This window comes from Oncorhynchus mykiss, chromosome 8 (genome assembly GCF_057628025.1).
Source record: "Oncorhynchus mykiss isolate SJ-2025 chromosome 8, ASM5762802v1, whole genome shotgun sequence".
Classification (NCBI taxonomy): Eukaryota; Metazoa; Chordata; class Actinopteri; order Salmoniformes; family Salmonidae; genus Oncorhynchus; species Oncorhynchus mykiss.
This window is the reverse complement of record NC_143029.1, coordinates 69,929,108-69,994,554: the sequence shown is the minus strand read 5'-3', so window position 1 is coordinate 69,994,554 and position 65,447 is coordinate 69,929,108. Positions and strand designations below refer to the sequence as shown.

The 65,447-nt window shown below is 41.9% G+C and overlaps 2 protein-coding genes across 13 annotated transcripts; one reads left to right on the top strand and one right to left on the bottom strand.

Moving 5' to 3' along the window:
* Positions 1-27,664: 27,664 nt before the first annotated feature.
* On the bottom strand, positions 27,665-40,730 carry LOC110530418 (proteasome subunit alpha type-7). 4 transcript variants are annotated; one of them, XM_021613468.3, is made up of 7 exons: positions 40,592-40,730; positions 30,502-30,628; positions 30,298-30,422; positions 28,920-29,042; positions 28,540-28,659; positions 28,183-28,245; positions 27,665-28,092 (listed from the first exon to the last, which is right to left on the bottom strand). In XM_021613468.3, the coding sequence occupies exons 1-7, from the start codon at positions 40,592-40,594 to the stop codon at positions 27,997-27,999; spliced, it is 657 nt and encodes a 218-aa protein (XP_021469143.1). In that variant the 5' UTR covers positions 40,595-40,730; the 3' UTR covers positions 27,665-27,996. The 4 variants fall into 4 exon arrangements, with proteins under 4 accessions (XP_021469143.1, XP_021469141.1, XP_021469142.1 ...); XM_021613466.3 differs by having other exon boundaries at positions 40,341-40,711; XM_021613467.3 differs by lacking the exon at positions 40,592-40,730 and adding an exon at positions 40,327-40,536.
* Positions 40,731-46,556: 5,826 nt separating this feature from the next.
* Positions 46,557-63,265, top strand: LOC110530416 (protein SSXT). 9 transcript variants are annotated; one of them, XM_090182426.1, is made up of 12 exons: positions 46,583-46,778; positions 47,668-47,744; positions 47,895-47,979; positions 49,822-49,981; positions 51,996-52,226; positions 52,390-52,551; positions 52,931-53,008; positions 54,669-54,716; positions 55,200-55,322; positions 58,156-58,292; positions 58,693-58,755; positions 59,526-63,265. In XM_090182426.1, exons 1-11 carry the CDS (start codon positions 46,710-46,712, stop codon positions 58,708-58,710), a joined length of 1,188 nt encoding a protein of 395 aa, XP_090038552.1. In that variant the 5' UTR covers positions 46,583-46,709; the 3' UTR covers positions 58,711-58,755; positions 59,526-63,265. The 9 variants fall into 9 exon arrangements, with proteins under 9 accessions (XP_021469139.1, XP_090038556.1, XP_090038552.1 ...); XM_090182432.1 differs by lacking the exons at positions 54,669-54,716; positions 58,693-58,755 and adding exons at positions 54,055-54,120; positions 54,877-54,924 and having other exon boundaries at positions 59,526-63,261; XM_090182429.1 differs by lacking the exon at positions 52,931-53,008.
* Positions 63,266-65,447: the final 2,182 nt, after the last annotated feature.

Here is a 65,447-nt window from a genome sequence, read left to right as displayed (position 1 = left end):
TTGTCCCGACACTTCCAGACGAAGTATGCAGAGAAATATAGGAATATGTCTTCTGAGCAGAGGGCAAGTGCATCAAAAGAGTTGCTTTCTCATTCGCAAAAGCACCAAGGACTTTTCACAAAACTGCATTCAGCAAACGATGGAATTGCAAGAGCTAGCTATGTACTGTCCCAAAAAACTTCTAAACATAGCAAGCCATTCGCTGTGGGCGAATTCATTAAATAATGTTTAATTGACTCTGCAGCAATACTTTGCCCCGACAAGAAGAGCTGTTTAAAAATGTTTCCCTTTCAAGACGAACAGTGACACGGCGTGTTGAGGACATCGCAGAGAATACGGTACAACAGTTGAAAGACAAGGTAAAGAATTTCACCTATTTCTCCTTGGCCCTGGATGAGAGCAGTGATGCACGTGACACGGCGCAGTTGTTGATATTCTTATGAGGCATAACCCCAGACTTTGAAATTACAGAGGAGCTTGCTTCAGTGCATTCAATGAAGAGCACAACCACAGGGAAATATTTATTGGAGGAGGTTAATAAGTGTGTGGCAAAGCTGGGACTGAGTTTTGAAAAGTTATCCAGTGTGACCACTGATGTGTGCCCAAACTTGCCTGGAAAAGACGTTGGCCTTTTGAAAAGGATATAAGATCAAGTAGCTGAGCTGAACCCAGATCAGAAAATTATTTTCCTGCATTGTATTATTCATCAGGAGGTGTTTTGAAAATGATCCATGTAGTGGGTACAGTCAGTAAAGTGGTAAACTTCATAAGAGCTTTAAACCACTGAGTTTGGGAAATGTTCTTAAAAGGGTGTGGGACCTGAAGTCGGGGATTGCTGAGTTTGTGCAAATGAAAGGAAAATATGTGGATTTCCCTCAACTGCAAGATAAAGGATGGTTGGCTGATCTTGCCTTCACCGTGGACATCATGGCCCCCATGAATGAACTGAATTCCAAACTACAAGGGAAGGGCCTTTTTGCTCATCAGATGTACAGTCTTGTCAAAGCCTTCAAGTGAAAATTACTCATCCTGACCCGCCAAGTAGAAGCCAACAATCTCACCCACCTTCCGACACTACTAGTCTGTTCCCTATCAGATGACCAGCGGGAGAAGTATACATCACTGCTGCGTGCTTTGAACGGTGAGTTTTCTCGTCATTTTGAGGATTTCAAAGTGTTGGAAAATGACATGCTGTTGGTTTCCTCTCCTTTAACCTTCAATGTGAATAACGCTCCCACTGACCTGCAACTTGAGCTTATTGATCTTCAGTCTGATGCAATGATTGGAGAACTATTCAAAACAATGTCACTGACAAGGTTCTACGCATCTCTCGATGAACACAATTTTCCAAAGATTAGGAGTCAGAAGATGCTTGTACTGTTTGGGTCAACCTATGTATGTGAACAGACATTTTTAGTGATGAAATATAACAAGTCAAGGTACAGATCATCTCTTACAGACTCTCACCTCTCAGCAATCCTGCGCATAGCGACGTCAGAAACTATACCTGGCTTCACTGCTCTAGTCAATGCCCATCAGAGACTTCACTCCTCATACTGATTGAGTAGTTTAAATGTAATGTTGAGCTCTCTCTTTCTTGTGTTTTTGTGCATACCCGTTAACAAGAGTTCTGTCCGTGGTGCTGAATGCACAGTGTACTTTTCCCTCCGTGTCGTTCATTACATGTTCAATAATGAAAATACCTACCAAAAGGAGAACATGGATGTGGTTTATGTCTGTGCATGTTAAAAAAGTAAAATGAGTAGCATATCTGGAGGTGATTTACAGTAGATATCTATCAACACAGTCGTACACATGATGTGTAATCCTGTAATACGATTCTGGCCCGTGATGGCAAAAATATATTCTAATGTGGCCCTCCATGGAAAATAATTGCCCAGGCCTGGTGTAATGTTTACTGTAAAAAAACATATTGTTTATTTAACTTTTGTTTATTATCTATTTCACTTGCTTTGGCAATGTAAACATGTGTTTCCCATGCCAATAAGCCCCTTGAATTTAATTGACAGAGAGAGAGGCGGTGGAGGGAGGCTGTAAACCGGGCCCAGGGGTGAAAAGGAGGTCAGTGCCACAGGAAGCGGTGGAACAGAGAACTCCACAGGAAGCAGTAGGACAGACAAGTGCCCAGGGCAGTGTCCTTAATGAGACCAGATCCCCTGAGGCTGTCCCCTCCCTGCAGCCCAACATCCATGTAGGGCACGCTAACTCTTCACTGTCCATAGAGGGTAGAAACTGCTGGAAGAGATTGGAGCGGCCATTTTCACATGTGGCCCATTCCCAAGCCTAGCCCTGATACCATGCATACACTATATATACAAAAGTATGTGGACACCCCTTCAAATTAGTGTATTCAGCTATTTCATTCACACCCATTGCTGACAGGTGTATAAAATGGAGCACACAACCATGCAATCACAGACAACATTGGCAATGGAATGTCCTTACTGAAGAGCTCAGTAACTTTCAACGTAGCACCGTCATTGGATGCCACCTTTCCAACAAGTCAGTTTCTCAAATTTCTTCCCTGCTAGACCTGCCCCGCTCAACTATAAGTGCTGTTATTGTGAAGTGGAAATGTCTAGGAGCAGCAACGGCTCAGCAGCGAAGTGGTAGGCCACACAAGCTCACAGAATGGGACCGTCGAGTGTTGAAGCGCGAAGAACATAACACTCGTCTGCCCTCGGTTGTAATACTCACTACCGAGTTCCAAACTGCCTCTGGAAGCAACGTCATCACAGTAACTGTTTGTTGGGAGCTTCATGACATGGGTTTCCATGGCTGAACAGCCACACAAGCCTAAGATTACAATGCGCAATTCCAAGCACTGGCTGGAGTGGTGTAAAGCTTGCCACCATTGGACTCTGGAGCAGTGGAAACACGTTCTCTGGAGTGATGAATCACACTTCACCATCTGGCACTCTGACCTGCCCCAATGCGTAGTGCCTACTGTAAAGTTTGGTGGAGGAGGAATAATGGTCTTGGGCTGTTTTATGGTTCAGGCTAGGCCTCATATTTCAAGTGAAGGGAAATCTTAACGCTACTGCATACAATTACATTCTAGACGATTCTCTGCTCCCAACTTTGTGGCAACAGATTGGGGAAGGCCCTTTCCTGTTTCAGCATGACAATGCCCCTGTGCACAAAGCGAGATCCATACAGAAATTGGTTGTCGAGATCGGTGTGGAAGAACTTGATTGGCCTGCACAGAGCACTGACCTCAAACCCATCGAATACCTTTTGGATGAATTGGAACGCCTAATCGCCCAACATCAGTGTCCGACCACAGTAATGCTCTTGAGGCTGAATGGAAGCAAGTCCCCGCAGCAATGTTCCAACATCTAGTGGAAAGCCTTTCCAGAAGAGTGGAGGCTGTTATAGAAGCAAAGGGGGGACCACCTCCGTGTTAATGCCCATGATTTTGGAATGAGATGTTCGACTAGCAGTTGTACACATACTTTTGGTCATGTAGTGTACCTTTCAAAATAGGTTATATTTCAAAAATACAAATTCAATAGCTTTTACGGAATCCTATCTCAAAAAGACAGACTGCACACACTGGGCATTATTAAAAAACAATATTGAATTCTATAATTTATTGTCTCCATTTTTCAGATGAATTAGTGAGTGGATCTTGATGCACAAGTCTAAAAACCTCAAACATGTAACCGACTAATGCATCCTCAATCTGTTTATTAATAAAGTTCGTAAGCAGTTGAAAAATAGAATCTAATCCATTTGGAAAAAAACAGGTGCGAGGCGAGTGCGAGAAACACGTTTGAAAATAAACTTTGAGTAACTCATTAGATTAAGAAAATGATAAGAATAATAACCCGGAGCGCTGCCCGGGGAGAGAAATCTCATTAACAGCTTTTTCGATTCCTCTCTTTCAATACATTTGTTAGAAGTGCCAGAGAGCGTTCAATTATCACCCACCCTCTCACCTCCGAGACATGGGGGTGAAGAGAGGCCCCAGAGGACCCCGGCTGCAGGTTGCAACCAGGCAGGCCCCACTCACAGCTCACAGGGCAGCTCCAGACTGCAGTGGGGGACACACTGGCTGTTCACTCCCCTCTGAGGTATGGACATACTGACCATGTGTCTAATACTGTCAACACTCTAAAGAGCTAGAGCTGCAGGTACTGCTCAGTCAATAACATTAGCATACTCACATCAACATACCGGTATACATACAGGATGCTATTTGGGTATGTAAGTCACGGTTTGGATAAATTTATCCAATCAAATATATAAATTAAATCAACTCAACATCATTATCTGAGTTGTATAAGAGAAACCAAGTGCACATTTTCTTCTCTTTCACTCTGTCTTTTTTCCTTTTCCTTCTGTCTTTCATGTGTTTCCAATCCTCCAAACGGGCTTGGGCCTTCGAGCTACATCCTTAGGGCTGGAGCTTTGGAAGGCTGTGTTTGTTCTGGATCCGTCCTCCATTCTCCGATTGAATTACATGACAGAACGCCTCTGTGGGGGGCCTGGGGGGGGGGGGGGGGGGGGGGGGGAATAGTGGGGGCCCACCTGGAGTGTCTCGTCTTCATCCAGACCCCATCCCCCCTGGTGGCCGCCCGCGACACTGCACAGCAATGGGCTGGGCCCTGCAGGGCTGCCGCCAAGACAACTCCTTGGAAAGGCACCACCTAACAACAATCTGGAGGCTCTGTCTTACTGATCCCAGCTCCTCTCACCACTCCTCTAATGTAGATTGAACTACAGAGCTGAGAGGTGGAACTGGAACTGATCAGGCCCCATTGTGATGTAGAATGACCACCACAAAGATGGAGGACGACAACAAAGATGGAGGACGACCACAAAGATGGCGGACGACCACAAAGATGGAGGACGACCACAAAGATGGAGGACGACCACAAAGATGGAGGACGACCACAATGATGGGAAAGGTGGGAAACCTAGTCAGCTGTCCAACTGCAGTGGGTTAATTGCCTTACTCAGGGGTACAAAGATACATTTTTACCCTGTCAGCTCAGGGATTCGATCCCCTTCTGGTTACTGTCCCAATGCTCTAACCACTAGGCTACCGATGAAGATAGACAACAATGGTTGTGGTGTCATCAATCACCAAGTGAGGATGCTCAAGCAGCTCTAAATATGCTAGGCCATATGTGAACATTTTCCCCCTCTTTGGTAGGCCTATACAATGTGGCCAAAATACCTGATTTCCCCCCTTTATCACCCTGACTTCAAAAAGATGTCCGTATGGAGGCCTGTCAGGGCATAGAGTGTTGTGCCCAGAAGATCGTTAGTTCAACAACAGAAAGAATACTGCCATCCATCATGTCCTTGGGAAAGACCCCAATCCAAAAACATGGCTACACATGGAATAATCACCAGAGATCAGAGTGGAATAAGAAATAAATGAACAAACAGGTAGAAAAGGGATAAAATAAAGTAACACGGTTGGTCACTGATGTGTGGCCATTGAGTGTATTTAAGCATGCAGCAAAACACATCTTAATTTCTGACCTGAAAGAGACAATTCCTTTTTAAAATAGGTAATGACAGATAAACACAGCCTTGTTTACCAGATCGTAGCTGGAGGAGTAGTCATTTCTTCTCCGGGCCCTCCAGCACAATGAAAGCAGCGCTCCATTTCCATCTCTCTGTTGCATCCATGGCTGTCCAAACTGCAGCATCTGCTCTTTTTGTTTCATTTTATATCCATCGGGTTGGCCTTTTGTGTGTGAGAGGGGAAAAGGAGTGAAAATAGTTTTTTTAATAGAAAGGGCATGTATTTTATGAAAAGTTACGAGAGGACGATGTAGATGTTGGATTATGTAGACGTGTAACTCTGAAGATAACTTTTTTGGTTGTTGCTGTCATTCTTCTGAAATGAATGTGTTCAAACCAGTTGAATAGGATTCAAGCCCAGACACTCTCTATTTAAAACATGGATTAGAGACTGCGACAATAAGGTCACAAGCCATGAGTAAACAGTAGTGTTTCTTTGAGATGTTTTGTTACAGTAGGAAGAATGCACACACAGACACAGGCACACACACACACACACACACACAAACTACACAAAGTCAAAGTTTTAGTGCTTAGTTTTGATTGTCTCTCTCTTCATTAGCCGTGGGGCCCAGCTCCGGTTAGCTCCAGTATTAGGCTCAATTAGGACACGATCCAATTAGAGGTCTCCGCTCCCCTTGGGCAAGGAGAGGCAGGAAGAGGGAGACTGGGAGAAATGTATAAGTCGACAACATGCGGACACAGCCAATGTAAACAAACGTACTTTGTTGATCTCTGCTGTTGCTATGCAGTGGTTCCTCTGGGAGTCGAAGCCCTGTTAGTCTAAGCTATGAGATGAAAAAAATAAAGCCCCGCGGCCAAATATGAACTCTGTGAACACAAGGGCTCCGACACCATGAAGGGAACGTCTGGGCCCAGAAAATGAAAAGCCCACAGGCCTTTTCCATTTACAGCTAAAAATCCAGCACTAGCTCCTAGCCAGGGTTAGTATTAGACTCACAAAATGAACACTTACACTACAGGGAACAAATGAGAAGCTCCTTTATTGTAACGTGTCTGTTAATAGAAATATACCCTACTAGTGACAGGAAATCACTGCTGGAAATATATAATCTGATGGAGGAATGAAGAGAAAGAAAATAGAACTATAGATACTCCTAGCTGTTCACCTCTCTCTCATCGGCATTACCATCCTGTAAGTATGGTTGGAGGTGGTTGATGGCGGCCATGTTGTGTGAACTGTTTGGGCTTGCCCTTGCCTCAAGCCTTCAGTGTTCCTCCCTCAGGCAGTGCATGGGGAAAATGGTGTGCGATGGTAGGGTAAACCTTGACCTGCCTGCCAGGAGGCTGCTACATACAGAATGAAATGAGCCCAAACAAAGCAGGAGGGGAGGGAGGGAGAGAGAGAGGGGGAGGCAGAGAGAAAGAGAGAGAGGGGAGGGGCAGAGAGAAAGCGAGAGAGAGAGAGAGAGAGAGGGTAGGGGCGGAGAGAGAGAGAGAGGCAAGGGGCAGAGAGACAGAGAGAGAGGGAGAGAGAGAGAGTGACCGATAGAGAGAGAGACAGATAGAGGGGGGGGGGGGGGGGCTGGTTGGTTTCACCTGTATTACCTCTCTAGCTCTTTAGTTTTAGACTATATCCTACCCTATATCCTTCCTCTCTGTGCTACAGGTTACATATCTTCTGGGATCATTCAGGTGGTCGTACCTATGGGTGACAGTTTGACACACGCTCTTTTGAAGATGGAATGTTGTAGCCATTTCCCTTATATTCTGCCAAGCCCTATTTGTAATAAATATGGAAATCCCATTATGTTACAGGTTACAATTGGTTGTCTTACACTGGCCCAGGGCCTGTATTCATACATTACTAAAAGTAACTGCCAAAATAAAGGAAATACCAACATAATGTGTTTTAATAGGGCGTTGGGTCGCCACGAGCCACAAGAATAGCTTCAATGGGCCTTCGTATAGCTTCTACAAGTGTCTGGAACTCTATTGGAGAGATGCAACACCATTCTTCCATGAGAAATGTAATCTTTTGGTATTTTGTTGATGGTGGTGGAAAACGCTGTCTCAGGTGCCACTCAAGAATCTCCCATAAGTGTTCAATTGGGTTGAGATCTGGTGACTGAGAGGGCCATGGCATAGGGTTTAAATCATTTGCATGCTCATCAAACCATTCAGTGACCACTCGTGCCTAGTGGATGGCAGCATTGTCATCCTGGAAGAGACCACTCCCATCAGGATAAGAATGATTCACCATAGGTTGAAGGTGATCACTCAGAATGGCTGTGTATTTATTGGCGTTTACCTTGCCCTCTAAACCTTCCCCTCTAAACCTTGCCAGGAAAAGGCACCCCGCCATAATACAGCTGGCAGAACCCTAATTTACTCCGTGTTTAATTTATTTTGGCAGTTACCTGTATATGCTCTACTCAAACTTAGCATAGGATTTTGAACCTTAATGAGCATAAAAGTGGTTTGATCCTAAGTGTTTATAAGAAATATTTGCAAGACCATCAGTGAGTTGTTTTGCATCATTCACTAACACAAACCTCATACTGCGATTCTAGTTTCTGCATAAACCTAGAACGGATGGAGTCGAGGCTAATACAAAACTAATTATGCAAAGATAAACTCACTAAAAACATGCTCCCATATTCAAACATTGAAAAATGGTTTGTTTTGAGCTCATTTTATGCCTCATTAAATAAAGGTTACATTTTCTAATAATGTATTGCTTGTTTATTGGAACCGGAACAGCAAACAGATGGATCAAAAACAAGAATTCATTAAGGCTTTTTGATTAGTGATAAAGTGGTCAGTTAGTACTTCCTGTTCCCTCAACACGATGTGAATGGAACTTAATTGGATGGAGCAAGACCCCATCTCCATCTCCTTATGTGAAGCTACATTCTAGGATTTGAAAGCTGAGACTAGGGAAATGTAACCCGACCCCGAGGATGTGCCGCAACTATTTCAACGTAATTTCCTGTCCTAAAGGGGAAATGCATATTTAGGTTCCGAAACCCACGAAGAACGGCAAAGATTAATAATACATATTTACAAATTAGTTGTGGGAATTTCCACATTGAGTTGATAAACATCAACAAATAGGAATACTGAAAGCATGCTAACCTTATCTATCTAGCTAGCTAGCTAGTTAATGTTGTCTGTTGTTGCAGTTTTTTTTAAATGACACAATATTCAAAAGATTAGCCAGTTGGCTCTATAGCTGATTCTGGAGCTGAAATTGTCATAAGCATTGATTTAACCACAGGCCAATTTACTTTACCATCTACTGTTATCTCCAAAGTTCTGGCATCTTCCATAACTTGTGGCCGCGAATCCGCCATGGAAATAGTTAGAAAGAATTAATTGAAGCTCCGGTAATATGGATAACTATTGAAAGATAGCTAATATGCATGTTTATATATTGCAATGGACAGAGTGCAACCCTTGGTCGGTAGGCTGCTGGCAGGCTTCAAGTAAAATTTGTTTGGATGAACACAGAGAGGGCGCCCCAGCATTGACCCGCCACACAAACGCCTCACCAAAACTCTCCCTCAGCGTGCCCCAGCATCCTCACATACAGCAACTCATTTGCATAGAGACTTTTGAATGTGTAAAACATGACATTAACCTCTGAACACACCCTGTGTTTAATAACCTGGATAAACACACACAAAATAACATCTGAGAAGTGTACAGTAAGCAAACATATTCAGAATGCATTGACTGTATTCAACACAAAGCCCTCTTGCCAAACAGGTAACCTAATAGTTATTTGTGGTCTATCCCCCTGACCCATGTGATCTTCTGCTGCTATTGACTCAGCCGCTTGACTCGTCTCAAAGGAGACACTTTCTCTTGCAGGTGCACAGGGCAACTCAGTGTTCACAACAGTTTGCGTGGTACGAATCTCTGTGTCTTCGACTGAGCTTTCAGTCCTGTTAATGTCCAGTTCCCGTTCCGGCTGACACATTAACATCTCCTGGAGCCCACAGTCTCCCAATGTCCCCCACCCTTCTACTGAAGGGTAACCTAGGCAACATTGTTTGCTTTATCCTTGGAGAACCCTGTTCCCTTGAGGGGTAGTGTGTCAGTCTAGGCACAAATTAGTCATTGCTCAACTCAGTCTTTTGTCTCGTGCCAGTGACCTCATGCTCTGAAACAACCCCAAAGTAAGATTTGAGGCTGTTGTAGTGTACCTGGCATGATAAGGTCCACTACTTCATACAGCACTTCTGACAGTTTCTTTGCAATTTTGAAAGGACCCTTGAATTTCTTTCTCAGTTTCAGTGACAACCCCTTTTTGCTCTGGTAGTCTCTAAGCCACACGTTAATTTTCCTCATACCTCTGGGGTGTCACCTTTTAGATAAAATTATTGCTTTTGTTTACCTGTGGATTTTAGGTGATTTCTCTTTACAGCTCCCCTTACAGTGCTTAAATACCCTTGCACATTTTGCACATACTGAGAAACAAACTGTTTCCCTTCATTTTGTTGTGTTCCCATAACCACATCAACCTGTAATTTCAGTACCGAACAACACCCTGTATGGTGTGAACCCTGTGGAACCATGTATGACATCATCACATAAGGGAGTATCTCATCCAAATTTAATTGACTGTCATCAACAAAAAGTGACAGCATATTTATTGATTAGACTTCTGTTCATTCTTTCCACTAAACCATCTGATTGTGTGTTGTACGGAGTGGCCCTTGTTTTGTTCGTTTGTAAAAGATTGCACATCTCTATAAAAAGAGTGGATAAAATGTTTTGCCCCTGGTTGCTATGGATATAGCTAGGAAAACCTAGCTTTAACACATGGCATATGCCTCTGCAAAGCCACTTTCACGCTGTTGTAATCGTTCTTGGTATCCTGAGGTAAAGTACAACAAAATCTCTGCGCATTTCCCCTCAGCAACAGCATGAGAAAGTTCAAACAATCTGCCGCGCGCCATCCATTCACTTGCACTGCTAAATCAAATTGTTCAATCCAAACAGTCCATTCGCCTTCTTTTCCCTTGAAAGATTATGGCATGAACACCTGTCGGTCAACCCGCCTGCCCATGGCACCCGACTGATCCACCACCGGCTGTTGGTCGATAGGTGGCTGTTGATTGCAGTTCCCGGGTTGTTCAACTTTTCCCTCCATTTTCCCATGCAGCTAACCAGCTAAAGTTAGTCAAGCTTGCGAGTTGCTGTTAGCTAGTTGACACGCTGATCCCACCACTGTCACCAATTTGTAACGAGACTGTAAGGCCAATGAAACTCGCACGTAGTTTGTTGACAAGCATAAACAGTCTGGAAAACTGATTTCCCCCAAAATAATCAAGTTGTCATTTATTTGGATGAACACAGACAGTGCCCCAGCACTGACCCGCCGCACAAACGCCTCACCAAAACTCTCCATCAGCATGCCCCAGCATCCTCACATACAGCAACTCATTTGCATAACAGTGTGTGATAGGCTGAGAGACTTTCAAATGTATAAAACATTACAATATTTTAAATACAGACTAACAAATAAATAAGTAAAAATTGATAAATTATCCAATGGATTATGATCATTTTCAGGTAAAAAAGTGGAAAAACGCACGTTTGCATCCCCTATTTTAATTTGCTCCATGGCTCAGGCGGCCAAGTGGACACAAGGCTGCTCATCTCAGTCACAAAGAGGTATAACTTTGCAGTTGTTTCTGATTAACAAACAAGCCCATGCTGGTGGGTTGTAACATTCAAATAAAACCTAGTCCTGAAATAAAACGTAGGCTGAAAATAATTTGTCAATTTTATTATAGCGAAAGACACCGCATTCACACGCATTTGCACAGAGTGGGCAGTTAGGATGTCACTTCAAGCCCAACTTTGACTAAAACGATGACTTGTTGACTCAAATCGTTTCGCAACATAATGAGTAAGTTCTTGCCATCGTCTTTCAGCTCGAAATAGTGGAATTCTACTGGTGTGGACATTTAAAAGCAGATTCCTATTGGTCAGTCAGTGTTAGGGCCCAGGCAGACAGATAATCTCCCAAAGAGATGACTCTCTCTATGCACTCCCACACCACCTGTGAAATGCCCAGTGAAATCCATTACACACTTTAGAGACGACTCATAAATGGAATAATTAGCACAGCGTGTTCTCTGCTCGGTTGGAAGTCAGTCCAGATAATGAACAAAGGGAAGGAAATTAGCTTTTGTCTCATAAAGTCACAACTTCAAAGATCCCCGGCATTGCATTAATACAGCCATAGCCCCCAGCAGCACGAGAGAGAAAAAAGTAAGTACTCTACTCTCGCTGAGACCTCATTCCACACAAGGTCTTTCTCAGGACAAATACTAGTGCTGAAATTACACATACTACCAGAAACACACGCCTGATAGGTGGGTGAGTAAAAACAATCTGCAGAAAGCACAGGTAGCAGTAATAAATACACACGTCAATCCAACAATAAATTACTATGTTATGTGGCCTGGCCTGCCATATTTCTGTCCGTAAATGTTTTCCCCCACCCTGTCTGAAAGACACTCTGGGATTAGCAGAGCCCCTCTCCAGGTATAACAATTCCATACATTATCCATGCAGCTGGATGTGTAGTTAATCAAGTCAGGTCGACAGACTGGCCTAGATCTTGGGTCGCTGGGGTTCCCCAGCTGTGGCCTACCCTACCCTGGCCTGGTTGACCCACCAGGGCTGAAGGTGGTCCATCTCTCCCCTAACCGCTGTTCCACTCCGCTGCCCTCAGGAGCTTGGAGCAGACCTGGCTGGGTGGCTCAGCCTAGCATTCCTCTTCACTTATACATAACAACACATACGGTACAAACCTAAACAAACTGAAATATAACACAAGTTTGTGGTCCATTTGATTTGATTGCTGGAAAACTAGACATGAACTCAGAAAAAAAAGAAACGTCCTTTCACTGTCAACTGCGTTTATTTCCACCAAACGTAACATGTGTAAATATTTGTATGAACAAAACAAGATTCAACAACTGAGACATAAACTGAACAAGTTCCACAGACATGTGACAAACAGAAATTGAATAATGTGTCACTGAACAAAGGGGTTGTCAAAATCAAAAGTAACAGTCAGTATCTGGTGTGGCCACCAGCTGCATTAAGTACCGCAGTGCATCTCCTCTTCATGGAGAGCACCAGACTTGCCAATTCTTGCTGTGAGATGTTACCCCACTCTTCCACCAAGGCACTTTTCTGGTGGGAATGGCCCTAGCCCTCACCCTCCGATCCAACAGGTCCCAGACGTGCTCAATGGGATTGAGATCAGGGCTCTTCGCTGGCCATGGCAGAACACTGACATTCCTGTCTTGCAGGAAATCACTCACAGAATGAGCAGTATGGCTGGTGGCATTGTCATGCTGGAGGGTCATGTCAGGATGAGCATGCAGGAAGGGTTCCACATGAGGGAGGAGGATGTCTTCCCTGTAACGCACAGCGTTGAGATTGCCTGCAATGACAACAAGCTTAGTCCGATGATGCTGTGACTCACCACCCCAGACCATGACGGACCCTCCACCTCCAAATCGATCCTGCTCCAGAGTACAAGCCTCTGTGTAACGCTCATTCCTTCGACGATAAACGCGAATCCGACCATCACACCTGGTGAGACAAAACCACGACTCGTCAGTAAAGAGCACTTTTTGCCAGTCCTGTCTGGTCCAACGATGGTGGGTCTGTGCCCATAAGCGACATTGTTGCCAGTGATGTCTGGTGAAGACCTGCCTTACAACAGGCCTACAAGCCCTCAGTCCAGCCTCTCTCAGCCTACAGTCTGAGCCCTGATGGAGGGATTGTGCGTTCCTGGTGTAACTCGGGCGGTAGTTGTTGCCATCCTGTACTTGTCCCGCAGGTGTGATGTTCGGATGTACAGATCCTATGCAGGTTTTGTTACACATGGTCTTCCACTGCGAGGACGATCAGCTGTCCGTCCCGTCTCCCTGTAGCTCTGTCTTAGGCGTCTCACAGTATGGACATTGCAATGTATTGCCCTGGCCACATCTGCAGTCCTCATGCCTCCTTGCAGCATGCATAAGGCACGTTCATGCAGATGAGCTGGGACCCAGGGCATCTTTCTTTTGGTGTTTCTCAGAGTCAGTAGAAAGGCCTCTTTAATGTCCTAAGTTTTCATAACTGTGACCTTCATTGCCTACCGTCTGTAAGCTGTAAGTGTCTTAACGACTGTTCCACAGGTGCATGTTCATTAATTGTTTATGGTTCATTGAACAAGCATGGGAAAGAGTGTTTAAACCCTCTACAATAAAAATCTGTGAAGTTATTTGGATTTTTAAGAATTATCTTTGACATACAGGGTTCTGAAAAAGGGACGTTTCTTTTTTTGCTGAGTTTATATATTGTACACACTATAGAGATATAGGGCTCTTTGGCTGTGGACACAATTCAGGTTGGCAGAATAGGGAGATTTGTGATGACCTATTCTGAATGTGTTAGATTAAGATAGTTCAGAGCATACAGTACATTTGGAAAGTACTCAGACTCATTCATTTTTTTGTTACATTACAGCCTTATTCTAATAATTAACTAAAAATATGTTCCTCATCAAATCTACATGCAATACACCATAATGGCAAAGCGAAAACAGGTTTGTAGAAATTTTTGCAAATGTCTTACAAAACCAAGCCATGAGGTTTTGTAAGAGACAGAATTGTGTCGAGACACAGATAAGGGGAAGGGTACCAAAAAAGTCACTCTGACAGAGCTCCAGAGTTCCAGAAGTACAAGCATCTCTGCAGCACTCCACCAATCAGGCCTTCATGGTAGAGTAGCCAGACAGAAGCTACTCCTCAGTTAAATGCACATGACAGTCCACTTGGTGTTTGCCAAAAGGCACTCAAAGGACTCTCAGACCATGAGAAACAAGATTATCTAGTCTTATGAAACTAAGAATGAACTCTTTGGCCTGAATGCTAAGCATCACGTTTGGAGGAAACATGGCACCATCCCTACTGTGAAGCATGGTGGTGTCAGCATCATGCTGTGGGGATGTTTTTCAGTGGCAGGGACTGGGAGACTAGTCAGGATCAAGGCAAAGATGAACAGAGCAAAGTACAGAGAGATCCTTGATGAAAACCTGCTCCAGAGCACTCAGACTGGGGCGAATGTTCACCTTCCAACAGGACAACGTCCCTAAGCACACAGCTAAGACAACGCAGGAGTGGTTTTGGGACAAGTCTCTGAATGTCCTTGAGTGGTCCAGCCAGAGCCCAGACTTGAACCCGATCGAACATCTCTGGAGCGACCTGAAAATAGCTGTGCAGCGATGCTCCCCATCCAACCTGACAGAGCATGAGAGGAACTGCAGAGAAGAATGGGATAAACTCCCCAAATACAGGTGTGCCAAGCTTGTAGAGTCATACCCAAGAAGACTCAAGGCTGTAATCGCTGCCTATGGTTCTTCAACAAAGTTCTGAGTAAAGGGTCTGAATACTTATGTAAGTGTGATATTAAAGGTTTTTATTTTTAATAAATTAGCAAACATTTCTGAAAACCTGTTTTTTCTTTGTCATTATGGGGTATTGTGTGTAGATTGACGAGGGGGAAAAAAACAATTTAATCTATTTTGGATCAAGACTAACGTAACAAAATGACGAAATATTCGAGGGGTTTGAAAACTTTCCGAACGCACTGTATTTCAAAGAGAAAGTTGCAATTCCTCCTCCTCCTTATATGTGTATAATTGACCATTATCATTACTAGTATCAGTATTAATATTACCAGTAGCAGTGTCTGTTGTAGCACCATTAAGTCATGTAAGACACACAGGGCAGCAGAGGTAGCCTATTAACTGAGTTATCGTTTCCTTCCCTTTCCTCTCCTCTTATCTCCTTCTTTATCTGCCAGGATCAGTTCTTATCCCTGCCAGTTTCTCCTCCTGCCTGCCTGTCTCTCCTTGGCTGCCTGTGTCCTCTGGAGAGAGGTGGCTCTCAGCTGGGGAGAGGCGCCAGGGGCTAAGCACTCTCTTCCATTGTGTGGAGAGACACATGGAAGACATGAGAGACTAGATCTTTGCAGGTGCAGAGAGAAAGAGAGAGAGAGAGAGAGAGAGAGAGAGGGCTAAGAGCCATTCTTTCTCTCAAAAGTCAAGCTTGTTTTTTGAGGGGGCTTTTTTGTCGGTCGGACATTTGCTTCACATGATTACAGATCTGATGTCATTTGATAGGTGAAAGCATTATAGTGAAAATCTTATTTGAACCCTATCCATATCTGTCAGATCACTAAAATCAAGTGGACATACAGTGCATTTGGAAAGTATTCAGACCCCTTGACTTTTTCCACATTTTGTTACGTTACAGCCTTATTCTAAAATTGATTACATGTTTTAATTTTTTTCATCAATCTACACGCAATACCCCATATTGACAAAGTGAAAACATGTTGGAGGCCACTGTCTTCTTGGGGGACCTTCAATGCTGCAGACATTTTTCCCCAGTTTCCCCAGATCCGTGCCTTGACACAATTCTGTTTCGGAGCTCTATGGACAATTCCTTCAACCTCATGGCTTCGTTTTTGCTCTGACATGCACTGTCAAATAAGGGACCTTATATAGACAGATGTGTGCCTTTCCAAATAATGTCCAATCAATTGAATTGACCACAGGTGGACTCCAATCAAGTTGTAGAAACATCAAGGATAATCAATGGAAACAGGATGTACCTGAGCTCAATTTCGACTCTCATAACAAAGGGTCTGAATACTTTTTCCTTTTTTTTTAGAAACCTGTTTTTGCTTTGTCATAATGGGGTATTGTGTTTTTTATTTATTTTTATTTATTAATGCTGTAACGTAGCAAAATGTGGAAAAGTGAAGGGGTTTGAATACTTTCGAAAGGCAAGTATGTGAGTGGACATAAATAAGCCCGGCTTTTGGGGGCCTAAAGCGAGATTTGTTCAGGGGTCCCACCCACCTTGCGGGAAAAACATTTTACAGTTTACTTTTGTATACAAACTTTAGTATATACTGTCATGAGTTGTCCTGTGAGTATCGAATGGGTCAGATCGGCTATGCAATGGATAACTTCAACCAGACCCTCTCTCACCTGCAGAGAGTGGGAGAAGGGAACTGGTGGGGGTTGACAGCTCACATCCTTTTGTAAAGCAAGGACAAGCACATTCAGCTATCTCCCTCTCCAAATTCAGGAATGTACCTTTGTTTCAACAGACATTTTCCCACCGAAACTCTAACTCGTTCTTTTTTATTTCACCTTCATTTAACCAGGTAGGCTAGTTGAGAACAAGTTCTCATTTACAACTGCGACCTGGCCAAGATAAAGCAAAGCAGTGCGTCACAAACAACTTTGGGGGTGACTAGTGAAATATACCCGTTGGAGCGCGCGCTACAGGTGGGTGCTGCTATGGTGACCAGTGAGCTGAGATAAGGCGGTGCTTTACCTAGCAAAGACTTATAGACGATCTGGAGCCAGTGGGTTTGGCGACGAATTTGAAGCGAGAGCTAGCCAACGAGAGCATACAGGTCGCAGTGGTGGGTAGTATATGGGTCTTTGGTGACAAAACGGATGGCATTGTGATAGACTGCATCCAATTTGCTGAGTAGAGTGTTGGAGGCTATTTTCTAAATGACATCGCCGAAGTCAAGGATCGGTCGGATGGTCAGTTTTACGAGGGTATGTTTGGCAGCATGAGTGAAGGATGCTTTGTTTGCGAAATAGGAAGCTGATTGTAGATTTTACTTTGGATTGGAGATGCTTAATGTGAGTCTGGAAGGAGAGTTTACAGTCTAACCAGTATCCTAGGTATTTGTAATTGTCCACATATTCTAAGTCAGAACCGTCCAGAGTAGTGATGCTGGACCGGCGGGCAGGTGTGGGCAGCGATCAGTTGAATAGCATGCATTTAGTTTTACTTGCATCTAAGAGCAGTTGGAGGCCACGGAAGAAGAGTTGTATGGTATTGAAGCTCGTCTGGAGGTGAGTTAACACAGTGTCCAAGGAAGGGCCAAAAGTGTACAGAATGGTGTCGTCTACGTAGAGGTGGATCAGAGAATCACCAGCAGCAAGAACGACATCATTGATGTATACAGAGAAGAGTGTCGGCCGGAGAATTGAACCCTGTGGCACCCCCACAGAGACTGCCAGAGGTCTACTGTAGTGTATTTGCGGACATTACTGTAGTATTTACTGTAGTGTTTGTGTCTGTAGTATACTGTAGTATTTACTATAGTATTCTACAACATTTTATAGTAAGTACTACACATGATCGAGGGATACTACAGTGTGTACAGTACAGTATTCTACAGTATATGACAGAATTCTATAGTAAGTACTGTAGTATTCTATAGTAAACTGTAGTGTTTTTTTAATGTGGATGGCTAGACTACATTACATAGTAATCAAAAATTGTTTTGCTGACATGGGCTAATTGAGTGACTGCCAATGACTGACATAACAAGTGGAAAACTGCTGATGCACTACCAAATTATGAAATTGCACCTTGTGAAAGCTACCTTTCCAACACTCAACAGTAAGTTGAGACCCCAACTGAGTTCCTAACCCTACACACAGCACATAGTCTGTGAATAGGCAGAGGCCTAAGTAAGTAGACATTGTAAATAAGTAGACAGTGTAGTTCAAAAGGTCTTATGGACTCTGAATGAACACGATCATTCAATCAGCTATTTTTGTTGGTGATAATTACTGCTAATGAAAGGCACTCTCACTAGACTCCTGCGATAACATTGCTGAGGACAAGAGTGAGATGTGCTCATTCTGCTTGTGAGGTAACATTTGCACCATACGGCTTCAGTGGTAGAATACATCTTCCCACATAGACAGGTATGAGTGGAGGGGTAGTGACTGAGAGGCTGGCTAATGATCTCACCACAGACTAACAGGCCTCTCCTGTGAAAGTGATCCTTTCAGTGACTGTTTGTTTAAAAGCTGACAGGCTACAAGAGTCTCAGTGACAGCGCCTATTCATCTCACTGAGTGTCAGAGAGAAAAAGAGAAAGAGAGAGAGGTAGGAAGGGAGGAATGAGTATGGAGTTAGCAAGCAATTGCATAAAAAAAGGCACCATAGGTTAGATTGTTCATCGAAATGCATTCCAGCGGTACTGCCACAATCTATTCAATAGTTCAAAGTTTATACCTTTGGCTTTGAAACGTCTATATATGGTTTATATATGGTTCTAGTTGTAATTGGAGAATTCACCCAATCAGACAGTGAATGAATGAATGCTGATGTTTTCATCACATCCCAGCCATACAACCCTGATATTAATTATACATCTCATTTCCCTCTATTCTGATAATTTAGATAGGGTAAAGCCTGGAAGGATCTCAATCTTTAATTTACCTCCCTCCTTCCATCTCCTCTCTGCCTCCCATCAGCCCGCTCTCTTTGTGAGAAAAAATAACAGGAAAAAAAACTACATGTCTGTGACTTTCTTGCCCTCCAGCACATGAAGCCCTCTTTTATTTTGATCATCGCAGCACAATGGATTCATGCCATTCTGGCAACTTTTTTCAGTATCAGACCAAATTTACATACTGCTTAACAAGTTAGTGCGCGACTGTTGATGCCTCTGATCAAAGTGCTTTTGGAAATCTTTCTCTCGTCACATGTTTTTTTATTCTTGCAATCTTTTATTTTTTGCGATAGCATGCTGAAGACAGGCATCTTTAACTTCGGGGCAAATAAAGGTAACCTCAGTGCTGGACAAGCCCAAATGTCATCCAGACTGGACAAGCCCAAATGTCATCCAGACTGGACAAGCCCAAATGTCATCCAGACTGGACAAGCCCAAATGTCATCCAGACTGGACAAGCCCAAATGTCATCCAGCAAAGAGAGTCCATGTCCAGAGGACAAAGATAATGTAACCTAAGCAGTATACAGCGTGTGTGTGTGTGTGTGTGTGTGTGTGTGTGTGTGTGTGTGTGTGTGTGTGTGTGTGTGTGTGTGTGTGTGTGTGTGTGTGTGTGTGTCTGCCTCAGTGTTTGTTTGAGGCTTTCTGTAGGTTGTAGTAGGGCCGGGGGCAGGGAGGAGATGACAAAAGTCAAAGCAGTCATGTGTCATTTTTGGTGCTGAAGGGCTGAGACCTGCCTTCAGGCCTGTCCTCCCTGTCAGAGGCACTCAGATATCTGCACGTACACACACACACACACACACGTACACACACACACGTACACACACACACGCACACACACACACATACACACACTGACCAACATAATATTAAGCATTTTCATATGGTACCTTAATGACAGAGCTCCAAAAACAATGTGACAGTCAAAACGACAGAATGAAGCTACGTATTTCAACTGTCCTAAACCATTTATTAATTAAGTATGACAAACCCTCATGACTGGGAAGGAAAGAATACCTCCCACAAGTAATAGAAGGACACAGAATCTGTGGTGGTGATAATATGAGAGTGAGACAAAGGGAGAGCATTCAGAGAAGGCAGCAAGTCCTGAATCAAGCCATCTAACAGTCAGGTCAGAGGACCCTTTAAACCAATAGCCATGAACATTTCCATTTCCAAAAAATACTACAGTTTACTATAGAATACTACAGGACCTACTATAGAATTCTGTAGTATACTGTAGAATACTGTACAACACACTGTAGTATCCCTTGATCATGTGTAGTACTTAGTATAGAATTTTGTTGTATACTGTGGAATACTATAGTAAATACTACAGTATTAAGAAAAGAACAATAGTAAATACTACAGAAATGTCTGCAAAAACACTAGTTTGCAAAAAAATGTACTATAGTAAATACTACAGCATTTAATTTGCATATCCATGCCCATTTCCTTCCACCATATCCCAATTTGTGCCACCCGTAAATGAGAAACCTACATGCCAAGTATAGACCAAATACTGTGTTCCCTATGTGTATAGAAAAGAGCAGAAGCTCTGAGCTCTCCGGTCAGAACCTAGTCCTACCTACCTACAGGTTATAGAACATTTGTTCTTTTATGTAATGTCCCCAAAAACCCTACAGTAAATAGTACAGTATATTACAGTCCACAAAAACACAACAATAATTACTATAGTATATACTATTATATTTTTACTGCAGTATTTAAACTATAGTAAACTGTCAATACTACAGTAAAGTCTGCAAAAACACTACAGTGAATACTATAGTATTCCTACCATAGTATACACTATAGTATTTTTTCATGTGGGTTAGGACAGGTGGTAGAGGATACTACATTCATTCGTCATTGAAATACACTAACCATTTACCATGTTACAATCATGAGTATGCTTGGCTACTAGAGTGCATAGTACAATTGAAACATTAAATAATGAAAAAGAGAGAAAAAATTTTATTCAAAAATACAATAAAAAAGGGGGTGGGTGGAAAGAGCGGAACTGTGGGAATGCGAGATTGCACCCCCCTTAAGGCCATCAAATTATCATATGGGCCGTTGGTTCCTTCTTATGCGTCGGCTGACATTTTGCTGTAACCCCATCCAGTGTAATGCTATGTGATGTGTGTGACTGGCTTCTGCCATGGCCCTGAGAGGCCAAGACCCTCCGGGCTACTGCTTCCTGCCCTGTGGCATCATGAGAATTGTTTACTTAGCCCTGTCTGCTCCTTCTTGCCTCTATCTCCCTCCTCTCCCTTTATTTCTTACCACCTCCCTCTAGTTTTCCTTGTCGCTCTCTCTGTCCCTCCCTCTCTCTTCCTGTGTATGTGATAGTATCCTCTTTCAATTAGAAGAGGATGTACTCGGATTTTATCCAGTGAGACAAAAAACTTGTCAGGTGACACGAGGTAAGAGTAAAACAGCCCTTTAGTCTGTAAACACTGAACTGTTAGTGTTCCAACACACATTCAACACTCACAAATGCCAAGGCTATCAATGAAGTTTGTTATATCCATTACCACCAATGTGTATGTTAGCAACTGTTGTGACAACGATGGAGGGTGTGTTCACAAAGAAAAGATAGATACTCTGTAGGCCTATGAATTAGTGATGTGAGATAAATCTGTGAATATGATTCTTTAGTCAATGCATCCCCAGAGATATAATAGGGGATCACACATATGTCTAAGGCCTACATATATACTGCCAATTTGTCCATCCTTTACTTCGTGGTATGACCATAACCCTGCAGGGAATGAGTAAAGGCCAGCGGATCAGACGGGCTATGCATGGATAATGGTGTATATATCTGTCGAAAAGTGACAAACAGAAAAGGGACAGTGTTGAGAGTGTAGCCTTTCATGACCCAACACACTTTGACAGCTTGGCCATGCCTGCAGGACATAACCCTTGTTTTTTTTTTCATCTGACAGTTTTAAGAAAATACAACTCTCTCTCTCTCTGTCCCTTTCTCTCGATGAATTCAGTTGTTCTTCGAGCCTTTGAGGCTGTATGTTAAAGCGCAGAGAGACAAAAACATGTCAGAAGCCAGTAGATTCAGCTAGGTGACTAGACTCATACTGTCAGTCTTTAGAACAAAAGTGAGATGAAAGTGTAACTGATATTATGAATGTACTGCTTCTATGCAACACTGCACCCTTCTGGTGACAAGTGGTACTGGCTCCAATGAACAGAAGCTCTCCGTACAAGAGGACTGATATAACCTTAGCTCCCAAGGGTTGTGTGTCTCTGGGTGTGTGTTTTGCCCTTGAAGCAGTTATCTTATCTAGACCCGGGGACATTCCACACTGATAAATTTAAACATCCCAAGAGGGGATGAAATACAGCCAAAGGGTAACACATTAGAATGACAAAATGCAGATCCCCAGCCCGCACTGCTTGCAATGTGCACTGTATGTGAATTGAAATCAACACGACAGGAAGCTACATGGATTTTGTTATTATACAAAGTACAGCAGACTCATACTAGAGGTTGTTTCTATCATGTTTTCTGTATTCATGTAACATTAGTCTATTGACTAATGCATAAATACTCTGGGTTGAGAGTGTGTTCAGTTTAAAATGTTTACTATGCGTAATAAATGTGTGTATGCAATTGGTTTGCGATGCTTGTGTGTACACATACATCTTATATTGTTTACTGTGTGTATGCAATTGGTTTCTGAGGTACATTATTAGTGTGTGTGAACACACTCTGTAATGCACTCCGTCTACAGCCTTGGGCACTGTGCATTCCTGCTTGGAGAGCACGTGCCCCCGGGCCTCGTTCCTCCGTATATGACCTCTAGTGGAGCCATTACTTTCTGCATTAATGACGAACAGCCAGCGATGGGAGAGATGGGCTTTGTCCCAAGGCAAAGTAGCTCACTCTGATTATGGGCAACGACAAAGAGCGAAAAACAAAGGGTGTGTTCCTCTGCCCAGGCGTTGCTGAAGCATGCCACATCTTACAACGCCTAGATAGGTATTTTAAGTATCAGCTGACCACATCATATGGTGAATCTGGTGCCCGAGGGCAAAGTCAATGACATGTCACGCAACCATTGGTTGATGCATGCAATGTCTGAGCTGGGGAACATGACCAAAGTCTTCCCATAAGCAGTTCAAACAGAACTATCAGCAGTAGTACATCCCTGATTAAACAGCATGATCATTTCACAGGTGCACCTTGTGCTGGGGACAATAAAAGTCCACAACACAATGCTACAGATGTCTCAAGTTGAGGGAGATTGCAATTGGCATGCTGAATAGAGGAATGTCCACCAGAGAATTGAATGTTAATTTCTCTACCACAAGCCACCTCTTGTAATTTTAGGTGCAACCGGCCACACAAACACAGACCAACTGTAACCACATCAGCCCAGGACCTCCACATCCGGCTTCTTCACCTGTAGGATCGTCTGAGCTGTAGGTTTGTACATCCAAAGAATTTCTGCACAAACTGTCAGAAAGCACCTCAGCGAAGCTCATCTACGTGCTCGTCGTCCTCACCAGTGTCTTGATCTGAATGCAGTTAGGCATTGTAACCGACTTCAGTGGGAAAATGCTCACCTTCGATGGCCACTGGCACGCTGGAGAAGTGTGCTCTTTACAGATGAATCCCGGTTTCGGTAACGGGCACATGGCAAACAGTGTGTATGGTGTTATGTGGGCAACCAGTTTGCTGATGTCAATGTTTTCAACAGTGTCCCATGGTGGTGGTGGGATTAAGGGCAAGCAAAAGCCCTTACCTATTTTTTTGTTGTTGTTTCAAACAGATACATATCTGTATTCCTAGTTATGTGAAATCCATAGATGACGCATTAGGGCCTAATGTATGCATTTCAATTGACTGATTTCCTTAAATGATCTGTAACTCAGTAACATATTGGTGTACAGTTGAAGTCAGAAGTTTACATACACCTTAGCAAAATACATTTGAAATCAGTTTTTCACAATTCCTGACATTTAATCCAAGTAAATATTCCCTGTTTTAGGTCAGTTAGGATCATCACTTTATTTTAAGAATGTGAAATGTCAGAAATTTAATAGTAGAGAACTATTTATTTCAGCTTTTATACCTTTTACCACATTCCCAGTGGGTCAGAAGTTTACATACACTCAATTAGTATTTGGTAGCATTACCGTTAAATTGTTTAACTTCGGTCAAACGTTTTGGGTAGCCTTCCACAAGCTTCCCACAATAAGTTGGGTGAATTTTGGCCCATTCCTCCTGACAGAGCTGGTGTGACTGAGTCAGGTTTGTAGGCCTCCTTGCTCGCACATGCTTTTTCAGTTCTGCCCAGAAATGTTCTATAGGATTGAGGTCAGGGCTTTGTGATGGCCACTCCAATACCTTGACTTTGTTGTCCTTAAGGCATTTTGACACAACTTTGGAAGTATGCTTGGGGTCATTGTCCATTTGAAAGACCCATTTGCGACCAAGCTTTAACTTCCTGACTGATGTCTTGAGATGTTGCTTCAATATATCCACATAATTTTCCATCCTCATGATGCCATCTATTTTGTGAAGTGCACCAGTCCCTCCTGCAGCAAAGCACTCCCACAACATGATGTTGCCACCCCCGTGCTTCACGGTTGTGATGGTGTTCTTCGGCTTGCAAGCATTCCCATTTTTCCTCCAAACATAACAATGGTCATTATGGCCAAACAGTTATATTTTTGATTCATCAGACCAGAGGTAATTTCTCCAAAAAGTACGATCTTTGTCCCAACGTGCAGTTGCAAACCGTAGTCTGGCTTTTTTATGGAGGTTTTGGAGCAGTGGCTTCATCCTTGCTGAGCAGACTTTCAGGTTATGTCGATATAGGACTCGTTTTACTGTGGATATAGATACTGTCTCCTCCAGCATCTTCACAAGGTCCTTCGCTGTTGTTCTGGGATTGATTTGCACTTTTCACACCAAAGTACATTCATCTCTAGGAGACAGAACGCGTATCCTTCCTGAGCGGTATGACGGCTGCATGGTCCCATGGTGTTTACACTTGTGTACTATTGTTTGTACAGACGAACGTGGTACCATCAGGCATTTGGAAATTGCTCCCAAGGATGAATCAGACTTGTGGAGGTCTACAATCTTTTTTCTGAGGTCTTGGCTGATTTCTTTTGATTTTACCATGATGTCAAGCAAAGAGGCACTTAATTTGAAGGTAGGACTTGAAATACATCCACAGGTACATCTCTAATTGACTCAAATTATGTAAATTAGCCTATCAGAAGCTTCTAAAACCATGACATCATTTTATGGAATTTTCCAAGCTGTTTAAAGGCACAGTCAACTTAGTTTATGTAAACTTCTGACCCACTGGAATTGTGATACAGTTAATTATAAGTGAAATAATCTGTCTGTAAACAATTGTTGGAAAAATGACTTGTGTCATGCACAAAGTAGATGTCGTAACAGACTTGCCAAAACTATAGTTTGTTAACCAGACATTTGTGGAGTGGTTGAAAAACAAGTTTAAATGACTCCAACCTAAGTGTATGTTTGGTTTATATTTTTGTTCAGTGCAGATAACCTCTGTCTAAGAAGATTAACCTGAGTGAACTTGGAGAAAGTTAAATTAGTAGCTTATTTTGATGCTCACATATAATTTGGCTTCACTTTAAAATCACTACCACAAGAATTACATTTTTTAAAAATATTTTGTTATACGTTTGGTCGTCTTGTGTCTCCGTCAGCATAATCATTTTACAAGAGCTTCTGACAGAGCTTCAATATACAACTCATTGAAATACAAAATGAACGTTTAAGAAATGAGTTTGATAAATGTGACATTTAAACCCTATACATATATATTATGGCTATAAGAGGATACTCCTGAAATTAACTTAATTCCCATCCATTTATAACCCCCACAAACAAGACAATTTGCAGACAAATGGTGGTTACTCTTACCAGGGCAGTCAAGGCACCCACTCAGGAAATCCTGGCTGGGAGAGTTGACTAAATTAAGGACTTTACCATTCACCATAACGTCTTTGGTGAGAGTCACAAGGAACCCCGGGGCTTTTCAGCAGAACTCGGCAGCACTTTTCAAAGGGTTCCAGATTGAAGTCAGTGAAGTTTAACACGGGTCTGAGGCCAGAATTCCATTAAGCAGGCCTACCACACCACCGGCCATAATTGTGTCTTTAAAAATTCAGAGCAGCGGTTTCTTGATCAGCAAATTTAGGGTGAAATAAAGGGAAGGAAGAGGCATATCTTGGACCACCAAAATAACCTTTGATTGGTCCAATGCAAAAATGTTATGTAACTGTCCAGTGTTTCCAGATTTCTATGAAATATTACCTAGAATTACATTATGAGTGAAATGTTGGTTAAAAAAAGTGAAAAGACTGCTGATTGGCCAGCTCAGTTAGTCTGATTGAGGTGTGTGTGTGTGTTTGGGGGGGGGGGGGGTTCTCCAATTTATGATTTGGACAATATGAGTATAACAAGTCAACATTATTTGGGTATGAGTTAACAGAATATTAACTAGAAAAAGTGAGATTTTCACTGGACAGTTACTTTAAATGACTGAGGGAGAAGTGTAGCACTTGCTGCGGGTGGTTCCCTGAACCACCTCTACGCAGACGACACCATTCTGTATACATCTCGCCCTTCTTTGGACACTGTTAACAAACAAGCTTCAATGCCATACAACACTCCTTCTGTGGCCTCCAACTGCTCTTAAAACGCTAGTAAAACTAAATGCATGCTTTTTAACCTATCGTTGCCCGCGCCCGCCCGCCAGACTAGCATCACTACTCTGGGCAGTTTCTGACTTAGAATATGTGGACAACTACAAATACCTAGGTGTCTGGCTAGACTATAAACTATCCTTCCAGACTCATATTAAGCATTAAAACTCTGCCTAGAAAGCCAGCATCCCAGAGTCGCCGCTTCACTGTTGACGTTGAGACTGGTGTTTTGCGGGTACTATTTAATGAAGCTGGAAGTTGAGGACTTGAGGCGTCTTTCTCAAACTAGACACTAATGTACTTGTCCTCTAGCTCAGTTGTGCACCGGGGCCTCCAACTCTTTCTATTCTGGTTAGAGCCTGTTTGCACTGGAGTAATCCACAGCGTTGTACGAGATCTTCAGTTTCTTGGCAATTTCTTGCATGGAATAGCCTTCATTTATCAGAACAAAAATAGACTGACGAGTTTCAGAAGAAAGGTTTCTTGGTTTCTGGCCATTTTGAGCCTGTAAGTGCACAAATGCTGATGCTCCAGATCCTCAACTAGTCTAAAGGCCCGTTTTATTGCTTCTATAACATAATTTAAAAATGGTTTTCTAATGATCAATTAGCCTTCTAAAATGATAAACTTGGATTAGCTAACACAACATACCATTGGAACACAGGAGTGATGGTTGCTGATAATGGGCCTCTGTACACCTATGTAGATATTCCATATAAAAATAGATGTTTTTTTTTTTTTATCTGCCGTTTCCAGCTACAATAGTAATTTACAATGTCTACACTGTATTTCTGATCAATGATATTCTTTTAAAAATGGGACAAAAAAAAAAAGAAGATATTTAAGTGACCCCAAACTTGTATGTTTGTGATATATATATTAGTTATATTTTTTTCTGTGATAAGGTGCTCGGTTTCTGCCTGCAGAAAATGATTATTTTAGCACCAGCACCTCACAAAAACAACAATGAATCTAAAGAAAATAACACTGACATCATAATGCAATAGAAGTCAGAGAGTAATAGGGCATCTTGTGAATAAAAACAGAGATGGTACATGAACAAGTTGACTTTATTAAGCATTTTGATCCAATAACATTCACTTCAAAGAAGTTCAACAACATACCTTAAGTGGGCAGAGGGGAGACCTCATTGTAGGTCTGAATCCTAACTTGAGATCCATACATTTGACTTAGATTTCCACATAAACAATGCATTGATGGCAATGTGAGATGTGACTAATTCAACATACATCAAGTTAAGATTCTGCCCTTAGCGTGTGACATGAAAGCTGTTTTGGGGCTTGTAAACACATTTTGATGTTAGCAGACCAAATATGCTGCCTTTAAGCAAGTGCTGAATGAAAGCCAGAGTTTTATTATGACTTCAAGTAGACTTCTTCTGTTTTTTCTTCTCTGCCTCATCTTCCTTCTCTTTCTCTATCTCAGTCACCAGAGTCTCAATTTCTTTGGACTCCAATAACTACATGGAGTAAAAAAATACAGCAATTAGCCCATAGACAAATATATTTGCAAAGCTGTAAATACTAGGACATGAGACCAAGACCCTTACCTTCAGTGGCTGGTTTCTTCTAATTACAGCAAGTTCAATGTTCTTCCCACCAGACTGAACCACCTGTAGACATAGTTCAAAGGTGTACGTATAAAAATATGCATGATGGATCAGGTGCAAACCTATGCTGAATTGCAAATTGTCCCTATCCCCTAAATGTTTGTAATATCCAGAATTCTTGTAGGTATAAATGATATGCTAATTGTATAGCTCTATCTTGCCCTCTAATTGGCTAGGTGGCATTTTTGCCATAGTGAATAGACCAATTCAATTGCCTCAGATCAAGAAGTGCATAAGAAGTAGGGATTAGGGGTCGGTTTGGTATTTACCGCTATAAAAGAGAGCATTTGACCTCACCTCAAGCAAGGCTTTGATGGCCAGCTTTATCGACTCATTGTCAGTGGCGATGGCTTCATCTGTGTAGTTCTTCTCCAGGAACTCCCTCACCGTCTTAGCACTACGGCCAATCGCATTTGCCTGAACAAAGGCATAGGAAACAAATCCGTAGCTCAGCATTTTTAAACAAAAGTAAAACATTTTAAATACACATCAACAGGAAAATATTTTCTCCTACTAATGTGGATTTAAAAAACAGACCTGAACATTTAGGATACGAAATTATCACATTTTTGCAATGATACACTTCAGGCACACTAGTTATAGACACTATAGCTGTGAAGAAAGTTTAACATATTTGGCTGTGGATAAAGGTAAGGAATCTTTGTGGATTGGCTGACCTTCCATGCGTGGTAAGTTCCAGAGGGGTCAGTCTGATAGAGCCTGGGGGTCCCATCACAGTCAAAACCCACGATCAAGGCAGAGATGCCAAACGGTCTGCGTCCATTGCTCTGAGTGTAGCGCTAGAGAATTAAAATATCAAAAACCGGTTATGAATACAAAACTGACCTTCAAAAGACCATTCAGTCAAGCAACATATGAACTTCACTCTTAGATACGATTGTTGCGTATTAACTCATCACCGAAAATCTAAAGTCATGTCACAATTGTTTTTATGATGTTAGTAATTGGAAAAAATATCCACAAAGGTATTTTTCACTTCCTCCTTGCTTCACCAAATCAAAATACAAGTCCCACACAAGCTACTGTTTCCTGGCACACATACATGGCTTTCTTTGGGTTGGGGGGTGCTATCTTGAGAGAAAGACTTACGGAGGGCTGTGACTTCCTGTTTAAGTGAAGTCTGTCCAATTGTTGAGTGATGTCTGTGTCTCATGGATGGCAATAGTGGAGGTGTTATAATAGCTATAAAACCTAGCAGTAAAAAGGGAAACGGTTCCAATCGTTTGTCCACCATAAATGCTTCCCCAGAGAATTTTAGAAATACTTATTAAAATAAGGGCTGTGTTTCATGTAGGCTTACCCTGGCTTGAGTTTTGATAACCATGTAAATCTCGCTCAGACAAGGTGACTTAAAGATATTCAGCTCTATTTACTCTCAGATTTGAAAATGCTTTTTAGCATCAAAGTAGAACTCATGTAAGACTACAAATCGCTGCAAGCTCATGTACATCATCACTAGATGACACCTTTGCTAAAAAGGTTGTCCATCTAAAGAAACGTAGCCAATTTAGATATTACTACGTTTGTATCTATTTAACTCAGTTAAGGGGCAGAACGACAGATTTTTACATAGTCAGCTCGGGATTCGATCTTGCAACCTTTCGGTTACTGGTCCAACGCTCTAACCACTAGGCTACCTGCCTAATTGGTAATAATCCCTGGATTAACTTTTGCCTCGATTCGGCAGTCTCATCCAGATCATCAAGGCATTTGTAGTTCTTCATGATAAGGGTAAATACAGGCAAATATATGGCTAAAATTCACTGTCGTAAATACACTTACATGGTTATCAAAATGTCACGCCAGGATAAACCTACATGAAACACAGCCCTAATTTAAAAAGGGTTCCTAAAATTCTCTATGGCGAACGTTTTATGGTGAAAAAGCGATTGGAACCATTTCCTTGTTTGACCTCTAGATGTGTGTATTATGACTCATTCTGTGGTACTCGATGCCAAGCCGTTAGGGGCTGTTTGTTCTTAGTTCGAGGAACGGAGACTACCGGTTTAAGTATGGCGATGTAGGCTATTCTACCTGTTTCAGGGTGGCGATGTGTCGTGTGATGTACTCCACGGTCACTGGGTCCTCCACAGTGAGCCGGTGACTCTGGCACTCCACACGAGCTCTGTTGATCACGATGCGGGCATCTGCTGTCAGGCCTGACAGACAGCTGGTTAAATAAGACCAAAGCTTCCAGCAGATTTCAATTTCAAGTATATTAATGAAGTTTATAGGTACCTGCAAATGCCATGCAGACATGGTCGTCTAGGGTGCATATTTTGCGGACTGTTCTTTCCTCCTGCAGCTTGGCCACTGACTTCTTCTCAACGCCAAGGACAACAATGTCTTTGCCCCTGATGCCCACCTAATGTTAGAGGAATGAATGGGGAAATGAAACAGTCAGCTAGCTATTTAAACAAACAGCACATGCGCTGTGACAGTTAGCAAATCTAACTAGCTAAGTAACAGTTAACTTGCTAGCTTAGTAATCACACTAGTTACAAGTTACCACAGCCAGAGTCATAAACCCCACCCATTTTGACCATCTCTTCTTTAAGGGTAGGAAGCATGAGTTTTTACTCAAAGTAACAGTGTGTCAAAGACTTAGTTGTAGTCACGATCTCACTACCTATAACTACAAACAGTGGTTTTAGCGATTTTACATATTTATTAACTTATTTCCAGATAACTACCCACAATGCACTATTTCTCAACATCATATGGAGACCCGGTACTAGTTCCAGCTGGCTAACGTTAGCTACTAGCCATGCTAGCATGCAATTTAATTCCAAACCAAGTGTTGGCGCTGGTGAGCTACTATGTACATCCATGAAGAAAAACGAATTCCTGTGAAAAACAGCAAGGCCTGTTCTCCTGTGCATTTGGTAGTGGTAGTCAAGTGAGCGGTGTAGTTGTTTTCCATCATTTGTAGCCAGTGCAGTAAAACCCACAGGTAAGAGATAACGACTAATTTGTTGCCAAAAAACGAGACGCAAGCTTTTGAAGTGGGCACGGTTTGTCCGGTTGAAGAGAGTGAATTGGAATAGGAAGTATTTTGAGCACCACACATCTACTGTATGCAGTGCTCATTTCACCCCAGGGACTGATAAGCTGAGCACTCATTGGCTGGTTTTCCTTCACTCTGCGGTCCAACTCCTCCAAAACCATCTCAATTGGGTTAAGGTCAGATGATTGTGGAGGCCAGGTCATCTGATGTAGCACTACATCGCTCTCCTTAGTCAAATAGCCCTTACACATCTGGAAGTGTGTTGGATCATTGTTCTATTGAAAACCGAATGATAGTCCCACTAAGCTCAAACCAGATGGAATGGCATATCGCTGTAGAATGCTGTGGTAGCCATGCTGGTTAAGTGTGCCTTGAATTCTAAATAAAATCACAGACAGTCTCACCAGCAAAGCATCCCCACACCATCACACCACCTCCTCCATGCTTCACTGTGGGAACCACACATGCAGAGATCACCTACTCTGCGTTTCACAAAGACATGGCGGTTGGAACCAACATTTTGAACTCCAAAATCTGGACTCATCAGACCAAAGGACAGATTTCCACCGGGCTAATGACAATTGCTTGTGTATCTTGGCCCAAGCAAGTCTCACCTTATTGGTGTCCTTTAGTAGTGTTTTTTTAGTAGCGGTTTCTTAGCAGCAATTCGAAAATGAAGGCCTGATTAAATGAGTCTCCTCTGAACACTTGATGTTGAGATGTGTCTGTTACTTGAACTCTGAAGCATTTATTTGGGCTGCAATCTGAGGTGCAGATACACAAATTAAACAAGGAACACCTATTACTTGAAATGCATTCCAGGTGACTACCTCATGAAGCTGGTTGAGAGAATGAATAGTGTCAAGGCAAAGGGTGGCTACTTTGAAGAATCTCAAATATATTTTGGTTACAACATTATTCCATGTGTTATTTCATAGTTTTGGTATCTTCACTATTATTCTACAATGTCGAAAATAGTACAAATAAAAGAAAGACCCTTGAATGAGTAGGTGTCCAAACCTTTGACTGGTACTCTCTTTGTGTGTGTGTGTGATATATATATATATATATATATATATTAGTTGTATTACTCCGACATTGCGCATCCTAATATTTCTAAAATTCCATTATTTTACTTTTAGATGTTTGTATTGCTGTGTATTGTTAGCAGTGGCAACCTGTCATTCAGGGCATGTGGGGTAGAGCCTGTTATTATGGCATCAATACGCATCACAGTTTGCAAACTATGGAAAAAATAAAAATAACAATTATATATATATATATATATATATATATATATGAGTTAATAAAGCTGCATACAAACAGTCTCTTTTTTGTTGAGTAAGGCAGCTCCAAAATGCAGGTGTTTTAGCCTAGCTCGGTGCCTTCGTTGGTGGTGGGCCAAGCCAGCAGAAGATACGGAACGTTGTGCCGTGATTGGCTCAGAGTTCTGTCACTCATGGGGAAAATTATAACCCCTTGGGTGCTGCCATAGAGTTACATTAGAAGTGCCCATCCAAGGCGGCTGAAAGACATTGGCCACAGATAAAATGACGTTAAATCCCGTTATATGTACAGCAGATTTGATTGGACTGATCTAAGATACTAAGATCTTAGCTAGCAGTCATCACCATGAATCAAGTCGTCAATCTACTGGCAAATCCTTTAAAATCCTTGTCATATAAAGATAAATAATGAAGAGAAATTATAGATAAGATGTATCGGTGCTCATCAGCCATTAAACGTAAACATTACAAGTTGGAATTCGCAAATTCAACAATGAGTGGTTTGGAAAGAATCAGTGACAGTGGCTAACTGCAAGCATTGCAAAGCAATCACTAGCCTACTATTCAGTGGTGGCTGTGTGGTCCCAAATCTGGGATTAAGGGGCTCTTTTCCAAATTTAAAATGATAAAGATTCAACTTTGGCCATGTGGTCAATGAAGCATGATTTGTGCAGCGCTCAAAACAACTTAACTCAGAACTGCGAAGAACTCACTGAAGTCAAGTTAAGACAACTGGGAAGTCAGGAATAAACAAGCTCCCGAAAGGGAAAATACATAAATCCAACTCGGAATTGTAAATCCGGCCTCTTTCTAGAGCTACAACATCATGATTCGACCTTGGTTTATTTTCCTCCCCGGTTCCCAGTTGTTTTGAAAGCACCATAAATCCAGAGAATGCCCGACTTTGCCCACGAAGGACTGCCACGCCACCTTCCTGTTCAAGTGAGCACAGCAAGGGGAGTCCAAAAATGGGTTGCATGTTGCTGCATAAATTATGTAATTTGCCAGGGAGATAGTATTACTTTCTTAGCTACAGTATACATAAGTGTATGTTGTGTAATAACATGTTAGTAGCCCATGTGCCTCACCCTAATACATTTGGTCTGTTTACCCCTCTTAATTTCACCTACTGTTCTGACTTGGTGGTGCACATGTAGCCTATAACCTGTTTTAGAGTAATGATTGAATATTGTAAGAGCTTTCATTGTCGGCTTATATATTTATTTTAGTCTTTTTTCATATTTTTTCTTTTTAGCTTTGTTTAACTAGGCAAGTCAGTTAAGTACAAATTCTTATTTTTATTAGTGATGTACCGATATTACATTTTTGGCCGACACCGATAGCCAATATTTTCCTTGCCAAAAAACCTGATAAAGATACAGATAACCGATATAAAAAAACATTTGTGGTCTTTTAAGCATTCTAGTACAGTTAAATAGTTAACACGGACACAGCGGTCTAAGGCACCGCACGCTAGCACAAGAGGCCCTACAGTCCCTGGTTCAAATCTAGGCTGTATCACATCCGGCCGTGATTGGGAAGCCCATAGGGTGGTGTACAATTGGCCATCATTGTAAATAATAATTTGTTCTTAACTGACATGCCTAGTTAAATAAAAAAGGTTACACACAAAAAGTTATTTTGTTGGCATTTACATATGTCACCATTAGCAGTAAAACAATATCAAAACCTATTTCTTTCACTTACTGTGCTGTTTCGTTGTTCACTAGTTTCATTATCAATAAGATGGCGCCAGAGAAGAAGGCTGACATTGTACATCCAATTTTGTTTTTTTTGTAACTTATTTTTGTACATACTGTTGCTGCTACCGTCTTATGACCGAAAATAACTTCTGGACATCAGAATTGCGATTACTCACCACGAACTGGCAGAATCCTTTTTCCCTCCTTTAACGAGTCCGACGTGAATGACATATTGCTTTCACAGGAACAGGCCCAAATCCCTGTCGAGAAATTGTAGGTGATCGAATGAACACCCACTGCCTTCCATTTCTGCTAGCAAACGTGCAATCGATGATCTACGCGGAAGATTAAACTACCAACAGGACATTCAAAATTGTAATAGCTTATGATTCACAGAGTCGTGGCTGAACGTTGACATTATCAAATCGAATTTTATTTGTCACAGATGTTAATGCAAGTGCAGCGAAATGCTTGTGCTTCCAGCGCTGATATTATTGCACTAACAATTCCCTAACAACTACCTAATACACAAATCTAAAGGGGTGAATGAGAATATGTACATGTAAGTACATTGATGAGCGATGGCCGAGCGGCATAGGCAAGGTGCAATAGATGGTATAAAATACAGTATATACATGTGATATGAGTAATGTAAGATATGTAAACATATTTAAAGGGGCATTTTTTAGAGTGCATTGTATAAAGTGACTAGTGAGCCATTTATTAAAGTGGCCAGTGATTGGTCTCAATGTAGGCAGCAGCCTCTCGGAGTTAGTGATTGCCGTTTAGCAGTCTGATGGCCTTGACATACAGCTGGCTGTTTATACGCTGTATCAGCAGGATAGAACAGCGGCGTCTGGTAAGACAAGGGGCGGCAGACTATGTATTTTTGTAAATAACAGCTGGTGTACGATATCTAAGGAAGTCTCGAGGTTTTGGTCACCTGAGGTAGTGTGTCTCGTGATAAACTGTAGACCACACTATCTGTATTTTTTGAAGCGGTCTACATACCACCACAGACTGAGACTGGCACTAAGACCGCACTCAATGAACTGTATTCCACCATAAGCAAAACAGGAAAACTCTCACCCAGAAGCTGCGCTCCTAGTGGCCGAGGACTTTAATGCAGGGAAACTTTAATCAGCATGTTATCAGCATGCTATCACCATGTTAAATGAGCAACCAGAGGGGGGGAAAATAAAATAAAAACCTTGACCACCTCCACACACAGAGACGCAAACAAAGCTCGCCCTCCATTTGGCAAATCTGACCATAATTCTATTCACCCGATTCCTGCTTACAAGCAAAAATAAAAGCAGCAAGCACCAGTGACTCAATCAATAAAAAAAAAGTGGTCAGATGAAGCAGATGCTAAGCTACAGGACTGTTTTGCTAGCACAGACTGAAATATGTTCCGGGTTTCCGATAGCATTGAGGAGTACACCACATCAGTCATTGGCTTCCTCAATAAGTGCATCGATGACGTCGTCCCCACAGTGACTGTACGTACATACCCCAACCAGAAGCAATGGACAACAAGCAACATAAGCAATGAGCTAAAGGCTAGAGCTGCCGCTTCAAGGAGCGGGACTCTAACCTGGAAGCTTATAAGAAATCCCGCTATGTCCTCCGACAAACCAGCAAACAGGCAAAACATCAATACAGGACTAAGATCGAGTTGTACTACACCGGCAGATGCCTTTAACCTCTCTGGGATATGTGGCCAAAAGCCAAGGAAAATGCAGAGCGCCAAATTCAAATAAATTACTATAAAAATCAAACTTTCATTAAATCACATGCAAGATAGCAAATTAAAGCTACACTTGTTGTGAATCCAGCCAACATGTCAGATTTCAAAAAGGCTTTTCGGCAAAAGAAAACAATGCTATTATCTGAGGATAGCACCTCCGAAAACAAAGAGCGAAACCATATTTCAATCCTGCAGGCTCGACAAAACGCAGAAATAAAAATATAATTCATGCCTTACCTTTGACGAGCTTCTTTTGTTGGCACTCCAATATGTCCCATAAACATCACAAATGGTCCTTTTGTTCGATTAATTCCATCCATATATATCCAAAATGTCCATTTACTTGGCGCGTTTGAACCAGAAAAACACTGTTTCCAACTTACGCAACGTGACTACAAAATATCTCAAAAATGACCTGTAAACTTTGCCAAAACATTTCAAACTACTTTTGTAATACAACTTGAGGTATTTTTTAACGTAAATAATCAATCAAATTGAAGACGGTGTTCAATACAGGAAGAAAACAAACTGTAGCTAGCTTTCTGGTCACGCAGCCTCTATCTAACAGTACACTTGAAGTGACCCTCGTTCAAGATGGCCGTACTTCATTACACAAAGGAATAACCTCAACCAATTTCTAAAGACTTGACATATAATGGAAACAATAGGAACTGCAAGAAAGGCCCCTTAGACATCTGGATTCCCAATGAAACCCCATTGAAAAGAGAGTGACCTAAAAAAAAAAAATCTGAATGGTTTGTCCTCGGGGTTGCCCGCTAAATAAGTTCTGTTACACTCAGATATGATTCAAACAGTTTTAGAAACTTCAGAGTGTTTTCTATCCAAATCTACTAATAAAATGCATATCTCATCTTCTGGGGATGAGTAGCAGGCAGTTGAATTTGGGCATGCATTTCATCAGGACGTGAAAATACTGCCACCTGTCAACAAGAAGTTAAACATGTCAACATTCACATGGCTGCAGGGCCAGACGGATTACCAGGACGTGTACTGTGAGCATACGCTGACCAACTGGCAAGTGTCTTCACTGACAATTTCAGCCTCTGCCTGTCCGAGTCTAATACCAACATGTTTGAAGCAGACCACCATAGTTCCTGTGCCCAAGAAAGCGAAGGTAACCTGCCTAAATGACTACAGACCAGTAGCACTCACATCCGTAGCCATGAAGAGCTTTGAAAGGCTCACATCAACACCATTATCCCAGAAACCAAAGAACCACTCCAATTTTCATACCGCCCTAACAGATCCACAGATGATGCCATCTCTATTGCACTCCACACTGCTCTTTCCCACCTGGATAAAAGGAACACTTATGTGAGAATGCTATTCATTGACTACAGCTCAGCGGTCAACACCATAGTGCCATCAAAGCTCATCAATAAGCTAAGGAACCTGTGACTAAACACCTCCCTCTGCAACTGGATCCTGGACTTCCTGATGGGCCGCCCCCAGGTGGTTAGGGTAAGTAACAACACATCTGCAGCGCTGATCCTAACACAGGGACCCCTCAGGGATGTGTGCTCAGTCCCTGTGTACTCCCTGTTCACTCATGACTGCACGGTCATGGAAGACTCCAACACCATCATTGAGTTTGCCGATGACACAACAGTGATGGGCCTGATCACCAACAATGATGACAGTCTATAGGGAGGAGGTCAGAGACCTGGCTGTGTGGTGCCAGAACAACAACCTCTCCCTCAACATGTTCAAGACAAAGGAGATGATTGTGGACAACAAAAAAAAGAGAACTGAGCACACCCCCATTCTCATCGACAGGGCTGTAGTATAGCAGGTTGAGAGCTTCAAGTTCCTTGGTGTCCACATCACCAACAAACTAACATGGTCCAAGCACAACAAGACAGCCATGAAAAGGGCATGGCAAAACCCATTCCCCGTCAGGAAACTTAAAAGATTTGGCATGGGTCTGCAGAACCTCAAAAAGGTTTTACAGCTGCACCATCGAGAGCATCCTGACTGGTTGCATCACTGCCTGGTATGGCCACTGCTCGGCCTCCAACTGAAAAGGCACTAGAGGGTAGTGCCTACGGCCCAGTACATCACTGGGGCCACGCTTCCTGCCATCCATGACCTCTATACCAGGCGGTGTCAGAGGAAGGCCCTAAAAATTGTCAAAGACTCCAGCCACCCTAGTCATAGACTGTTCTCTCTGCTATCGCGCTGTGCCAAGTTGCTTCTGAACAGCTTCTACCCCCAAGCCATAAGACTCCTGAACGTGTAATCAAAATGGCTACCCTGACTATTTGCATTGCCACCCCTCCCCTCTTTTACACCGCTGCTACGCTCTCATCTATGCATACTCACCTTAATAAACTTTACCAACATGTACAGACTACCTCAACTAATCAGTGCCCTCGCACATTGATTCTGTACCGGTACCCCACTGTATATATTCTCGCTATTGTTATTTTACTGCTGCTCTTTAAATTACTTGTTATCTTTATTTCTTATATTTTATAACTGCATTGTTGGTTAGGGGCTCGTAAGTAAACATTTCACTATAAGGTGTTGCATGTGGCTAACAAAATTTTATTTCATCATACGTCAAGCAGTGACGTTTCAGCTCTGTATATCCGTGGCCTCTTCTTCGGTGCGGTCACTGTGTTCATTTCCATCTTGTTTAGCTGCTTATGGAACATTTCAAGTAAACCCTGTTTCTTGTCTGCATCGAAGTAGTGGTCCTTGTACATAGCATCGAGCATGGTGGCGACACAGTAAAGAGAGAATGTGAATAAGCAATTCGGTGGCAGCCTGTGTCGGGCAGTTTTGTTGAGCAGGCGTTTCAATGCCATGACAGAGGGTATCACATCTGCTGCCGGCGCAGTTGATGAGCTTATTTCTTGAGTCAGTTGTTCGAATAGAGCTAGCATGTTCATGATTCCAAGTTTCAAACATGTGCTCAAATGCCATTGAAATGGAAGCAGCGGTATGACAGCCACATTCATGAGCATGAAAGACGACTTTCGTCAGTACGAAATCCTTGATGAACAACTGTGTTGTCAGACTCAGCATGTTCACGGGGCTGATATTGCTAGTCCAAATGTCAGTCGTGAAGCTAATAGCAGTGACGCTATTAATGTGTAACTCCGGTAGGGCAAAATCTGAAAAATAGTGCATACTTAGTGTGTACCGGTGCACAACCATTCGGTGAAAGCCAACATCACCCATGATAGAGAACGGTTGATTGTCAAGGGCGATGAATTCCATTATCTTGCCGTTAATGGATTTCGCCTTTGAGTTGTCTTGCTGAAATGTTCTTCCTCTTTCAAATGACTGCTCGACTTGTTGACTGCTCGATTCACACAGCAGACATTGTAGACTAGGAATGCTGTGTTGCAAGTCTCACGCTACATTTTACGTGGCGTCATTACATCATGTTATATAGGTATGCACGTCAGCTTTGACATCAGTTTTGCACATCAGCATTAAACTAGACATCGGCCGATGTCTCCATTTTTAGCTAATATCGTCCGATACCGATATATCGTGCATCCCTAATTTACAAGCCCCCTTTATTTATCCTACGCTGACTTGGTGTACAGGGAGAACACTAAGAACAGCCCATGTTCTGAATTCTGTTGCTGTATATTTCAAAAGTGCTAAACAAATAGTTAAGACTACCTCCATCCTAGCTCGCTCATTAATGTCTCAATCACTTGTTGTCCCCTTATGCCATAGTTTGTACATCTCGATTTACATTAGAAAGCACATCTGTTTAAGAAAGTCAGCCATATCAGCTATGATTTTTTAAAGGCAGTAAATGAAGCTGAATTAACTGTTCCACTGCCAGATAAGCCTCTGTTGATAGCCAGGTGTAGCATTGGTAAGGTGTTGGGACAGCTTTATGAAGGCCTTAACAGTTTGTGGGCACCGTTTGCCACCGTTAAAGTGCAATTCATGTATTGTTTAGTGTTGTGTAATGGCTTTGCTGGCATGCACCCCCTTCCTTTTTGGGCCCCACAAATATTTCCATGCTAAAATCGCACTGATTGTTAGATATTACTGTCCCTCCTTTGAATTTCAAAGTCCCGACATGGCCCTTGAGCAAAGTTTGCCCACCCCTGCTTAAAATCTGATTTGAAACCTAACTAACCTCACCCACACTGCTAACCTTAAATTATGGTTAAAAAGCACTTTTGTTTTTACGCATTTTTGTAATATAGCCAATTTTGACTTTGTGGCTGTAGTTACTAGTGGAAACCATCAATTTTCTCCTTCATCCAAGTCACTAAAAGTGATCTAGTTAGCTAAATGACATAGCTAACAGCTGCTTATCACCTTCATAAACTTACAGCGGTGGAGCCTTTCTTCACAGCCTCTTGCGCATATTCCACCTGAAAAAGGTGACCGTCAGGAGAAAACACTGTGATCGCCCTGTCATATCTTGCTGCCATTATGTTGTTGCTAGAAACAAATGCAGTGAAATCTGTGTAGCTACTCAGCTAGAATGTTTTCTAGTCAGTTTTTGTGTACACTCACAGAGCGCATGCGCTTGAACTCGGACCTAGTTCAATTCTGAGCATTTCCCTAAGAAAATACCCACCATTTCAAAGTTATCCAAGTGCAACTTTTTATTTCACTCTCCATAACTCGAAAATATTTCATAAGTGTGGTTCGGAACCATTGTAAGGGGTTGATACAGACGTTTCCAGCGCTGTTTGGTTCCTTTCCGGAGCATTGTATTTTCCAATCCCCTGGGGTTGAGTTTGGATTATTCCACTACTAGAAAGGGGTTGAACATATTGTTTTGTTTTTATGTCTTAATTGCACCCCACTAAACAATGATACAATGTATTGACATGTTGGTATTATTTCTATATTTCAGTTATTACTTCAATTTATTTTTTAATATCTCACGAATATAAATATGTTAATGACATTTTCGTTCACCCCTCTAATGGACTAGCTAATACGTTACAGAATAGCGTCCTATTCTATTAGTTTTCCCCTAGCAGCTGGATATTATGCTGGCAGCGCGATCGTGTAATATTATTTTTCAAAAATAATATTTGCCATGCAAAGACATACTGAACTGGGAATATCGATTTGCACTCTAGTGCAGTACAACTGTTTTTCGCAGCATTGCAAAGCTTTGAAAATGTGTATTGATAACTTTGTTGTTGTAGTATTAGTTATTTATCCTTTATTTAATTAGGCAAGTCAGTTAAGAAAAAAATCGTACTTACAATGACAGCCTACCCCAGCCAAACCCTAACCCAGATAACACTGGGCCTATTGTGCACCACCCAATCACAGCTGGTTGTGTTTCAGGCTGGAATCAAACCAGGGTCTGTAGTGACACCTCTGGCAATGGGATGCAGTACCTTAGACCGCTGCACCACTCGGGAGCCCATTAATATCACCATTTCTTTTGAAGGTTTACAAATACTGGTATGTTATAAGCTATTGTGTACGCTATATATAAGCCTAACTTTTTTTTATCAAAACAAAATCTTATGTATTTACAAGTTACATGTAATGAATATTAACCAGGCCACAGTATAATTGCACTTTTTTTTTTTACAAGTTGTAGGCTGATATATACTTCTTATCTGTCAAGGTTAACAGTATACAGTAAAGGCATAGGCCTGTTAACTAGTTTTAAAAATGTATATCATAGACAAGATTATTTACAAGCAAGATTTTCATGATTATCGATCAAGGTCAGCAAAGCTACTTTTTATAGAGTTTAAAATGCATTACAAGAGACAACAAGGCTGACAGTACAAAGTATAATGAAGCTTTCAGAACAACAATGGAGAGTTATAGGATTTTCTATCAAGGTTAGCAGTATACCTATTAACCAAGTTTTCAAAACCAACACCAGAGAAAAGAATGAAAGAAATTCATCACGTCTCTGTATTATGTATTATCTATCAAGATCAGCAAGTTTAAAATAGTTTCAAATGTATTATGTAGTCATTTTCTCTGATAACTCATATAAAACATACTTTCGCATTCCATTGTGACAACTTATTGACGTTGCACTTTAATACGACTGCTTTGGAGAATAATCACACAGACATTACAACTACTACCGTCTGACTGTTTTCTAAAATGGGAGCACCTATGAGAAAATTATAGTTTAGTGTCACATCCACCATCAATCCATGCATTGCCAGAAACTGTAATGCCAGGTATTTATAACCTCTTTGCTGTCACTAAACAGACTGTAATTCCTGACTCTCAAAAGACGCAGGGGACATTAACACAAATTGTTCCTTTTGATGTGACTTCAAAAGATCATAGTATATGTAAATTATTCTGTCACTTGTTGTCATTGCTTAATATGCTATAATCCTCTTTAGTAAGTGGAGATGAAAGAGTTTTTGTTGTCTTTGGAATTTGAAGTTTGGACTGACAAATAAAATATCCTGCATATATAACATACAGCTTTTTGAATTATTTAGTATTATAGCATTTTCAGATAATTATCAATTTGGGAAATTGTACACACTACATGTAAATCACTGGTATTTCGACTGCACTCAAGTATAAAAATCAAGTGTGGGCTTTACCTTAGAGAAGGTCCAATAATTCCTGAAGCAAGCTGTGTTCTATCATACAAAATAAAAGACAGTGAAAAGGTACTACATTTTCTTCAGAAAGACAAAAGTAATCTGTGCTCTGACAAATCCACAAAGAATGACTAATCTGGGTCAAAACTTCAAATTCCAAAGACAATCAAAACTCTTCCATCTCCACTTACTAAAGAGGATTATAACATATTAAGCAATGACAACAAGTGACCGAATAATTGACATATACTATGATCTTTGACCCAGATTAGTAATTCTTTGGGGATGTGTCAGAGCAAAAATGACTTTTGTCTTTCTGAAGAAAATGTAGTACCTTTTCACTGTGTTTCATTTCGTATGATAGAACACAGCACTGATATTTACAACTGATATTCAACACAACAACAGTACATTCAAGTATTGTTTTGGAATTAGTATAACATGCAGGACTAAATGCATATGTCAATAACACAGTCCCCCTCCAAAACTGCTGGCTGGTGTGTTTACGGACATATTCAATCAATCCCTATCCCAGTCTGCTGTTCCCACATGCTTCAAGAGGGTCACCATTGTTCCTGTTCCCAAGAAAGCTAAGGTAACTGAGCTAAACGACTATCGCCCCGTAGCACTCACTTCCATCATCAGGAAGTGCTTTGAGAGACTAGTCAAGGATCATATCACCTCCACACTACCTGATACCCTAGACCCACTCCAATTTGCTTACCGCCCCAATAGGTCCACAGGCGACGCAATCGCAATCACACTGCACACTGCCCCAACCCATCTGGACAAGAGGAATACCTACAGTGCCTTGCAAAAGTATTCGGCCCCCTTGAACTTTGCGACCTTTTGCCACATTTCAGGCTTCAAACATAAAGATATAAAACTGTATTTTTTTGTGAAGAATCAACAACAAGTGGGACACAATCATGAAGTGGAACGACATTTATTGGATATTTCAAACTTTTTTAACAAATCAAAAATTGAAAAATTGGGCGTGCAAAATTATTCAGCCCCCTTAAGTTAATACTTTGTAGCGCCACCTTTTGCTGCGATTACAGCTGTAAGTCGCTTGGGGTATGTCTCTATCAGTTTTGCACATCGAGAGACTGAATTTTTTTTCCCATTCCTCCTTGCAAAACAGCTCGAGCTCAGTGAGGTTGGATGGAGAGCATTTGTGAACAGCAGTTTTCAGTTCTTTCCACAGATTCTCGATTGGATTCAGGTCTGGACTTTGACTTGGCCATTCTAACACCTGGATATGTTTATTTTTGAACCATTCCATTGTAGATTTTGCTTTATGTTTTGGATCATTGTCTTGTTGGAAGACAAATCTCCATCCCAGTCTCAGGTCTTTTGCAGACTCCATCAGGTTTTCTTCCAGAATGGTCCTGTATTTGGCTCCATCCATCTTCCCATCAATTTTAACCATCTTCCCTGTCCCTGCTGAAGAAAAGCAGGCCCAAACCATGATGCTGCCACCACCATGTTTGACAGTGGGGATGGTGTGTTCAGCTGTGTTGCTTTTACGCCAAACATAACGTTTTGCATTGTTGCCAAAAAGTTCAATTTTGGTTTCATCTGACCAGGGCACCTTCTTCCACATGTTTGGTGTGTCTCCCAGGTGGCGTGTGGCAAACTTTAAACAACACTTTTTATGGATATCTTTAAGAAATGGCTTTCTTCTTGCCACTCTTCCATAAAGGCCAGATTTGTGCAATATACGACTGATTGTTGTCCTATGGACAGAGTCTCCCACCTCAGCTGTAGATCTCTGCAGTTCATCCAGAGTGATCATGGGCCTCTTGGCTGCATCTCTGATCAGTCTTCTCCTTGTATGAGCTGAAAGTTTAGAGGGACGGCCAGGTCTTGGTAGATTTGCAGTGGTCTGATACTCCTTCCATTTCAATATAATCGCTTGCACAGTGCTCCTTGGGATGTTTAAAGCTTGGGAAATATTTTTGTATCCAAATCCGGCTTTAAACTTCTTCACAACAGTATCTCGGACCTGCCTGGTTTGTTCCTTGTTCTTCATGATGCTCTCTGCGCTTTTAACGGACCTCTGAGACTATCACAGTGCAGGTGCATTTATACGGAGACTTGATTACACACAGGTGGATTGTATTTATCATCATTAGTCATTTAGGTCAACATTGGATCATTCAGAGATCCTCACTGAACTTCTGGAGAGAGTTTGCTGCACTGAAAGTAAAGGGGCTGAATAATTTTGCATGCCCAATTTTTCAGTTTTTGATTTGTTAAAAAAGTTTGAAATATCCAATAAATGTCATTCCACTTCATGATTGTGTCCCACTTGTTGTTGATTCTTCACAAAAAAATACAGTTTTATATCTTTATGTTTGAAGCCTGCAATGTGGCAAAAGGTCGCAAAGTTCAAGGGGGCTGAATACTTTCGCAAGACACTGTATGTAAGAATTCTGTTCATCGATTACAGCTCAGCATTTAACACCATAGTACCCTCCAAACTCATCATTAAGCTCAAGACCCTGGGTCTCAACCCTGCCCTGTGCAACTTGGTCCTGGACTTTCTGACAGGACGCCCCCAGGTGGTGAGGGTAGGAAACAGCATCTCCACCCCGCTGATCCTCAACACTGGGGCCCCACAAGGGTGCATTCTCAGCCCTCTCCTGTACCTTCTATTCACCCATGACTGCGTGGCCATGCACGCCTCCAACTCAATCATCAAGTTTGAAGACGACACTACAGTGGCAGGCTTGATTACCAACAACAACGAGACGGCCTACAGGGAGGAGGTGAGGGCCTTCGGATTTTGGTGTCAGGAAAACAACCTCACACTCAATGTCAACAAAACAAAGGAGATGATTGTGGACTTCAGGAAACAGCAAAGGGAGCACCCCCCTATCCACATCGACGGGACAGTAGTGTAGAATGTGGAAAGTTTTAAGTTCCTCGGTGTACACATCACGGACAAACTGAAATGATCCACCCACACAGACAGCGTTGTGAAGAAGGCGCAGCAGCGCCTCTTCAACCTCAGGAGGCTGAAGACATTTGGTTTGTCACCAAAGACACTCACAAACTTTTACAGATGCACAAAAGAGAGCATCCTGTTGGGCTGTATCACCGCCTGGTACAGCAACTGCTCCGCGCACAACCGTAAGGCTCTCCAGAGGGCAGTGAGGTCTGCAAAACGCATCACCGGGGGCAAACTACTTGCCCTCCAGGACACCTACACCACCCAATGTCACAGGAAGGCCAAAAAGATCATCAAGGACAACAATCACCCGAGCCACTGCCTATTCACCCCGCATCAAAGCTGGGACCGAGAGACTGAAAAACAGCTTCTATCTCAAGGCCATCAGACTGTTAAACAGCCATCACTAACAATGATGACTCAAATCATGACTCAAATCTCTAGCCACTTTAATAATCAAAAATTGGATGTAATAAATGTATCACTAGTAACTTTAAACAATGCCACTTTATATAATGTTTACATACCCTACATTACTCATCTCATATGTATATACTGTACTCTATACCATCTACCGCATCTTGCCTATGCCATCCGGCCATCACTCATCCATATATTTATATGTACATATTCTTATTCATTCCTTTACACTTGTGTGTATAAGGTAGTTGTTGTGAAATTGTTAGATTACTTGTTAGATATTACTGCACGGTCGGAACTAGAAGCACAAGCATTTCGCTACACTAGCATTAACATCTGCTAACGATGTGTATGTGACCAATAACATTTGATTTGATTTGATTTGAAACTTAGCATATTTGAGACCCTAATGAATATTTCCCACCCCACTTTATCTGAGACAGGTAGAAAAGTTCTCTCTACAGCCCAATATTCTTAACATACCAGGGTCAGCATTGTATTTTTGCATTATTGGTCTTAACAATTGCACAATAAAAGTGGCCATTGATAAAAATGCAATTTCATTTGAATTGGTTATTCACCTTGCAATGTTTGGAAATGCGGGATTTTATTTTGAAGGTTCCTCATTACCGTACGAAAGTGACGTCATTGTTTGTGCTGCTGGCGGAATACGAGTTCATATTCTAAACTGCCTGATTTGAGTTCTACATATTTTTTTAGCTGTTTAGTTCTATGTTTTAGTTTATTTCGCTTAATAGCAAATCACCATGTCGGTGGCGTTTGCACCTCACAGACAACGTGGAAAGGGTGATATAACACCCACTGGAATTCAGAAGGTAATTCATCTTTATCACGCACCACAACAGAATGGATGCGGAGAGCACCCAGCTGCTGCTAGCTAGATAGCTAACTAGCCTAGCCAGTGCCCAGGTCGAACTATAGGCAGCTAACGTTAGCTAAGTAAAGGGAAATAGATTGGTAACAATGTTGCTAGGGTAAAGCGCGGTCAATATGAACTTCGCGGGAGTGGGCAAATCTGAAAATAACTAATTTTTTTTTGTCGATTCGATGGACTAACATTACATTTGTTTCCGATATGAATGGAGGCCTACTAGTATTTTGTTAGCTGGATTGTTAGCTTCTTTTGTTAGCTGGCACACAGAACAGTAACGTTAGATGACAAATGCTTTGTTACTAAGTAGAGAAAACTGCAAAAGCAGTTTGACCAGCTAGTTAGTTACATTGTTGTCATTAACATCATACACTACTCTACTCTCAAATAAAATAATATGATTTTATGAGTAGTCTGGATTGGAACGACAGTTTGTCCTCTGGAGTTATACTGTCTATGGTTCAAAACGTTAACACAAGTAACATTGTTTCCATGTATGCATCACAATTCCCCAACCCTTTTTACATTGTATTTACTATATTCTCAATTATTTTGCACTTTAAAATGTATGCCAAACAAAAACCAATGATTTGTTAAATTAGACAAACCATACAACTATGCACATAGACGAATTTTAACAATTACACATGACTAGTTTGCTAACAGACAGCACAAACCATTCTGTTAACACACTTTGTATCTGCACAGTTCTTCAAGTAAATGGGGTTTTGTGAAGTTCAGTGGAAATTAAAAGTAGTCCTTGTGCATGTTGTATGGTTTGTTTAGCATATGAACACTAAGTTTTCTTCCTGTTTTGCTCTGTCATGTTTCAGTTACTGGATGAAAACAATCAGTTGATTCAATGTATAATGGACTTCCAGAGCAAAGGAAAGACAGCAGAATGTTCACAGTAAGTTATACTTTATGTACAACATCTCTATACCTGATGAGCTTTCAGGCTTCATACTATCATGTATTTGAGTTTTTGCAGTGTATTGATGGCTTCTCTCCCTGCCTTTTTAAATGTTAACATGGGTTTTTATCTGTTTTCTGTTAACAGGTACCAGCAGATGCTCCACAGAAATTTAGTTTACCTGGCCACAATAGCAGACTCCAATCAGAACATGCAGTCTCTGCTCCCTGCTGTGAGTATGGGTCCAGGGCGGAGAAGGGCAGTGATGTTACAAGAAGGGGACAATTCATTGGTGCTGAATTGGATTCACTCTGACACATTTCATCAAGTTGTACAGACAGTTAGAAATACGGTGTTGTTCTTGGCTCCCGATAGTTCAAGGATTGTGTTCAGTGATTTTAAATCTCAAACTAAGCATAGGGCTTTTTAAAATTGTATTTTACTAGGCAAGTCAGTTAAGAACACATTTTTATTTTCAATGACGGCCTGGGAACAGTGGGTTAACTGCCTTGTTCAGGGGCAGAACGACATATTTTTTTACCTTGTCAGCGCAGCGATTCAATCTTGCAACCTTTTAGTTACTAGTCCCAACACACTAACCACTAGGCTACCTGCTGCCTAAAACATGACTCTTTGATGAAGTGGTCTAACAATACTCCCTCCATAACTATCATGTATTCTGTTATCATCATTTATAGATCCTGACTTGAAATAAGGGCATAGAAATGCAACAACAGAGCTAAGTTACAATTGAAGAAGAGCCGAGCGGGGCCTCCCGGGTGGCGCAGTGGTTAAGGGCGCTGTACTCCAGCGCCAGAGCCTGGGCGCGAACCCAGGGACTCTGATGGCACAGAGTCCCTGGGTTCGCGCCCAGGCTCTGTCGTAACCGGCCGCGACCGGGAGGTCCATGGGGCGACGCACAATTGGCCTAGCGTCGTCCGGGTTAGGGAGGGATTGGTCGGTAGGGATCTCCTTGTCTCATCGCGCACCAGCGACTCCTGTGGCGAGCCGGGCGCAGTGCGCGCTAGCCAGGGTTGCCGGGTGCCTCCGACACATTGGTGCGGCTGGCTTCCGGGTTGGATGCGCGCTGTGTTAAGAAGCAGTGCGGCTGGTTGGAAGTGTTAAGAAGCAGTACGGCTGGTTGGGTTGTGTATCGGAGGACGCATGACATTCAGCCTTCGTCTCTCCCGAGCCCGTACAGGAGTTGTAGCAATGAGACAAGATAGTAGCTACTACAACAATTGGATACCACGAAATTGGGGAGAAAAAGGGGTAAAATAAAAAAAGAAGAAGAAGAGCCGAGTACGGAACTTCACCAAATTCCGCCAGTACAGGAAATGAAGCCAGTATAGGGGTTTCCCATCCTATTCCCAGTATATCTAACCCTGTCAAGCTCTGACGATAGATTGTGCGGTGCATGTGAGATTGAATGTAATAATATATGCCTCATATGCCACCAATGGAAGCTTGCCCTGTCTCCCCTACTGTTGGTCAAAGGGGTGTATAATGTTCACCTAGATGCTCTGTACTTGATTTCAGAAGTGTGACTCCCCTACTCCCCCAGAGGTAAAGCTTGAAGTGAGTATGGGTGGAGAAGTGGGGGTTAATTTATGATAGGGTGTCTTGGTTCATACTGTGCATCGGAGGCTATATGATTGATATTCAAACACAGGGTCTTTTGTTGTGAAACTTCATATGTGATACCTCTGAGATAGACTGCTGGTACAATAGTGCAATAGTATTGTACAGTGCCGTGTGTTGATAGGTTCTGCTTTATTATATTGGCTTACTTGTTGCTGCAATCTGGTGCTGTGAAATAGATGATAGAACAACATGTCAAATCCAGAGATTATATGACATATTATATCCACAGAATGGCCGGGGTCTTTAAATCCTGTACCTTCAATATAATTTGCTTTTATTTTGAACATGATCATTTCTGTTCTTACATTTAAGAACCCATGGTCATCCGTCCATCAGTCTTCCTCCCTCTCCCACCGCTTTTTCTCTCATACATGGCTGAGATATGTATCTTAACACGGCTGGTGTTTCTCTCTCTGTTGTCTGTCTGCAGCCTCCTACTCAGAACATGCCCATGGGCCCTGGTGGGATGAACCAGAGCGGAGTGCCGGGCCCCCAGCCCCCCCACGGACACAACATTCCCTCTGAGGGCATGGTCAGTGGCGGACCCCCAGCCCCACACATGCAGAGCCAGATGAACGGACAGATGCCTGGTAAGTGACCTCCCGTCCTCTCTCTATCCCTGTCTACCTCACTAGGGTTGCCTAGCAACACCACAGAGCTGGAAGAGGAGGGGAGGGTGCTCTGTTAAACGATGTCACCCATCTGAGCTCTGGTTGTCTTGGACTCCACTTCACTGTGGTTGTGTTTGCATGCGTGTGGGGAGAGTAGGGCTGGGCAATATGGCCAAAATATAAAATTATATTTTCAAATATTTTGATAAGGTGTTATGTTTTTGAATAATTAAAGTTCTAAATGTTCTTTGAGTAGTTCATGACCTTGATTGTTTTATACTGTTCAATCCAACTTTAAACAAAAGAAATTCTGCAAGGTTGCATGGTATGGGGAAAAAATGTAGACGTAGTTATTTGGTGAACTGTTCAAATCATTATTGACAGGTTAGGAACCGATGTGTTGATCAGTGTTTCCAGGGCACCCTAATAAGGTGTTACATTAGATGTTTTATTACCTGGGCTGCGGTCCAAACTTAAAAGACACCCTTGCCTTATGCCCTTGGGGAAAGCCCCGTCGCCATTTTGGAGGGCGGCCCAACTGATTAGCCAAGCAAGGGAAGTTTGCAAAGTAAGCCCCTCAGCCCTCGTTTTTAGTCGAGTGTACAATTATGTTCACTCCGGGGCCTGAAACTCCCCATAATTCAATTTGCGGCGATTGTACATCCACTAAGAAAATCAATGGAGTCAACATAAAAGTGTAAGTAAAAAGAAATGCAAATAAGTTAGAAATTGTGCTAGTAATGCACATGACGGCACAAACACGTCTCGTAAAAATGTTTTTGTTTGGTTATCTTTTGGAAATTGTAGAAATAAAACATTTTCCTCCTTCAGAAGTTCCAGCTAGGCAGGCTAATATTAGTTAGCTAATTAATTTGCTAGCTATCGTACAGTTGGCGTATATTAATAATTATATATTTAATTAGACATGCACTCATAAATGACTAGCGCATATAAAGCACCCACAAGCTACCAGTGGCTGAAAACACAATTTATTTATTTTTTATTTCACCTTTATTTAACCAGGTACGCCAGTTGAGAACAAGTTCTCATTTACAACTGCAACCTGGCCAAGATAAAGCAAAGCAGTGCGACACAAACAACACAGAGTTACACATGGGATAAACAAACATACAGTCAATAATACAATCATCGTGGGATGTACGAGTGACGAATTTCCGGACAAGGGTGGTCCATTTAAAAAGCATTCCTTCCTACCTCGGCCTGCAAGTGTATACTCGTCAGACGTCATGATACGTCATCAGAAGTGTCCTCTTAATTTGAGGGCTGATGGGATAGGGTCTTTTAAGTGTTTGAACCGCAGCCCTGATGTAGCTAGCTAGCTAACATATTTGCCTATTCCTCTGATATAGAATATACCATTGCACAAACAACATGCTTATCTAGGCCTACACCAGCACTGGTACCAGGCTGTATTAGCTAGCTGACTCTTAGCTTGCTAAATGTACTAACTGGTGATTAGCATTTGTGGCTATTGCAAGTTATTTTAGCCCCAACTTGCTAAGAAAAGACAAACTAGTAGTAGTTTGCAGATGGTAAGATACACAAACTAATAGTGTAATTATAGAACATTTGTGCAAAGCAGCATCGTTGTCACCAACATCTTGTATCTATCTAACCATGCAGACTGCAGAGTGAACAGCAAGAAAGTGCTTGTGACTCCATGGTTGAGCAGTCACTCTCTCGTTGAGTAACATGGGGCAAGGTTTGGTGTGTGAAGCGGTATACCGCCCAGCCCCAGGGGCTAGACTGTTAACATTGTCTACTTTGTTCTGCCGCAGGGTAGGTTGACCAGTTATTACCAGTTGTCAAGGCTCTACAGCGCACATGCTTGTGAATATTAAAATAGGGAGAAAGTATTTTCTCGGGAAAGCATTAATAATGTTTTAATGAAATAATAAAATCTTTGATCTCTGTACTGTATGGTCTAATATCTTCCAAAATGTTAAATGATCTGTCGTTCTTTTTTTCCCAGGGCCTAATCACATGCCCATGCAGGGCCCTGGGCCAGGTCCTAACCAGCCCCCCAACATGCCCGGCAGCGGCTCCATGAACATGCCCCCCAGCAGCCATGGCTCTATGGGCGGTTACAACCACGCTGTGCCCTCCTCTCAGAGCATGCCTGCCCAAGGCCAGATGAACATGACCCAAGGACCCATGGGTAACTACGGCCCCCGGCCCAACATGAACATGCAGGCTAACCAAGGTACAGGAAAGAGGAAAACAAACGTGTCCTTGATAGACCTTCTCTTTGACCCATACACATCTTTTGATGATGACATTCATCCATGGATGCTTTATTGTTGAGTTTTTTTCAAATTGGGTTCTGTAATGGCATACTCTGTGTGTTTGTGTTGTTCCTGCCCCAGGCCCCATGATGCACCAGCAGCCTCCCTCCCAGCAGTACAACATACCCCCTGGAGGTGGCGGGCAGCACTACCAGGGCCAGCAGAACCCCATGGGCATGATGGGCCAGGGGAACCACGTGATGGGGCAGAGGCCCATGCCCCCTTACAGACCCCCACAGCAAGGTACGCTCTGCTCTACAGAGTGGGCACTGGGACAAGGCGCTTGGTTTGACTTGACACAGGGCTGAAACCTGTTCTCCTGTCCGTAACCCCCTTTCCACTTCGTCTTTTAAGTGGAAATATCTTTCACTTACACTGTCGTTGCTTGTAGACACAGGTAGCCCCATTACCATAGAAGGAGTACCCAGGTGTCCTGAAGGTTGTTGTCAGCCCCAGACAACTGAGCTATAGTTTGAGGACCAGGAGCTCTCTAGCGAATAAGTGGCCCAAATTCCAACCTCACTCCCCTTTCCACGCCGAAATCCCCCCCTTCCCCTCTCCCCCCACTCCCGCCCCAACAACACCTTGAATCAACCTGTGTGTGTTGTGTGTGTGTATGTAGGACCCCCTCAGCAGTACCCAGGGCAGGAAGACTACTATGGGGACCAGTACAGTCACGCAGGACAGGGAGCCTCAGAAGGTAGGAGAACCAACCCTCCAACCAACCGCTCGTAGAACCAACCAAACCTCTCCGTCCGTCTAACGTTCACTTAGAGAAACTGTATTGAGTCATGCAGAAGGACAAGAGGATAGCGAGTACCAAAATAACATTGTATGACAGTGACACCATCCCTCAGCTAAAGCCAGTGAATTGCTCAGCACCACTTTACACCTGAAACGAATCATCAATGGTTTATCTTGGTTCCACCGCAGTTATCTAGAACATTTGTGGAAATATAGAATGGAAGATGTCAGTTAGACTGTCATGGTGCTCTGTAAGCCTGGCAAGAAGGAAGCTAATGTTTGGTTTACCTGCCCACCATCCCACCGGTGATATGCGTCTTCGATAAACAAATAGCTAGTTATTCTGTCGAACCGTTTTCTTGTGGAGGTGTGGCTCCAAATGCGTACCGCGATTCAATCCAGGAAGTTGATCTTAGGTGGTGCTTTTAGCAGAAGCAGAGGTCCTACTTTAGCAGAAGCCCCACACACGAGTTGACAGATGTTGCTTTGAAGACTCCTGGTGGAAAAGGTGACTAGTTGGACTAGGATTTTTCACCAGTGATTTCCCACCCCTCCATAGTGATTTTGCATCATAGCATCCCCATCAATTATTCTTAAATTAATAACTTTCTCTTGCATGTATCAATCACTTTCTACACCTTTCTGAGTTGTCTACATTCTACTCCCTTTCAAACTTTGACACAGTACTCTCCAGTCTCATAGCTAGGTTGTACTCTAATGGAAATTACAGGATTTAAATATTGTCTTGTAAAACTGTATATTCCCAAAAGAAAGTGAAACAAATATTCCAATGTTTACTTATCACTTTTGCAAAACCTATATTTATGAACATTGATACCCACACTCACACAGAGACATTGCTTGAAGCAATATAAAATATATACTGATATTTAACAATCTGTATATTTTTAATCCACTGACTTTCCCCCTCATTGACTTAACACCTTAAACATGGACATGAAATAACATGTCTTCCTATCTCCTTGTGAAATAATGTTTTAGGTGGTTTACTACAGCCACCGTTCCCTGATCAAGGCTTTGATCCCTCAGAACAATACTACCAAGGAGGTATCTATGTAGCTTCACAGAAATGTACTCACAGGGGAAAAGGAAATAGCTAAGCTAAAAACACATGACTTATGGAACTTTTGTGTTGCTTTTATGGAGACATTTCTGAGACTTCTTTCCAATTGTGACAAAGGCTATTGTGTTTTATAACTGCAGTAGCCTAAATGCTAGCTTTTACAATTAATAACATAACTCAAGTACACTTTCTATACCGGTATTATTTCCTCTGTTTAGCCTTCCCTGGCCAGCTGAAGCTTTCTGAGTTTGTTCTAGTCTCTGTTTTCTGGCTTCATGTCCCTCACCGCTATGCACGTGACTACTTTTAATCGTTGATGATTTCTCACTCACATATTTCATTTCTCATAAATGTTGTCGTTCCAGCTTTGTTTTATTAATGGCTCATAGCAGGTGTCAGGTAAGGATGCTAAAAAAGAGTCACTATAACAACCATGTTGCATATAAAAACAAACAAAAATAAACTTAATGTTTCAATGGGCATGCTCACAGTGTTGGTTCTTTTCTCCTGTGGTTCTTGTCTTGTCTGCCAGAGCGAGACCCAGCAGCCAACCAACAGTCCCCCTATGAAAAAGATAATGGTTTGTTAACTTTGTTTGTTAACAGCCTAAATCAGTGTTTTCAAAAAACGTTCTGATCAGGATTAGGGTCAATATCCTGTTCAATTCAATCAACTCAGGAGGTAAAATTAAATTCCAATCATGGTGTTGGTTCTTTTCTCCTGTGGGTTATGTCTGCCAGAGCGAGACCCAGCAGCCAACCAACAGTCCCCATATGAAAAAGATCATGGTTTGTTAACTTTGTTTAACAGCCAAAATCAGTGTTTTCAAACAAATTCTGATCAGGGTTGGGGTCAATAGCTTGTTCAATTCAGGAAGTAAACTGAAATTCTAATCATGCTGTAAAAATTTGGAATTGAATTTCAGTTTACCTTCCGACTTGAAATGGACCCCAAGCCTGATTCTGGCCACTCTAAACACTGATGTCTGCTGTGTTGTCGTCAAACCTGGTTCAGGTACTGAAATATCACAGATACCGTAATGTCGCTCTGTTGCCCCCTGTAGGTAATGCCCAGTATGGCCAGCAGCAGGAGGCCTACCAGCAAGGTCCTCCCCAGCAGCAGGGCTACCCCCCACAGCAGCAGTACCCTGGACAGCAGGGCTACCCTGGACCGCAACAGGGCTACGGTGGGTGGAACCTAAGCAATATCACTGAATCTATCTTTGTGTGTCTCGGTCTTTTTCTCTCTCTCACTCATCTTGTTCTCTCACTCTATTTATTTTCTCTCTTGTTCTTTCTTTCTCTTTATTTTTCCATAGCCTATTACTTTGTACACTTTTTTATTTATTTACTGAAATGGGAAATAAAAAGATGTTGGTGTGTGCCATTACTCTGATGGCAGTCAGTCCACACTCATCCTGTAGGATTCACTGTTTACTTTCCTTTTCATTATCTTGAAATATCAGTCCTAGATTCCAAATGGCACTCACCCAGAGCCTCACATATGTTTACTGAACCACACCACTGTTTTGCTAATTGAAATGGTGTACTTTCAATGTTGCAGCGGCGCAATCAAGGCTACACATACTGGCACGTTGATCAGAAGCGGTAGCTGGCAGACATTGGTGCTGTTAGGTGTCCCTCTCATACTATGGTGGGTCACTGTACAGGCCTAGTTACTGTGTGATAGAAAGTCTGTGAAAGCTAGAGATGGCGAGAGAGTAAAAGGAATAGGACACGCTTATGGGTAATAACCCTTGGCATTGTGGGTGTGGGAACCACAGCCCCCCTCTTTCGTTTTTAAAATCCTGTCAGCTCTCCTTTCTCTCAGAACCAGAGGCCTTTCTCTCATGTCAGTAATGAGCTGGTGGAGAGAGGCAGAGGCTATGAGTTGGGCTCCATCTGGCTCACATGCGCTCTCGCAGGCGGGCCACACAAGGTTAAGCTTTGCGGTAGCTGCGTCTGCATTATGAGCACCTAATGACGTTTGACTTGGCCCAGTCAGTCAGTCATCGTATCACTGATCAGCTGTTAACCTGTCTAGCGGAACCCCTCGCCAACAGCCAATGAAATTGCAGGGCGCCAAATACAAATCAACAGAAATCTGATAAATCAAATTTCTGAAACATACAAGTATTAGGCACTATTTTAAAGATGAAAATTCTCGTTAATACAGCCACAGCATCTGATTTCAAAAATTCTTTACAGTGAAAGCTCCACAAACGATTATGTTAGGTCACCACCAACTCACAGATAAACCTAGCCATTTTTCCAGCCAAAGAGAGGAGTCACAAAAAGCACAAATATAGGTAAAATTAATCACTAACCTTTGATCTTCATCAGATGGCACTCATAGGACTTCATGTTACACAATACATGTATGTTTTGTTCGGTAAAGTTCATATTTATATCCAAAAATCTTATTTTACATTGGCGTGTTATGTTCAGTAGTTCCAAAACATGCAGTGATATTGCAGAGAGCCACATGAATTCACCGAAATACTCATTATATATGTTGATGAAAATACAATTGTTAAACATGGAAATATAGATACACTTCCCCCTAATGCAACCGCTGTGTCAGATTTCAAAAAAACTTTACGGAAAAAGCACAATCTGAGAACGGAGCTCAGAGCCCAAATCTTCCATGTTGGGTAGTCTGCATTATTCATAAATAGCATTATAAATATTAACTTTGATGATCTTCATCAGAATGCACTCCCAGGAATCGCAGTTCCACAATAAATGTTTGTTTTGTTTGATAATGTCCATTTATGTCCAATAGCTTCTTTTGTTAGGGTGTTTGGTAAACAAATCCAAATGTGCGATCTGGTCCATTCGGACGAAACGTTCAAAAGTTATATTACCGGTCGAAGAAACTTGTCAAACTAAGTATAGAATTTTTCTTTAGGATGTTTTTATCATAAAAGTTCAATAATGTTCCAACCGGAGAATTACATTGTCTGTAGGAAAGCAATGGAATGAGAGCTACCTCTCAAGTGAAAGCGCGTGACTGAGAGCGAGGCTGTAGGCAGACCACTGACTCAAAGAGCTCTCATCCGGTCCCACATCACAGTAGAAGCCTGAACATCCGGTCCCACATCACAGTAGAAGCCTGAAACAATGTTCTAAAGACGGTTAACATCTAGTGGAAGCCGTAGGAAGTCCAACATAACCAATATCCCACTGTGTATTCGATAGGGGTGAGTTCAAAACTACAAACCTCAGATTTCCCACTTCCTGTTTGGATTTTTTTTCTCAGGTTTTTGCCTGCCATATGAGTTCTGTTATGCTCACAGACATCATTCAACAGTTTTAGAAACTTCAGAGTGTTTTCTATCCAATACCAATAATAATAATATGCATTCATTAGCATCTGGGACTGAGTAGGAGGCAGTTCACTCTGGGCACGCTATTCATCCAAAAGTGAAAATGCTGCCCCCTATCCCAAAGAAGTTAAGATGCCTGATTATGGCACTACGCGGCGGTAAGGTAGCTGCAGTGCAGTGGTAGTATACAGAGGCGGTCTGATGGAGTGATTTTTAATGAGGCTTCGCTTATCTAATGAGGGCCCACTGAATCTCCTTGATGTCTCCTTTCATTAGAAAACTTAACACCCAGCTCCAGCAAGTCAGACTCTCTCATTACACAGCAGAGTAGGCCAGTGTTAATGTGGAGCCAAACTTCAGCAAATGGGCCAGGGCCCAACTAATACTACTACTACCCACCAGTCTCTTTCTGCCATGCCTCTGGCTGGCTGTCTGGTTGTCACTGGATATGTCTATTGGGAGATAAAGGTTCATTGACACTCAATGGTTCAAGAACAAGACGTGGCATAATGGACATCAAACAGGACAAAGTCAGTGAATCAAGCGCGCTGTTATACTCCCAGGTTAACTGTGTGCTTTTTGTTATTGAACAGACCAGTCTTCTTAACTGCTCCTATATGGTGTGAAGAACTGTAGCATGTTTCAGTTAGACATCCATAACCTTTTTCTCTGCTCTGTCCCCCCTCCCCAGGTCCGTCCCAGGGAGCCCCAGGCCAGTACCCCCAGGGTTACCCCCAGGGCCAGGGGCAGCAGTACGGGGCCTACCGGGGCCCCCAGCCCGGCCCCCCTCAGGCCCAGCAGCAACGCCCATACCCAGGCTACGATCAGGTGAGTATGAGCCCATGAGTAGGCAGGCCTAACCTCTATCTGTATGTGACTCTTATTGTGTCCTTTTATATGTTGGCTAGAGATGGATAGAAGTTAAAAATGTAACGTGAAGTTTTCCAGGGTTCAGGGAGTGTCCATAAGCAAGAGACCTGGGTGGAGTGGGTGTCTTGTGCATGCTGACATTGTATGGGGAGATTAAGACAAGTTGAATAATATTGGATAATATAGCAAGTCACACCAGAGCAGTGCAATGCGAGGGCAATGTAGTGTCTCCTCCCTAAACGTAACGGACTTTTGAGATTGTTGAAGGGGAGGGGAGAGCTACGTGTTGCCCTGTATTTTCTGTGGTCCTTTGCTGGGGCCACAGCAACACTTTGATTCTTTATCTTTGAATATTCAGGGACACATGAGGAAATAAAGACCCAGGGATTTGAACCCCTGACTAGTTCTGTAAGAAGCAAAGGTAATGGTAAAATCTGAACGTGTGACCGTTCGCCTAGCCTTGATTTGCATTTGTCATGTTTCTCCTCCTGTCTTCTATTTAAACATCTGATTTCCACCTTTACCTCTTTTTGTAACCAGGGGTCGAATTCTATTCTTGAGGTCTTCAAACATTTCAAGCATATTCTGTAGGGGAACTTAAAAAATAAAATGTTGATGGTTTGGAATTGACTAAATCAATCAAAAGTACAACTCATCATGCCTTGGGTTATTATTCATCCCTTTTCATGCAATATACTGCATTTAAATGTTTTTTTTTAATGCGTAATTTAATTATGCACTGTGTAGAATAGTAAATGATCAAAGAAAGTCAAATTTAAGCAAAATAAATCAATGTGTAACTAAACTTTTATTCCTAAAGAGCAGCCACTTTCGACCCCTGTTTAGAAATGCTCCTGCAAAATACAAAACATGTGAAATGTGCAAGTCGGAAAGAAGCATTTTGCCTACTGCTACAGTATAACTGACATGAAGTTACTTCCCTCCTGTTGACCTTTTCTGTGGCCATGCTGCCACCTGCTGGTTAAATATAGCCAATGCAGCCACACAGGAATAGTCTGCATCTGTATCTGTAACAAAAGGTTCATAACTAGCTGCTACAGATGTGCTTGTTTGCATCCTGTTTAAATATGTAAATATTAGCATTTCCCTAGTAAATGCCTGTTTGTTCAGATGTTCGGATGAAAAGTAATTAAGATGTCCATTTACAGTACTCCCTTCCTCCCTCCACAGGGTCAATATGGAAATTACCAGCAATGAGAGATGGCCATGGCAGTCACTCAGTCAGTCACCAAGAGCCCTGCTCTGACCTCTAACCTCTGACCTCTGTACAACTGTTATCTGGACTTTTATAACGGCTGCAGCTCACAGAGACGCCCACACACACACACACACACACACTTTGCCCTCTGTATCCTCTATGTCTGGGCCTTATGTAATGAGATGATTGTGTTCACTTCCATTTCTCCTTTTCTAGTCTGAGTTAAGTCTCAAAGCAGCAATGCCTTAAAACCAAACAGAGCTGCCTTATCCAGAGCACTGCAGATTTCGAAAAAGGGCAAAAAATTACCCGTAAAATTCATTTTGTCTAGATTACAGAGGACAGAACTGAACTTCACACTCTTGTAGGGCAATGTTTCTCCATCCAATAGCCCCCTGTTCATAAGAAGCAATAATGCCAATGGGAAGTGGAGGGGTGGGACGGGGATGGAGTGAGGAGATTTTACACCAGAAACAAAATTCTGTAAGGCTATGTTATATGTCAAGGTCAACATATGTGATGATGTAAACATGTATTTTATGATTTTTAGATGGAGCTAATTTTGTATAAGAATTTGGAGTACTGTTGAATATGGTTTCTGTTTTCCTCCTGAAGTGTTATGTCTCTTGATGTAAGTTGTGATTAACATTGTTTTCATCTGCTATTTTGTTTGTTCTTTTGTTATTTGTAACCCCTGATTTCCCTTTGCTTCTTCAATGATTTGTACATTGAATATGTGCTTGGGGTGAACAAATCAGATGCTTTGGTTTTATGAATGGATTGTACATAGAAAGCCCTCAAACAAACTGAGAACACCTATCTGTATTGGAGCATCAGTGGTGAAACATTATTTCTTTGGGCAACAAAACATGACCTGTGAGTGGGGCTGGATTCTGACTTTGAGATCTACAGTATGTGTGTAACTAGGGTTGCAAAGCTACCGGTAATTTACCAAAGTTACCGGAATATTGCGTGATTTTAGTCATTAACAGAATCTATTGTAACTTTGGTAATCTAGTAATCTATACTTGAATAACTTTTAAAAACTGTATTCGTATATAGTGTTCATTTATTATATCTGTGACCATATTGTCCATGAGTTTTATATTAGATAGTAGGGTGGCAGGTAGCGCGTTGGGCTAGTAACCGAAAGGTTGCTGGTTTGAATACCTGAGCAGACAAGGTGAAAAATCTGCCGACTTGCCCATGAGTGAGGCACTTAACCCTAATTTGCTCCAGGAACGCCATGGCTGACCATGTCAAACACCACATTTCTCCGGACTAATCTGGTGTATGTGACATTTTTTTATTTCACCATATTTTTCAAGAGAAAATAACCTAATTAATGGCTAAAAGCATCTAATCAGCAATTACATAATTGTTTCACTAATCTAATGATTTACTTTTTTCACAACTGCCACCAGTTTGATGCCCAAACATGAATAAAACATTGACATAAAATAAAAGTTTGTAAAAAGGAAATTTCATGCTGAAACCCTCATATTAAACACCAATGAATGGTATTAATTTAGTATTTTTTTTATTTAGGATTGTTTAACATCTTTGTCATATTTTTTTAACTCTAAAGGTTCGATGTCCCTAAACCTGGATGGTTGTTGCTAATGTGACTAGAATGACATAAGTAACAGCCAACTTTCCAGTACATAGATATGTCTTATATGGGCAGAAAGCTTAAATTCTTGTTAATCTAACTGCAGTCCAATTTACAGTAGCTATTACAATGAATAAATACCATGCTATTATTTGGAGAGTGCACAACAACAAAACACTTATCATGGCAACTGGTTTGATACATTCACCTCTGAAGGTAAATAATGTACTTACATTTAGTAATCTTGCTCTGATTTGTCCTCCTGAGGGTCCCAGAGATAAAATGTAGCATAGTTTTGTTTGATAAAATACATGTTTAATTCAAATGTAGGAACTGGGTTCTGTCTTGGGCCCTGCCTGGCCATCTAGATGTCTGAAGGTTAGTGGGGTTTTTTTCTGTAGGGAAGCTAATTATCCATCATGTATGACATTCCTGAATGTGTTTAAACTTGTATTTTTTTATTACCATAGCATTTTTGTATGTTCTCTATAGTTATGTACTTGAAAATGTATCAATTGACCAATTCGGCACATTTGGGGAAACTCCTGGCAGACTTGATACAAAATATAGTCTACTAATGTAATGCTTCACTGGATCAGTCTGAAACTTTACACACGCACTGCTGCCATCTAAATTACACCTAAACTCCTATCTGAATGTATGGCCTTTCTCTTGCATTTCAAAGACGATGGAACAATTATTATTTTCTGAAAACGCATGTTTTTGTTTGTATTATCTTTTACCAGAACTTATGTGTTATTCTTCTACATTAATTTCACATTTCCACAAACTTCAAAGTGTTTCCTTTCAACTGGTATCAATAATATGCATATCCTTCCTTCAGGTCCTGAGCTCCAGGCCATTAGATTTGGGTATGTCGTTTTAGGTGGAAATTTAAAAAAATGGGCCGATCCTCATCTGATTAAAATATTTCAGATATTTTACATGTTATTACCCACGCAGAGGGCCAGAGATTATTAGACACTTGTCATAATCTGAATTACACAAATGGGCCACTAGATGTCTTCTGACAGATTGTAAAAAAAATTCTTGGAAGATAAAAAACAATTCTGTTAGTTTACACCCTCCCTTTGCAAACCTATGTGTATCACAAAGCACTGAGCCCATATTCATAAAGTGTCTCAGATTAGGACAGCTGAATTGGGATCAGTTTAGCCTTTTAGATAATATGTAAGAATAAATAGATAGGGGAGACCTGATCCTAGATCAGCACTCCTACTCTGAGACGATATATTAATAGGGCCCCTGAATGCTTCCAGTACCCCCTGCTTCTCTTAAGTTGAATTTAGAAGCATGTATCTTATGGCCTTGGCGCTTCAGTGTGCTCTGTTATTGGTAGCTGAATAAGAGATTAATTAATTTTTGGGATATTCCAAACATATGTCTAATGTGCATCGGACACAGCTCTCTGGAGAATAGTGTCTGCTCGATACATTACGTTTTTATCAGCAACTTTCTGAACGTTTTGCCCGTGCTGAATATTCCCATAATGGGTCTGTGGGAGTGCATTGACCACAGACTGTCCGATCAGACTGTCGTACATTCAGTATGTTCAGCACCACATAAGCTTGTTTCAGACAGAATGAATCGTCTTTACAATGTTGGATGAGATTTCTCCCCCGAATAAACTTTTACATTTTTGTTATTTAAGAAAATGTAATGTAAGTTAACCACCAACAGAATAATAAGAGTTATGTGGAGTATAACAAAGTGTTACGTTATACTCTAAACTGAGTGTCTTGCTGTAATGATTTGAGATACATTTCCTATGATGTCATGCAACATTTCACTCTTGTACAGACTGGTTGTGTTATTTTATGAAACCTTGGGCTTGATATACATTTGTACAATATGCATAAATCATGCACATACTATAGAGAAGATAGAAGTATGGTGATTGGTTTCCAGTCAGCCTCAAAGATACTAACCTTGGTATGCTTTAGTACATACCTTGTAATAAATGTTTTGTCTTTCATTTACCCTGTAGCCAACATGATGTTACTGTAAGTGTCATTGTGATGTGAAACTGTACAGTATGTCACTGAAAAACTGCAACAATAAATTTAATTTTTTTTAATACACTTGTGTTGGATTTTTATGCAATTGTCTTCAAATGTCCCTGTTCTTCAAATGCAATGACATAGACAATGTTGTTTACTTTGTGATTTTCTTGTTTTGAATATCTGTTCATGTATTTACTGTACACTATTAGCTCAGTAAGTTCCCACCACACCCTGCATTCCAGATGTATCAGAAGTCCCGGGTACTTTTGCACCAAAAATGACCTTCCCCCTCCAGAGGGACTACCTGTCATGCACAGTAGGGGGGAGAGCTACAGATGGTGCACCAGATGTGTGTCCGGAGCACGTGACCAGACTGGACATGGTGTTAGAGGGCCACTGCCTGACCCTTCCCTGATGTTGATGTGTTTGTGTGTTAGAGAGGGTGTTTATAGATGTCAGACACTAAGAGAAAGACAGTAAGAGAGAAATCTTAAACGTGTTTGCGCTCCTTTATAATGATCTGCATGTAGACTGTGTGTATGTGTGTGTGCGCGCATGTATATGTGCAGTGCTCAAGGTCTGGTGGCATCTCCCAGTCACCCCAGCACCATCCTGCTCCTCCACAGCTGGCCACCCCACCCTTCCAAGCTGTCATTGGGGCTCCCCCTAGCCCCTCTACTTGGCTGACACACCGTTTTGGGCGCTCCCCCACCAGCCCTCCCTGGCAACTGCCACCCTCAGCTGCGCACTTGCAGACGGGAACGGGGTCGTACAAAGTCACTCCTCCTGTGACTGTCTGGTGCCACAGGGGACAGAGAGATGATGAGGGGATGGGGTGGGAGGAATACTTTCCTTATTCCCGTCATATACCGTCGGATCTCTTTTGGGCACTTTAACAATTCAGCAAGACGGACACATCACAGTCAAATTTTCGAGCACAATAGGATAGTGGAGGAAAGTAACCCCTCAAAGTGTTTTTGATGAGTAGGCTAAACATCGTTTAGTCTGAGCCTGCTAATCTTTATGTAACGGTGAATTGTTGGAAGTTTTTATTTACAGTATGGCAAGAGTGACTGTTACATGTAGCAGTAATGGCACTTGTTTTTGGTATGAAGTTAAGATATAATTTTCTGTATCTTACAACCTACAACTCACAATATTTCATGTAATAATCTAGTCAGTGTTAATTCAATACCTTTTGATCCATGGAAAATAAGGAAAGAGATATAGAAGTGTCGACGGGTGGCAAGGCAAACATTAAGGTGACATTATAATTTCAGAGGATCATAATCTTGTTCAATATTTTGATAATTATAATTCAAGGCACCTTTCAGGCGAGGCTTGTAACCACTGAGGGGAAAATGACATTGTCATCATATAGCTAGCAGGCAAGATGTGATCTCTCCCTCCTTCTGTCTCTCTCTCTCTCTCTCTCTCTCTCTCTCTCTCTCTCTCTCTCTCTCTCTCTCTCTCTCAGTGTGACAGAAAGTCTATGGGGAGGAATAAGAGGTAGTTATGGGGGAAATGCACCAGCCTCCACAGTTTAATTGGAGATGTGTCACACTAAATAAATGGTGCAAAAACAAGCGCTGACTGGAGGCTTGACAGAGGGGCCCTGGGGAGGCAGCCTGCTTTATTGGGCCGGAGCTCTGCTCCGCTTCAGGGTGAGATGGGGCTAGGTTCTTCTCGGCTAAGGTACCCTACCCTCTATAGAGTCTAACCACCAGCAACCCTCACAAACCAACCTGCAGGATGATGAAAGATAAAACATTGTTATGATAGTTGACTGTTGAACTTGGGATATTAGATGTTGGGGAACTTGGTGACCTGGAAGCACATCAATTGATTCTTCTGACCTACAATCAGAAGGAGACTGTATTCCTGATCTGCCATACATTTAAATCCCTACATGCCATCACAAAAATCCATAAACATAACAGTTTCTCCACAAACAATTTCTATCTATCGGTCTAGCTCCTCAAAACCGTCTACCTCAATCTATCTTTAGAAAAAACACAGCCAATCCAATCTGCCTGTCCAATTCATACATGACCAGGAGCACCTCAGGAGAATGTGTATTCCAATATTCTATCAATATTAATATCTGTTGTCCTCTGCAACTTGGCCTTGTTGAGTGTACGTCTGTGTGTGTGTGCGAGCGAATATTGTAGACTTGACATGAGTTGTGAGATACCTCTATAGTGTAGATAATTGGACATGACAACATCCTCTCTGGTCTCTCAGGGAACAGAAGAGGA

Excerpts from the sequence above, each read along its gene's own strand:
- LOC110530418 (XM_021613466.3), bottom strand. The coding sequence starts at position 40,442 with ATGGCAGCAAGATATGACAGGGCGATCACAGTGTTTTCTCCTGACGGT. Across the intron at positions 28,246-28,539 it reads CCATCAAAGCCTTGCTTGAG|GTGGTTCAGTCTGGTGGGAA; the intron begins GTGAGGTCAAAT and ends CTATGTCTACAG. Across the intron at positions 28,093-28,182 it reads GAAGAAACCAGCCACTGAAG|TTATTGGAGTCCAAAGAAAT; the intron begins GTAAGGGTCTTG and ends TACTCCATGTAG.
- LOC110530416 (XM_090182432.1), top strand. The coding sequence starts at position 46,710 with ATGTCGGTGGCGTTTGCACCTCACAGACAACGTGGAAAGGGTGATATA. Across the intron at positions 47,745-47,894 it reads AAGACAGCAGAATGTTCACA|GTACCAGCAGATGCTCCACA; the intron begins GTAAGTTATACT and ends TTCTGTTAACAG. Across the intron at positions 58,293-59,525 it reads CATACCCAGGCTACGATCAG|GGTCAATATGGAAATTACCA; the intron begins GTGAGTATGAGC and ends CTCCCTCCACAG.